Consider the following 70,765-nt stretch of genomic DNA (forward strand, 5'->3'; position numbering starts at 1 on the left):
TACACGAGTAAAGATGAATTAGGCGGTACAGTCAGGGTCCTGATGCATTGTGGTTCCAAACGAAGAACTCGGGAGAAACACTTCCGAGCAAGACTTGTCGTATTTGTTGCATTAAACGCACCCATCTCCGTGAGGCAGCACCCACTCTATTTGCATTTTCACGCCCCCTGCCTCACCTGGGTGTTGCTCCTGTCCCCAACTCGCAGGGTCTCGCCCCGGCATGGCGCCACCCCGGCCCCGGAGCAGGCAGGGAGCTCTGGTCCCAGGTCCCAGCACAGCACCCGGATCAGCAAAGGCAGCCCGAGCACAAGCGCCCGAGGAGAGGAGAGTTGTGCCTGGAGGTAGGAGCTTCCACACAGGTCAGCATGTCGTGATAATAGAAAAGTAAATCATAAAAAATTAGCATTTTCTTTTAATTTTTGAAATAAATGCTATTGGCATAGCTTTCCTCTGATTTACTCTGGCCCTAAAGAAGGGTACAACTCTGCAGCAGATGGGGACATCAACGTATGTCACATCGTCAGCTCACTTTGGCTTTAGGTCCCAAGAGCTCAAGGTACAGAGCAGTGGCAAATAACAGAACTAAGGAGAAGGTTTGGGAGCCAGTTTCAAAAGGGAGGAAGAGCAGGTGGTACCTCACATGACTGAGCTCCCAGTCACTTCAGCATAAGAGGAAATGAAGCTACAAAGGTCCCTCCTACCTGGTCTGGCTGTAAACTTTCAGTGACTGGGAACATAACTGATTCTTTTTTTTTTTCCAGTAGGTATGACATTGTTCTCACTATCATTTCCTAAATAATTGGGTGGTAATCCTCAGCTCACAGCGCTGCAGGCCTTGGTGTGGCTGCCATAGTGATGGAATTCTGCAATAAATCAGCAATTCAAATCAGTGGGAGCTGAAAAGTCCCTCCAAATCAGAGTGCTGAACGCAGAGTATGACACTCCTGCAAGCAACTCCTTCCACTGAGACATGGATGTATATTAAAGAGCTACATTGAGAACTGCTCAATTAAAGAGCTGACAGGCTGGGGAGGGTTTTTCTCCTCAGGTGCTTTTGAAAGACAACGCATATGTTGTGGGAAAAGAGAAGAACAAACAGAAAGCAGAAAGGTATTTTTGAGGCATACAGTTAGAAGGTGCTTGGCTGATAATTTGCAACCTTGGTACACAACATACCTTTTAGCAAGGCTATTTATTTCTCGGGGAGAATGCTACAGTACTTACGATAAAGGCTTCTGTTGGACCTCTTCATCAATAGCAAACCTTTAAGCACAGCACATTTCATAAATAGGAGTTCCACTAACACAGACTTCAAAAGGATAGAACCTGATAATTCAAAAATAGAGCTATATTAAGTGTTCCAACAGTCCATCCATAAAAGCAGCCTCCAAACGCCTCCTCTGTACAGCATGACAGTCTATTAGAATAATAGCAGGGGAAAGCATAATTACAAGTAATCATTGGCTGGAAAGGAGCTAGTTGTTTTTGTAGAGTAAAATGCCTTCCTGAACCCGGCAGAAAATGCAACACTGGTTCTAGCGGGGAGGGCAGGCAGCCACAGAGAATAATCAGAGCACAAATCTTGAGTGATACAGGTTTATTTTTTAAACCTTTCTGTATAGCTTAATGTTTTCCCAATGTATTGCACTTAATTTCCTGCCCCATTCTGAGTCTGGTTGCCTTATTATTGCTGTTGGTCGGGCAGCGACATCCCCCCTGCTGGAACATCAGCTTGGTTTTGCAAGATCCACGACTTAATGACTTTCTTCTCATCCGTGTGACTATCATAGAATAGGTAGGGTTGGAAGGGACCTTAAAGATCATCTTGTCCCAAACCCCTGTGCCATGGGCAGGGACATCCCACTAAATCAGGCTGCCCAAGGCCCCATCCAATCTCGCCTTGAACACCTCCAGGGATGGGGCAGCCATGTTTCCCTTGGCAACATGTTCCAGACTCTCGCCACTCTCATAGTGAAGAAATTCTTCCTAATGTCCAGTCTAAATCCCCCTCCAGTTTGTACTCGTTCCCCCTGGTCCTATAGCCACAAGCCTTTGTGAATAGTCCCTCCCCAGCTTTCCTGTAGCCCCTTCAGGTACTGAAGGTCGCTATAAGATCTCCTCTGAGCCTTCTCTTCTCCAGGATGAACAAGCCAAACTCTCTCAGCCTGTCTTCGCATGGGAGGTGCTCCAGCGCTCCGATCATCTTTGTAGCCCTCCTCCAGACCTGTTCCAACAGCTCCATATCCTTCTTACATTGAGGATTCCAGATGTTTCTGCTCATTCTGAGTGACTTTTAAAGGTCCCTTCCAACCCAACCGATTCTATTATTCTATGATTTTAAGACAAATCACCTCTGCTAGCCATGACTTTTATCACCTGAAAGCCTGTCCCTGCAGACTATAAAGATGGTTCAGTTACCTACACGAGAAAGTTCAGAAGGGATTAACCAGTCTTCCCGCTTTCCACCAGTGTAGCTGATGTCACCCAGAGCCAAAAAAGTACCACAGGCAAAAGCACCTTCTGTTTCCAGAAAACTCAACTCCAAGGGCTCCACCTTCCCTCCTGTTTGCTAAATGTTCTACCTTCTCTCCCACCTCTACCAAACACTCCAGCCTCAGAGGAGCGGCAGACAGCTAAGATGTTTGGAGATGGGCTCTTGACTTCAGCAACTGTGGGGTACATTCCTGTATATCAGTTGCTGCATTTATTTACAGTCATTCTTGTTGAAGTTTTATATCTTAATAATCTCTACATACCACAGCCAACCTGCTCACTCCAAAGCTCTAGGCGGTCACGGTGGAGATCTCAAGGCTGAGGAATGGAAAACTTCCTTTGGACATTACATTCCTCAGCCTCCTTGTCATTTTAAATGTTAACAGTTTTCCTCATGGGAAATGAGGCCAAGAATACGCTTGGGCCAATTAAGTAATTACACTAACACCACCAACTGCCAAACACTTAGTTTATTTTGCTGCTCCAGGTAAAGGACCAGCAACTCTTCTGTATTCATCACATAGGAAACCCCTTTGCAGAGCAGCCTGTATTCCCTTGCTTTTATAACAACGTTTTTAAGGTAAAACCAGCTCTTTGTGAGGACAGTCCCACGACAGGGTGATAAGCTCAGTCACAGACAGCGCTCACTGGCTGTGACTAAGTTTCAATGTTCATTACATTAGCTAGTCTTGAAAATGGAATACAAACCAATCTTAATCAATATGTAGTAATACATAAATATTAAGGAACTATAACACTAGTGAACAGGTAGCCTAATTAAAGCAACAGCATTCGCTACACTTACTTACCTTAATTTCCCTACAAAATCCTTATTGAACCAGTACTTTTAAAAAAAAAATGCATTTGCAATTAGAAACACTGAAGTTACATTATCGATTTTCTGCTAAAAACCTTTTTAGTAAACAAGCACAAACTACATTCATTAAATGTAAGTGCTTGGAGCTATGGTGTGAAATTCAATTCAGCCATTACCATGAATTACACTGATTATTGCTGTAATTATTTTCTCTTGGATACAACTGCCATTTCTGTTCCTTGCTAGTTGTGTTGGACATATAACCATGTTCATTTTATAGCTAATAATACTCGACTGTAGTTTCAGCAATTACTATCACTTATACAAATCATTAAATTAAGCTATGGGTACCTACTAAAATAAAAAAAAAAGTAAGTAAAACGTCCCTTTTTTTCCCTCTGAGATAACTAATGGCATTGGCAACAGAGAAAAATTACCGATGTTAAATGATTTATGTTAGAAAAAGTGATCACCTGTGATCCACTTTCACTGATAGTTTGGTCACAGTGAACTCTCCACGTCCAACCAGCAGGCAAACCAAACCACACTCCTGCCTCCGCACAGCTGAATCACAGGATGGTTTGTGTTGGAGGGGACCTTAAAGATCACCCAGTTCCAACCAGGCAGAATAATCCCTTTAGAAAGTTTAGCTGTTAAGAGAACAAACTTTTCTCCAGGGCCACTCACACACGGGCGAGCCACAGCCAAAATTAAATACCCCAATAATCTGACCCATTAAAGCAATTTCTTTCACAGGTTATTGCCAGCCTGGTAACAAAACCTGTGTTACAGGCAGAGACCCTTTCCCCAGCCCAGCAGCTCAACCCAGAGGCCGTGTTGCCAGCAGTGGTTGCTGCTCCTCAGCCTAAGGAACACACAAACTGCTCTGTTGTTTTAGGACAAATCCACGAGGGCTGATTTCAAGTGTTGCTTGAATAAGAAGTTTGCTATCAGATGCTACAATGAAAGTGATGTTCGTGAAAAGTGGTTATCTCTACAATAGGGGGTAAATCAACAGACTCACTGCAAACTGGTGTGGAAAGAGAAGTTGTTTGGCTCATGGTATCTAGCCAAAATCCTATTTAACAGACTCTCCTGGAGTATCGGACGTTGGGGCAGAGCGAACCCACACCCTGTGCCCTGGAACAAGGCGTACAGAGGCATTTGTTAAAACATCCCTGCCATTTGCATACACAAAGACAGATGCACAGCACATCAAACACTGTTCACCAGGCAATTCATCAGGTACCAGCAGACAGAAAAATATTCCATGCTTGTCTATAGAAACAATTGCCAAGAAGCTGCTGAGCTGAAGGTCTGAAGCAGAGAGCATGCACTCTGCTTTCTATAGGAGCTGGAGGTGATCCTCTGTTGGGCATCAACGCTGCAGTCTGAGAGTCTGAAAAATACACTGCTCCCAATAAAACTTGGGCTAATAAGGGAAAACAAATATATGTGAAATGATAAATCAAATGCAAAAGATCAGATGTTGAATTCAAGTTCAGCACTGACTGTTCCTCCAGCCGGACACAGCCAAGGAGGGCTCCAGGGACTCGTGGAGCTGGGCTCATCCAGTAAGTCCATTTGCATTTGAGCAAAGCTGTGCCCACGCACTTGTGTCCGCGTGCCCTGACAGACTCTGAATGTTTACACCATCTTGCACAAACAGCAACTTTGACCTGGAGACGTTTTTAGCAAAGGAGACATTTCTGCCACACGCTGGACATGTCTTGATCATTCAGAATAATGTTTGGTTCACCCCAATGTCCCCTATGTTTCTTGTAGGAAATCCCATTCACACATCCTTGTAACTGAAAACAACGCAACAGTAAAAATCGTTTGAATGGGACAAAGAACAAACAAGGACCAAAGTATTTTCCTAGAGACACACCGGTGGTGTAAGTAAGCTTCTGCAGTTCTATTTTAACTGCTCTGGTGCGTGCATTGACAGAATCATTATTTTCTAAGCAATATTTATAATAGTTTCCCTTTTCTTTCTCAACAGCACAGGATAAGCCAAAGACAACATAGAACTTGGTGCTGCTCTTGCAGCCGCCGCTGTAGCTCACGGATAAGGGGCACGAGCTCAGGGGTTTCATGGATAAGGGGCACGAGCTCAGGGGTTGCCACCACTCATTTACCAAGGGAGTTATAATTTTTTTCCCTATGGCTGCCTTTCAAAAGCAATGCAAATGCTCATGGTAGCCATGACAATTCTGGGATGAAGTGCAGTTTATCTCACATTTCCCACAAAACTGGCAAAGGGCTCCAACTCTCTGGCTGTTTTCCAACACTTTGGCTATGTCCTCACAGTGTCTAATACATCCGCACCTCGGGAAGAGCACCCGTAGTACTGTCCCTTAGGAATGTCAGGAAAGATTTCCCTTCCAGAGCCGTGCCTCTTCCAAACACACTGCCAAACCCATCGGTTATCGGTCGGCACTGGGGCTGAGGCACTGACCTCCGGTGACAGAGTCCTGGGCACGCTTCTAGCTCTGTTGCTACAAAAGTCCTGCAAACTCTTCCTGACCCAGCGACCATCACTTACAAAAGAGGAAAGGTGGTGCCATTGCTTTTTTTAAAGCACTGTGGGTTTTACTAGGGAAAAGCTACAGCACTTCTGACCTTTCCACCGAAGATCAAATACATGGAGGTCTCTGCGCACGCAGCATTAGAACAGAGATGTTTGCTATATTCACAAAAATGCCAAACTTTTAAGAACAGAACATGCAAATTTTCTGAAGAAATAAAAACACTAATTCTTCTCCCAAATCCAAGAAAGAGATTGAAAACCTGGGACAAAAGTCAATGGGAAATTTTCAGCACCCTGTGCCCTTACTGGCTGCCCTGTTTTATTACATGCGAAATTAGAAAGCGCTGCATTAATAGCAAGGAAATCCTACCCAGACTGCAGGCATTAAATACACAAGGAGATAATAGATATTCCCAAATATCTTCTTCATATGGGAACCACTCCTTTGGCCACTTTGGAACCGTGTAACATAACCTTCAAAGCAGTGAAGTTGTGTTGTAGAAGTTCTGCTCAGCTAACCATGAATAATAATTGCAGGAAGAACGATCTGCCCAGGGCCGGAGGGCACGAGCTCAGCCAACGGGCACCAAAGGTTTCATCAACCTGTTGCGAACAATGGAGCGGGGGCTGCTCGGGAGCTCAAAACAGCCTCCCGGAAACGGGATACCTCGCAGCCCTTAACTGAACTGGAGGATGAAAAGAAAGCTCCTTATCAAGACAGGCTTGGAAAAGAAAGGATGAGCAACAAGGACTTCCATGTATGTACACATGCTTTTGCACACATTTCTGTATTGGCCCAGTGCAGGCAATACTTTAATTATTGAGTTTGACTTTGCAAAACACAGCTGGCTGCAGTCCAGCCAAGCATCCTGATTCCTTCACTGATGCGAGGGCTGAACCATTCCAGCCATTCCGCTCAGCAGCCCCTCCACCTCATCTCGCTAATCTCTTCTTTGTTGGGAAGGTCACACACAGGGTTGTCCCCATCACAGGGGACAATGCTGGCACTGAAGCAGAGCTTCAGCCAAGGCCAGATTTGGAAAACTGAGTCACATGTCAGCATTACTGCCAATGAAATACAGCTGGATTGCCATCAGTGGGCTGAACAAACACCGAAGCTACAACCCCACTGCACACATGTGCCACCAGTCAAAAGTTTTGTAAACAGGACCAGATACGTTGATGTGAGATCTGCATTGAATGCTCCCACTCCCCCCAGTCTGCTCCTCTAGCCCAGAGCTCACCAAACCCGGGCTACCAGGTTATCTGCTAACACGACCACGCTAAGGTAATTTTTTCCAAAGAGCTTGTTCCCACTTCAGCTGGAGAGAAGAGGTGCATTGCTTGCTTTGGACCCCCCAGAGACCCCTTCTACAGGATAAAGCCTAGGAGCCCTGGTGGGGATGGCCACCTGTAAGCAGGGTCGGAACTGAAGCACTTTGTTTCAGTCCTTACGGCAGGAGATGGTACGATACCACATCACCGGTGGAAAGAGGAGGTTGACACAAAATCCTCAAAAGGATTTGCAATGAATATGTGAGCCAGAGACAGAGTAGACCTAGAAAAATCAAAAGCCAGTGAACTAAAACCTTTCTTTCACCTTGCAGTACAGCAGACAGTATGAGCGATGCAGTGCCCCGCAGGGATGGCCACCAGGTCCTGTTCGCTTGGTTTGCCACAGGTTTACCCTCAAGACTAACACCTGCTGGTCTGGTTTATGTTGTCCCTGTAATGGCAGGTGAGACTAAACACATGTTTACTACCTGCTCTCCAAATGTCTTTTTGAGACACTTTCTGTGTGGAGGGCAGAAATTGATGCTGTTTGCTTGGTGACTCAAGTGAAAACATTGTCCCTTTCCATTTGCAACCTGACCTACTTGGCGGCTGCATTATACACCTTGAAGTCAATAAATGTCGCAATATTGAATCCTGTCCACTCGTTAAGGGCTCTGCATGCAGGCAGGGTAGGACAGATGTAAAATCCATACCCTACGATTATGTAGGCAGTTGAGACTTCAAGGCTGGAGTGAAGAAGACAAGTCAGATTTCAAACTTGAGAGCACCACCTTCAGATTATGAAAGTCCTGAACTGTGAGGGGGTGAAAGAGTACTTGTGGCGGGAGCATCACCATGTCCTTGCTCTAGTGCACCCTACACATCGGGAACTGCTGCTGAAGACAGGGATGCCAGACTAAGCAGACCTTAGGAAGACAGCATCCATTTTTCCTTCTTGTAAATAACTGAGATACATGCAGTCCTGCCTTGAGACAGGGAATGAGCTTAATGGCCTGTTTCTAGAGCTCCATTAGTTTGACAGTGCCCGATGGGGGAGGATTTAAAAAGGCTTGGTGTTTAAAGAGAGAGTTGCTGTCATTGTCAGATTCTTCTCCCAAGTCCAGTGCTCAAAACTGCAGAACTCATAACCATGTTTGTAACACAGAAAACACATTTGTACTTTTCTAATGACTTTAACCGAAATCTTACCGATAGCAACTCTGTGAGGGCTGCCAACCAGTACAGAATTGCAGTCCTATCAGGAAAAAGGAAGCTTCTGTTTTCTGGACCAGGGGAAGTGGAGAAAGAAGTAAAAATGACCAGAGGAATTGTGCCTGAAAAGCCAGTTTGTGATTTTTCAAAGCTACACAAGTGTTCTCTGAATCTTGTTTTCTAACACAGGTTGGGACAGGACTGGCTGTGCCCTGGCTAAACCCTGCTCCCACTGAACGCAAGAACAAGCCAATGCTGAGTGCTTTGGGAAAACAAAGTGATATTCTTCCTTTCCGTCTGGGCTCTGTGCGATGGGACACAGGAGAAGCCAAAGCCAGACTTTCAGGCGATGGCTGGGTAGTGAAGCAAACGTACACATAAAAAACCAGAATATCCTGCTTGTCTGAAACAACTGGAAAAAAGAGGTTTGTTTTCTTTCCCTGCAAAGTCGGTGCTCAGGCAGAGAAATAGAGAGGATGGGAGAAAGTTGTCAGGAGAGTGTGTATCCTGTGTGCATGTAGGACTCTTGGTGATCCTGTAGGCAGATTAACGGACCGAGCCTGGCAGAAACTTTGGGTGTTAGAGCCTCCCTACAAGACAAACAGCAAACCAAGAAGTGCTCGGAGGTGGCACTGCCCACCTTCGAAAGCACAGGAAACCTCATTAGGGAAAGAGAAGTCCTGGGATAAGTCAATTCCCGGGACAAAACACCCAGCTGCCCGGGGGAAAGAGAGGCATGGAGGTTAGTGGGATGACATTGTTAACTTAACCTGCTCAAACACATCTTCATAGAACTTCGGGTTCCATTTGTTATGAAGAGAAATTGCAGCTGAGGCTTTTCCCGGTCCCTCGCAGTACTTGGATCTGGACAATTGAAGTACTTAAAATGACATTTATATGACTGCCAGCAATGGTTGATCAGTTAGTGTGACAGGGTACAGATAAAAGCCCCAATTAGGCCTTAACTGTTTACTTAATAGAAAGACCTGTTAGGAACAAGAAGGATTGCCTGTTAGCAGGAGAACAGAACTTTTTCACGCGGCAGATTATCATTATTCTTTAGATTCACACATAAACAAGGCTGAAACGCAATTACATTTTGCACAAGGACCCAAATGCTTTTAACCTTTTCAAGGTGAAAAGAGGGGGGAAAAAAAATGCTGAAACTGCTGTTGAATTAGGTCCAGCTCGCTTTTTTTTTTCAGTTTTTGTTTCATTTTAATAATGGTTTGGTCTGTTTCACAGCCTGTGGCCTCTTCAAACCTGTTACTTTTAAAGATATAGCAGATGCTTCCTAAATGGAAAGGAAATTGTAATGATGCAAATCCCTATTCACTCGCCTTTCCAAATAGGTTGGAGCACTACAGGCTGGATGGGGCAGGTGGGGTAGTGTTACTGATAACCAAAAAAGGTAAACTCCAACACAAAGAGACAAATCAAGCACACGTGTCTGCTTGAAAGTTTCCAGTCAGCTCCCCAATCTGCGCCTGAGAAAATAAGCTATTATTGGCTCTAAGAGTCCTTCTCAGCATCAGAAGGCCAGAAATTAACTTAATTGCTGAACTGCACCTCAAATCAGCAGCTTTAGACATTACAATTTGGCTTTTAGTCTCATCAAAATTCCAAATATGTTAAAATTCTAATTTGCAAATGTGCTAAATTAACACTTTGAAACCACAATATTTAACCTGTTGGCTAATCTGATGTCAAGTGAAACCAAGTCAAACAATATGGAAATCGTATACTGGACAAAAAGCCACAGCCATTTACCTATAAACCTGCAGGGTGGGGATGCCGTGAGGAATTCTGAAGTCTGATTTCATTACAAGCCCTGTTATGCCCTTCCTCATCCTGAAAATTCACATGGATTAACCTGGATACAGCGGAAGTTTTCTCATTTAGGAGTTTGTTGACGTTTGCTTTAGAAAGGTAATTTTGCAATTCCTTGTAGTTTTCTGTGAGCATCAGATCTGCACTCAAAAGCAAATTGGCTTCACTGGGTGCTGCGGGCAGACGCTGCACAGCCCTGCCGTGGGATGTGTACTCTTACGGGAGGTGAGTTGTAGGACTGGTCAGAAAACTAGTGAGAATCCTATCCCTCTAGTTTCTCAGGTGCTGCTTTTTGGGGTATTTTGCAGGCAGCAACAAAAAGGACAAACCACACACTACACATCCACGCACTGTCTAGTCAGCCAGCAGTGACACTGCCATCAGTGAAACATTTTCTCACATCAGAAAAGAATAAATCACAGAGCACTAGCCAAAAAATTCTACTTTGAATTCTCGACCCTCTACAGAGGCTGTTTACTATTGCTCTTTGTAATATTAAGAGCTTAAAGGATGCCAGACAAACTCAGCGTAAGGTTTCTGGCGAACTTTTCTCAAAAGCCCTTAGAAGAGGCTGTTCTAAAGGGTCGTGAGGGGTGAGCAGTAAATTACTGCTTTGGATTAGGAAGTCATTTGCACTGATCCAGTCCAGAGAAATATCAGAGAAGCCCAATAAGCAGATAAATCGACTGCCTGACAGCGGTGACAGCTACTATTGACAAATGCAGAGTGCAGGAAGAGCTATTTGAATCCGTACAGGCTTGTCTGTAAGCTCACATCTTACACTGAATTACCTGCCTTAAAAAAAAAAAAAAAAAAAAAAAAGAAAAAAACAGAGTCTGTGCAATACACAATCGAGAGGGGCACTAAAAACCTTCTGTACAGAAAAATGTCTACTGCTTTCTGTGCCATTTCACCTTTTGGTTTGCAGGCTCCAGCACGCCAGGTACCAGAGCACCACAGACAGGCTGCAAAGGAGGGAACACAATACCCTGATAATAGAGAGATTTCATGGGATGGTTTGGGTTGGAAGGGACATTAAAGCCTCAAACCCCTGGGCAGGGGCACCTCCCACTGGATCAGGGGCTCCAAGCCCCATCCAACCTGGCCTGGAACCCCTCCAGGGATGGGGCAGCCACCGCTGCTCTGGGCACCCTGGGCCAGGGCCTCAACACCCTCACAGCAAAACATTTCTCCCTTAAAATCTCACCTCAATCTTCCCTCTTTCAGCTCAAAACTGTTCCCCCTCATCCTATTGTGCAGGCAAACCTGGGGAAGTACAGAAACTGCACGATGCCCATTCTATCTGCTCACATCAAAGTGTAAATTCCATTCAAAGACCAAAAAGAACTAATTTAAAGAAAAAAAAAAAAACACCTTTAGCAACAAAGCCTTTAACGACTACAAAAGATATTTTGTCAACCCAAACCTGGGTTTAGCATTTGGTAGTTTTTAAGGTGGAGGTGCCAAGGCAGGCAATTCAAACCTGAAAAATATGTTTTCTTTTCAGTTCGGCTATAAAATAATTGTAACTGAGCACAGAAACAAGTGGTATGGAAAATATAAACATTTACCTGCCCGGTCAGACGCAGGCAGGGTCCTGGAGCTCTGTGAACGGACCAGGCGCGATCTCTGCAGGGCCAACCATATTTTCATAGGAAATCTCAGTGTTCCTTTCAACATTCGGGAAGCAAAGCAGCAGCAGAACACGGGTCAGATGCAAAGGTAGATGTCACTGCCACCCGGCCTCACTCAACCAAGCAGCTCCCAGCGCGTGGGGCACCGCTGTGGGCACACACACACAGAACTGTGCGTGGAATAAGGCTCAGGGCAGGGAAACCAGACTTAAAACAAAGAAAATCTCTGTAAATTATCGGACTGCCACTGCAGAAAGGACAGCGGCCACAGCTCGATGCCGTTCTGATCTTGTTCTTTCCTCTGATATCTAAATTGTTTCCAGCTTTTGTCTGTGAGGCTCTACAAGACAAAGTATTTCACTATCAAAGTGAGCGATTCCAACAGGAAATTTTTTTTCCTGAAGAAAACATATTTGTTTATTTCGAATTTTCATCCCGGTTCACCCTGCGGACGGTCCGCAAACGGCAGCTCCGCACCCGCCGCGCTCACGCGCTGAGCGAGGAACGACAGACTCCGCTTCCCGAACTTACACGGGACGGGGCGGGGCGGGACGGGGCACCTCCGCGGGCGCGGCCGGTGCTGCTGCTTTTCCAGCACATTTCAGACTATTCCTTACTCCAGAATAGCGTTCCCCCCGACAAGAGAAATCGCGACAGGGGGGCTCTGGTTCTCAGCACCCGATTTCTAACGTGACGGCGCCGTTAACGAAAGGATGCTTTCTTAGCCTAGAAGCCTCTTCCCCTCCGTCTCCGGGATCGGGGCAGCGCGGGGGGCGGGGGGGGAGTGCGGAGACGGGGGGAGTGCGGGGACGGGGGCAGCGCGGGGGACTGGGGGGGTGTGCGGAGGGGGGGGCAGCGCGGGGGACGGGGGCAGCGCGGGGGACGGGGGGGGGAGTGCGGGGACGGGGGGAGTGCGGGGACGGGGGGAGTGCGGGGACGGGGGCAGCGCGGGATCGGGACGGGGGGAGTGCGGGGGACAGGGGCAGCGCGGGTTCGGAGCCGCCGCCGCGAGGCGAACCCCCGCACACCGCCGCCGCGAAACGTGACGCCAAACTAATGGTGGCGAATGGGTTGGGAATGGCGGGGAAAGGGCTTTGGAAAAGCTTCTGTTCTGCCGCACGGGAGAGCTTTTGCCCTTTTAAAGCAGCCTTTATCTTAAGCGGCTCTCAAAAGGCACCGTCCGAGGCCGCTGCGTTACAAGCGCCGTCTGGAAAGTGCCGCTTTCCTTACGCCGAAACCAAGAGCAGCGTTTTTCAGGCAGTGGCCAAATCAAACAAGGCAGGGACTAAACACCTTCTAGGGTTTCTACCGAGTGCTTTTAGAGGACAGCGTGGTTTTGCTTTCCTGCCTGCTCCCTCTCCCGTCACCCCCCCCGTCTCCTCTCGGGCGCGCTCGGCGCGGTGAGGGCCGCGGGGCGGGCGGAGGCGATGAGGCACAGCCGCAGGGAGGGGAGTGATCCTCACGGGAGCGGAGCTGTGCCCGGGGTGGTGCGGAGCTTTGGGCGAGGGTGGAGGGGGGGGGTGAGGGTGCTGGGCCCGAGCCTCCCGTGCCCCACAGCCCCAGCTCACCTCAGGAACATCAGACGCGGGTGGTGAGGTTGGCACTAAGGCCTCCAGTTGCTTCTGCTGTGAGTGGAGGTGGAAAGGACGGGTGCTGCTTTGCCGTGGCTCCACCAGCTCATAAGAACATCTTGACTTCGTCTGTTACCCACGGACTGTGCCTACGCTGGGACTCCAGCTGTTTTCCTTAGATCCACATTGCAATGACCAACATCCACCAAAACTCCTTCGCCCTCTTGTTGAAGAGCTCTCCAACTCAAGACACGGCTTTCAAATGCCACAAACACGGTCACAGCCAGAGACAGGAGGTAATGGCAGTTCCCTTCTTTTCACTTGATATCAAATGTAAAATTAGCCAGCGTTCAGACCCAGAAGTCTGTACAGTACCCATTTTTACCTTTGAAAACCCAGCTATAACTGTACCCTTTTCCAAAGGCAGAAATCTCTTACTGTTTTCCCAGACGAGATGCCTGGCTCTGTAAAGCAGCTCTGAGCTGATCCAGCTGCTCACAGAGCGTTCTAAAGAGAGCAGAGCCCACCTGAGGATGTACCTCTGCTTACAGCAAGGTCTGGACCACATGGTCTCTTGCCATCTCTTCTAACCCAAATCATTTTGTGTTTTGATAGAAGCCCAGCACCAGGAATGAGTGTTAACTTCTCATTTATTCTCCGTCACTGCAAAGGTGACTGATACACAGCACATTCCTGGAAACCAGCACCTGCCTGGGCACCTGACAACCCAATATCCTGCTGTTGTACACTTCCACCTGGCTCTTGCCTCAGGTTTACTCCCAGAGCAGGTACAATAAGGTTTCCACTTCTGTTCAAAGCTGTCTTTGTTAAGGTTAAGGTATATTTCTGCACAGGGGAGTAGATGGTGTAGACCCTCTCTCAGTGTCGTGTTGGCTTTCCTTCACAAATCATGAATTCTTTTCTAAAAAGTATATTGGAGATGCAACAGCTGCAGAAGCTGCTCATCCGGTAGAAAAGCCACCATGCAATGACTGCTTACTGAAACTGTTAAAGCAGGGGGAATCGCTCCCGATGATGACACAGCTCACCTGCTTTCCGTGTATATGTCCTCACTACAGAATCACGCTAAGGAGCATTGACTGAGATGCCCTGGAAACAACTTCCTCAAGGAAGAGGATTTGGTGAATCACAGCTGGTTCTACACTGAGTGACTGGCAGATTGTGGGGTGAGAAGAAGTTTTTCTCCTTTCTTCCTAGCTAGATCAAACCTCCCTCGAGGCAGAAGTCTCTGCTTGAAAAGGAATGGTACGTGCAGACCCATGCTCCAGGTAGTGCATTCACAATGAGATGTAAAGTGACATCCGTCTTGATTTAATGCCACTGAAGAGCCATCAGGATTCTGGGCAGCACTTGGACACAATCCAAAGGCGATGATTGTGCATTGCAGGCCTTAGAAACATGTCCCAGGACTGCAGCTCTCCTCTTGCTGCCAGTGAGTAAAACATACCCCAGAGGCTTCTTTTGTTATAGAGCAACCGGGTTCTCCAAGTCCATTCGCTGGCTGAAGTGCATCTCATTTCCCAGTTCCTTTCCCTTCCGCTGCGCTCACTGTTTCTAGCCAGTCCTGACAGCTGCATACCAGCCAAAAATCAAACTGTGGGCAGACAAGTTGGGCTTCAGAGGCAAGAAGAGGGCATAAGAAGTGCCAAAGACAAAAGACAACCAAGCGTTTTCCTCTTGTCTTAGGAACAGCACAAATCAGATCACAACAAATCAGATCCAAGTGCTGCCTAGCACGCTTCCCTACGCTCCTGTCCGTAAGTAATATTTGGATTAAACTGACTCACATACACCTTCTCATTATTTTCTTTCTTTCAAGCTCTTAGTCTGGCTCTTAAAAAATGGGGAGGTTTCTGACCCTTTCAACCAGATGGAGCTGACCATGGGGTAGAACAAGTGAGCTCTGAAGTTCTTACCTTCCAAGGTATCTCCTGGCTGAGTAAGTAGAAAGGAAGGCAAGCACAGGTCTCTGTGCATCTGTGCGTGGGGACACATGAACTTTCCTCTTGTCTTGGTTTTAAACCGCTAGAGAACATCTTCAACATGAGCAACAGCCACAACGCAATCAGACAGACAGACTGTCTGCAGCAGAACGACTTAATTCAGCCCTGTTGCCCCTTCTGAAAAAATTATGTAGACAGAAGATAAGGAGACAGAGAGTTTGAAATTGTTCCATCAGAACCAGTTGCCTGTTAGGAAGCTTATTTGAGGCAGTTCAGACTTCTTCAGCTTTTTCATGAGGTGATTGCCTGTCAGGAAGACTGTTCGTAACTGAAGGAAAGGCTAACCTGGTTTACATAGCAGGAAGAGCTCTGTGGACTGGTGTGGATTCCATGCAGCAGACCCTCATGTGCATATTCCCCTGATCTTCTCTTACTGTTTCTTCTGGTTGCTGCTGAAGCGGTTCCTTCCTGAGAGTCTGTTCATTAGTTGGAAATAACATGAGCTTTCTCATTTTTATTTCCCAAGGCAGGCAATTTGAATAATCTCAGAGCATTGTTTCCCTATTCAGTTTGGTTATTTAATAAAGGAAGGCCAAATCTTGCCATTTACTAATGAGCTAGGGTGGATTCACCATGGCGAGTCCGAGAGGTGGGTATGGCTGCAGCTCATGCCCTTCCGCAGCACACGTTTTGCATAGGAGCTGTCACCAGCCGAGGATGGGGGTACCTCAGCAGGGACCACTGGGTGAAGAACCCCTTCCTCATTAGTAAATGCCATCATTCTTTTCTAATCCAAATCTGGTGGTTGTTGTTTTGATGTTATTTGTACGTTCATGTTTGTTCATGCCAAAGAAAGTAGACCCGAGATAATCAGTGCATTGTTCTGCATGGGTCTTTCAGCATACGAAGCCATGGCTGTGGGAAGTGTCTGAGCCCGGCCAGTACAAGGCTCTGACTCTTCTGGACATACCTCAGCAGCTGAAGGAGAGCTGCAAATAATCCCCTCCAGCAGAGCCCTGGGGCACTTTGTCCCCTTCACAAACCGGCCAGACAAAAGGGATGAAGCCAAGGATGACCTTGTGCTCTCCATCCTTTCTCATCTGTATATTTTCTGTTAGCGCTTTCTCTCTCCACTCCTCTGCCCAGGGTCCTTTCAGAGGAACATCACCTCAGAGCTTCGGGGGGCTCACAAATAAAATGCATTATTTTGTCAAAAGTAGAGTTGGAAAGACTCAAGCCAGAATAATTAGCTCCTTGTATTAGCAGATGTCATTTCCACATGCAGGTCTTTCACCTGAGCTCCTTCAGGTTCTCAGTAGATGGTAACACCCAGACTCCCAGCATCTTGGGAGCACCACTTCACCACCTACCTTCGTCATCCAAAGGCTGTTCAGCAAGGACCAGGTAGAGGCTTCTTTCTTTCAGACACATTTTGCCCCTGTGCGTTAAGGGGAACATGACCTGGCAGGGCAGCACAGACAGCGGGTGTTTGGCCTGAGTCCCTTTGCTTGTGGCTGAACAGCAATGGATGAAACAGAGGGCTGCACCATGAGAACCCCTGCAAATGCCACTGCAAACCCTCACCCACGTCCCCCGCGGGGCACCAAATAGGGCTGCATCCTGCCAGCACGCTCCCCTCACTGCTGCCAGCACTGGTGTTTCCACATCAACACACAGAAAGATACAAAACCACTCCAGCTCTTCCTCCACAGAATTCACTTCTCAAAGTTAACCAGTTCAAAGAAGACCCTAGTTGGCCAGTTTCACCCACATAACCACGGACCATTGGGCACGCTACCATCTCACAGCCTCGTGAGAAATGACAGAGACGCATTTGCGAAGAAATGAGCGACTTCTGCAGAACAAGAGTTACGTTAAAGACCAGCTAACCCCACCGGCACAAAGTGCAAAGGTTTGTGCTCTCTGGTGAACTAAGGCTGAGCACCTTCAGCTTTGATGGAGCATGATTTGTGCTTAAAAAGGATAAGAGCTATTAAGTAAGACACCAATGTTTATCAGCCAAGTAGTTTCTGCTGGTGCTCTTCAGCCTTTCAAGACTACATGAGCTACCCAGATATATTCTATTGTCCAATGCAATAAAATTTTCTCTATCAGATCTTACCACAAAATAAAGCTGTTCTTTAAAGAAGATTTATTTTATGAAGATAGTCCACAAAAACTGAAGGTAGCCTGAGACACCATTGAGGCTGTTCAGATTCAGGCCAGTTAACAGACTCCTAAATCAGTTTGTGCATAGATCATAGCCATCAGTTCTGAGTTAGATCTCTTTGTGTAGAATACCAGGGCTAGACAGCCATGAAAGTCGTTATCACACACTGTCCCACGTTGACAGGTTCCAAACAGAGGGGCATCCTGGGCCTATTTTGTTAATGGGAACAACAGATGCGAAATGTAAGACCTCAGTACTGGAGACTGAGGTTCCCTGGTTGGTCCGGAGTCTCATACTCACGAAACAAGAGGAAACGTGGTTCCACACACAAGTTTGCCTTTAAGGACCTCATGGTGATGATTGCCTGAATGCAGTCTGTTTCTGGTCAGTACAGCAACAGAGAGCCAGAGGACAGCTATTTGTGAAGAGGGGCCAGCCCCGCTCTGATTGAGGGCAGCCCTGTGTCCATCCCTATGCTCAGAGCTGCTCCAGAGGCACTTCACCCACCCACAAAGCAGCGAGCAGAAGTGACATCAGCCCTCGGTCACCACTCCTCACGCCTGGATTTCAGGCAGCGAGCACCATACTCTCTTCACCTCCTCATCCCTGAAGTCCTTAAGCAATTCTTTTCCCAGCCAAGAGGCTGAGTGCTGAAAGTTCTTTTGTGACTGAGCAGGAAGCACTGCCAGAATGAGGAAAGTGCAAAGGTGGCTCTCATAGACGCATGGAAACAAACATTATTAGATCACCAAGCCTGCCCTTCGTCAGAAAACAACATGGAATGTTACACAGCAAACCCTCCATCGAGCCTAATAACTTGTGTTTGACTTGTAGCAAGCAGCCGAAGCCAGACCCATCCACACTTGAAGGGTGAGACTGCTTGGCTGTGGGAGCACATGACAAAACGATGTGGTAGATTCCCTGGCTCCCAGTGTTCCAAATCATGTCTAAACACCTCTGAAAGACTGCCGTTAAGCAAGCGCAAGTCATCTGGCTTAATTAAAACCAGGGTGAAGTTCTCCACAGCCTGTATTACACAGGACGCCCTCATCAACGAGACAGCCTCAGTCTGCACCTTTCTCTACGGTATCACCAGCTCTTGCTGTGACAAAGGCTGCCACAAACCAGTGCAGCACTGCTGTTCAAGGCATGACCGTGGAACGGCCCAGGGTCTGATCCTGCACCTCACCAGGTCAATGGGTGCTTTTGCCATTGAACTCAATGCAAGCAGAAATGACGCTTGGATTTTTCCAGTTCAGATGTCAGCTATTAATTTGGATGATGGTTATTTGATTCCAAGGAAAGTCAGTGGAATCAAGTTAAAGAGACAGAGATATATTCATATATCCTTACACTGGGAGACACCACCACTCACTGATAGCCTAAATTAGATTGAGCCAGTGCTATCTCTAATTAGGATCTTTTCTTATGAACAAGGGAAGAGGACAAAGTCAATTAACGAAGGAAACAGTGCATCCATTGGGCTCAAAACAAGAAGCAGAAATGTTAGCTTCCACATCAAGATGCCATGTTAGAAGGCAAAATGTTCCAAAAATCATTTTACTAAGGAAAAATCTGAAACTATTCAGAATTAGAGCAGCTCACTGGAAATGTTGGTGATATTTATTAACTAATTAGCTAAATGACCTTTGCATCATTTTTATACACAGTTTTCTTTCATAAATATTTCATGAATTACATGTAATTATTAGTAACACCAACTTTAGTGAATTAATTACTGCCAATTCCTATTAATAAAATGCATCTTGTAATAAATAACGTTAGTTTATTACAGAGCATTGGTCTCGGGGGTATTCACATCTGTCAGTTCCCTTCTACTTCAGGCTAAGAGAAAGGTAATCAAATAACTGTAATTATTGTACTAAATATATCACCGTTTGTTTAAAATGTCAATGGGGATGGGTAAGGGCATTTGTAACAATCTGAACGGCACATCCTCATCTGCAGCGGTACAGGCGCCCGTGACACAGAGCCGCATTAGCTGGGGCTGACGGACAGAAACGTCAACCAGTGGGTGCTCCTTGGGTTTACTAACGGTTCTTTGGCCTACAGCCCATTGCCTTAGACCTACTCTAATGAGTAGTAGTGAATTCAATCTGATGGCTCCTAATTAGTGAAGAGGGCATGGAGTTAGTCCAGCCCTGTTAGGTTTCTACGCACGGACTGATGTTACCATGACAGGTAGTGATGGAGGCTGTTGGACCTACATGAGAAGGATATGGAACTGCTGGAAAGGGGCCAGAGGGCTGGAGTCCCTCTGCTATGACAACAGGCTGAGAGAATTGGAGTTGTTCAGCCTGGAGAAGGATCCAAGGAGACCTCATAGCGACCTTCCAGTACCTGAAGGGGCTCCAAGGAAGTTGAGGAGGGACTGTTCACAAAGGCTTGTAGTGATAGGACGAGAGTGAATGGCTGTAAATTGCAAGGGGGAAGTTTTAGACTAGACATAAGGAAGAAATTCTTCATGATGAAAGTGGGGAAGCCCTGGCCCACGCTGCCCAGGGAAGTTGTGGCTGCCCCACCCCGAAGGTGTTCAAGGCCAGGTTGGATGGGCCTCGGGCAGCCTGATCCAGTAGGATGTCCCTGCCCATGGCAGAGAGGTTGGAACTAGGCGATCTTTAAGGTCCCTTCCAACTCAACCATTCTCCTGCCTCACAGACAGCCCCAGGCTGTGGCCCTGCAGGCTCTGGCCAGGCTGAAATGCTCACCTCTGTGCAGCACCACTGCTCCTTCTTGCTGCCTTCCTAGAGCTGCTCCCAGCCCCACCTCTGGCAGGCACGAGGAGCCACCAGCCCGGCCATCTGCTCCACAGAGTCAAAAGGCAAAGCCAGGGAGGTTTAGTCTATTTATCACCATTTTCACACAAGAACAGTAAATAATCCTCCAGCACTTTGTTGTTCACGACTTCTTCTCTTACACATCCAAATGCTTAAACACTGGTAAGCTGGTCAAACTTAACTTGGTGACCTCTGCCAACATTTAAGCCCTCTAATAAACCACAAATTACCATGATTTGTCACCGTTTTACACTGAAGCCTCCCAAAACAACATCATCTAAAAAGGACAACATAAGCGATTTGTACAGACTGGGTTTTCTATTCTCCACTCCCATTCACTTTTTTCCTAAGGCTAAAATGGAGATGAAAATGGAAAAATCCAAGCATCGTACCTCAGGAAAAAAAAGAGTATTTGAAAACCAGCAAATGCGGTACTGATGAGCCCAGCCTCCTGTACCAGCCTGACTCACCTCTGCTGCTCCCCAGCCCGTTGTGGTGGTCGCACACACCCTGCCGCCCCGCGGGTGCCGGGATTTACGCTTCCATCCGCAGCCAGCTACGTGATGAAGCTGTTGTAATCCCTGAACTGCAATCCTGCAGATTTCTCCTGGTAGGAAATACCAGCCAGAGAAAACCACAAAGGCAGCGGCAGAACTGCCACGGTCTCTGGATTTGGCTCCTGGTGCAGGGATGTCAGCAACGCCAGCGCCTCCCTGGCAAACCTGCCCTTGGCCCTGGAGCCTAGATCTTTGCAGGAGTCTCTGCCCTTATCCTGTGGTTTGCTCTCCCCTCAGGCTGCTCATCATTTATTCCGGCCAAATCTTGTAATATTTCAGCAGAGGAAGGGATAATTACTGCTTGGACAGGAAAGCCTGCTGGTTTGCAATTTTCTTGTCTCCCTTTTGCTTTAAGAGGCTGCGCTTAGGCTGTGGCGCTCTGCTCCCCACCAGCACCATGCACAGACCCGGCCGCATCTCCAGCCTTGCTGCCGCTGGGATGCAGGATGGAGCACCCTGCTCCCCACCAGCACCGTGCACACATGCTGCCCCATCTCCAGCCGTCCTGCCGCTGGGATGTAGGCAGCACAGCTGACGGCTGCTTTGCCAGGAGGGCATCGGGCCTCTGCTCTCAGGCCACTGCCAGCTGCCTGCAGGTCAGCATTGAAATCCTGCATTTGGAAGTCCTCTTTTCCCAGAAAATGATTGATGTACTCAAGTGCCTGCATCTCCATACCCACCTCTCATGGCACAGGGACATGGCTGGCTCAGCTCTTCGGGTTCCAGCTCTTTTGTAAGTGGCAGATCAAGAACATCCAAGTGGACGTTGGCCACCTACGAGAGCTTTTGATGAAATGGGAATGACCTGGTGACATGCTCTGGAGATCTTCTGAAGCTTGGGAAAACCGGCAGACAGGTACCCCTGCTCCAGGGTCTACAGCTCGAAACACATCAAGCGGCAGCACAGGGAGTGTCCGCAGGTTTATTTACAGCAGTGTGAAACAGTAGTGAAATCAGCCTAAAAATTTTTTTTAGTTAATTTTTAGCAGAGTTCATGGCTGAGTGGGGGTCACCACAGCCGACACAGGCACACTCTCCACTGGAAGCTTTTTGTTGTTGTTGTTGTTGTGGTTTTAAGAGAAAATTGCATATATTAGGCAGGCTTTGAAGTTACCACCGAATAGTGACAACTGAAATACGTGAGCAAAACATTACAGTTGGTTTTAGAGATGAGGGAAGTGTTGACCTGCTCAGGTCCATCAAGGGGCTTAGGCTTCCAGAAACTTAGGGAAACTGGAAAGAAAGTGAGCACCAGCCAGATGTAGGTACTGCTGAAACTCTTGCAGCCATGGGAAGGATGGTCACTTTCCTCATAAACACCACAAAACACTGGTGGCATCAACGAGGAGAAGGTGCTTTCTCAGAGCATTCCTTCTGAGAGTAGCCGATAGCAAGAAGAACATTTGCACCACCGGGATCATCTGGTTTGAGTGTAAGTCCTTCCACAGGGTGCTGCCTGCGGGGTTTGTACAGCTCCCTCTATAATGGAGCACAGGTGCCCTCTGGGGCTTCCCAAACTCTGTAGGTGCCAAAGCAGCAGTAGATGGCCAACGTCTGTAGAATCCCTGCTTGGAAACGTTTCTCACTGAACTTCTGTGTTATAAGGATGGGGCTGCTGCATTTGTTTCAACGCTACTGGCATTTAATGACTGTCTGCCCTGCCTTCCTAATAATACTGAGGAAAAGTTTCCACCCAAAGCTGACACCCATAAAACAGAAAGACCAGGCAGCAGGTTCCCCTCTTGGTGGGCCTGGGTTTTGCTCTGAGCTGCTGGAGATCACCAGTCACAGCCAAACAGCTTCAAATCACACAACGTGAATGTCCCAGTCTGTTTCTTTTACCTCTCAGCCTCACCAGGGCAAAATCTTAACACTCAGATTTCATTCATCTCCTCTTCTTCTTCTTCCTTTAGATTTATTGACCGTGTTGCTGCCAGGAGAAGGACATTTTACCACTGCATGGTACAGAATTTCTTCAGGAGCTGCTTTAATTTCCCCGCACGCTGTAGAATAGCACACTACAAAATTGAGAGGCACATTGCTGAAAGTTTGAGGGAAAGAACTAGGAAGAAAATGGAGAAAATCTAGCTTAACGACTCTTTCAATTTCAAAAATTGCAATTTGACAGCAATCCTGTGGGCTGGGAAATAAACGTTCGTGCCTTTGCCTCTATAGTCATTTGATTGATGTCAAATTGCTTAAGATGAAATAAAGAGTGAGATGCAGTCATATTTTTCCAGCTTCTTTCTACAGAATTGGGGTCACAGTATTTGGGATCAAAAGTTATTTATGACATTTATTTTCTACTACTGATTGCACTTTAGCCTTTCCAAATCTTGGTTTTATCATGAAGATGTGCCTTTATATTTAGAACTTTGCAGCACCGTGGTTTCACAGATAGAACAAGTGCAGGAGCCCACCGTTTTCACGACACAATCCTGTCATCACTGTGGATTCTGGTGCATTCCCTACAAAACTTTTCAATGAACATATAAAGTTGTGGAATAGTTTGGGTTGGAAGGGACCTCAAAGCCCATCCAGTTCACCCCCCTGCCACGGGCAGAGACACCTCCCACTGCTGATGCTATTGCTCCAAGCCCCATCCAACCTGGCTTTGAACACCTCCAGGGATGGGGCAGCCACCACTGCTCTGGGCAACCTGGGCCAGGGCCTCCCCACCCTCATCATGAAGAATTTCTTCTTAATGTCCAATCTGAATCTTCCCCATTGCAATATAAAGCCGTTCCCCCTTGTCCTATCACTACAGGCCCTTGTGAAAAGCCCCTCAGCTTTCTTGCAGCCCCCCTTCAGGTACTGAGGCGTGTGGGTAGTCTCGTTGACCTCAAAGAGCATCAATGCCATATACTCACACATAGGAATATAGATCTTCCTATCAATGAAGGTTCTTCCACAGCCTTCTCCTACCAGCACGGTTGTGCAGTCGCCAGGATGAGCAGGGCAAGTCCTTCCAATCAACTGCACAAAAATATCTTCCAAAGAGAGAGAGAGAGCAAGCCTGAATTCACACAATAACAAATGTCACCTTCCTTTCTCCCGTTCCCTCCCCGGCCACCCCTGCCAGACAGACGGAGCTTGATTTGATTGGATGCGATTTCCTCCTGCAGGGTGAAGGCGATGTGCCTGGCAGGTACGGGCAGGAGGAGCGCTTGCTGCGAAGGCGTAGGGAAGTTACAACAGTGCCGGTCTGGCTGCCGAGGGCTTCACCCCGCAGCTTCCACGGGGCGTGGCGGAGGGGGTGGCTGCCACTGACACCCCTGAGGAGGGGGATACCTGCAGAAGGGGAAGGGACTTGCCAAAGTTCACCCGCAAACCAAACGCATCCAGAACACGTGGCCCTAAGTCACCTCTTGAGCCACTGCAGAGGAAACAAATGAACCAGCAGGAGCTCCGTGACCAACAAAGCTCATCCCCGAAGTCTCTTGCACAAAGAGGAGTCGTTTTACAGTACGCTTCAAAACCTGGAAACAGAGGAGCCAGGTGGCTTCCTCACTTAGACCAAAAACCTTGCTTTTACCTCGCTGAAAGGTGAGATAAATCCATCCCTCGATTTTCTGTGAGAATTGGACAGCTCAAAGGGCTTTTGAGCAGCAATTCAACTCCTAACTCAGAGATCATCCTCACACGCGTTTATTCTCGGACACTGTTCCAATGCCACTTTTACAGTTTTTTGAATTTAAAAACAAAAAGGCAGAAATCACCTTATCCAAATAGTAGGAAAAAAGGACACTGAAAAAAGACAGGAAATTCAGAGTAATTAAAATTTCTATTGATTGTATTTTCACCAACATGAAATGCTGCAATATATTGTTGATAACTTTATGTGTCCTACAGCTTCTCATTCATTCCAGCACCCCAAATGTTATTCAAAGGTAAGAAATGCAAGAAGGAACAGCCGTCCAGAATGGAAAACAAAAGCCACTCCAGCATTTAATATTACAAGATGCATAAGAATAAATGTAATTACTCACCAAGGCAGGGGGAGGGGTACTAAAACTTTATAAAGATAATTACCTGATATAAAAAGCAACTAGCAGGACCATTCTGCATTGGATATTATCCAGAACAAAAATTAAACCTATGTTGCTGCTTCAATACCATCTAATACTGGGAACTGGCAGAAAAACATCCATTCTATGAATAATAGCTCAACAGTCCCAAAGGACATCAATACATGAATAAGGCAAAAAAAAAAAAAAACTCAAGCCTTTCCAAAATGGTGCTAATGCTCCACTGAAACTTAATTTTATAATTTACCGGCAGTCAAGATGGCAGGAAATAAAATAATTTGCTATATATGCTGCACAACAAACCCCCTGCTTTTCCTGGGAAGGGTAATTATCCCTAAGGAAAAAAAAAAAAAAGAAAGAAAAAAATACGACATCTCATATTAAGCTAAAGTCTCATCAAGAAGAGAAAGAGTGCCTCATTACATGTAATTACCAGGGAATTAGAAACATCATTTAACTAAATGAGCGAATAATGCCCAGGATATTGAAGAAACTTGCCTGCACTTCTGCAGAGCACTCTAAGTCCCATTACAAAAATTGCACCTCTTTAATGGAATAATTTTAGGCCTTGTCTGCCTTGCTTCAAAAATAAAGAGCCTTGGAGAGGCAGAGAGAGGCTGAAACTACCATAAACAACTGTTGAAAGGAGCTGCGAGCGGGAGCAGTCTCTACTGGATACCAGGGTCTGAAATGACTCATAATCTAACGTAATCATGGAAATTAAAGCTGAGGACTTGGGTGGGAGCAGGGGAGAGGGAGGGAAACGAATTACCCTTTTTAATTGGACTCGCTCCAGACTACAATGTATTTATAATTATGCATTACAGATAATGGGTGACAGATTCTGGGGGAAAGGTAAGTCTTGCGCGGAGGGATGAGAGGCGGCTGCGGTGGGAGCAGCTCACATAACCCGCCGGCAGCCCCTCGCCGTCCTGCAACGCGGCTCAGCTCCGACGCAGAGTTACCGGGGATCCATAACAGCCGGGATAACGCCTTGCATGCAAATGACAGCCCCCACCTCTGGGTGAGGAACCCCGCACCCACCTCTAAAGGCGATTCTTATGCAGGAGTGACAAAGACCTGGAAAACGTTATTTGCCACCATTTTGACGCAGAGGGTGGTCCTTCGCCAAGAGAAACAAAGTTTTCCTGTACTGATTTTAGCCAGAGGGATTGACTCCGAGCTTTATAGCAAGTCACTAAATCGGAATGATCTCTCTTAAGTTCAAAAGGCTTTCCTCAGGTGGAATTATTGAAATATTGAAACAAAAACTGGCCAGTGACACGGGGAGGAAAGCGGAACTGTGTGGGAAGCAGTGGAACGTCCAGAATTCAACAGAAATAAGACACCGGCTCCCAACAAGAGGAGGAATCAGTCAGCGGGCAGTGCATGAGGCCACTGGTGCTGGGACACAAGGGAGGGACCACGGGTGGTTGGGGAAGCGCAGCCTGTGGGCAGTTCTGCTGCTGGAAGAGGCGTGGGATGAGATGTGCTCACCACCAGCCTCCTCCTTCGCAGCCTGGTGCTGCAAAGCTCCCAGACTGAAATGAGTGCCACCATCTCCTGCCCTTAGAGAGATGACCACGCAGGCATTTCACTTTGGGCAAAAGCCACAAGGAGGCTTTCCCAGGAGCGTTCTACAGCAGCGCCCAAAATCTCAGTTGCTATTTAAATGTCACCCAGAACACACAGCACCGGCAAATGCAGCCCCGAAGCACCCAAGGGGTATCCAAAACACCATCATTATGCTCCCCAATGGGAATAAAACGGGCAAGGTGTGTCCTTTGGAACCTGTCTGATGGAATGCAACCTGCAGCAGGTGTATCCTGAGCTTGCCAAAGGCTCCACAACCTCAGCTCCTGTTTATGGAAAAGCCAGGGTTTTATGCCGTATCTGGATACTTGCAAACCACAGCCACAACGGGTTCCATCCTCTGCCAGAGTGCTGAAGATATCACATACAACAAGTGCCAAGGGCAACGTCCTTACAAAGGAACCGAAGAGCAGTGTTTTCTGTATTCCGGGCTGCCTAAGGAATGAGATTGGTTCAATGCGACGGAGTCTGTTTGCCCGTCCCCTTCTCCCCTCATCTTCCCAACAGCCTGGGAATGAACTGACCGGTTACAGCCCAGTGTGACAGGGGAAGGGGGGCTCAGAGCTGTCATGGCCCTGCACCCCCCACGACCACAGGCAGCCAAGGACAGCCCTGAACAGCATGCCCAGAGAGGAAGGGCCAGGAAACCTACCCGGGAAGCGTTCCCTCTTGGTTTTGGAAGACCTTAAGTCTAAACTGGATTTCTCAGATGTCCAAGAAGGAACAACCACAAAACCTGATTGTGTGGGAAATTGGACTCCTTTCCGTGACTCATGAAGTTACTCATTCACCATCTGGATAAATGTGAGGTTTGTATGGAAAATAGAGACCAATCCAAGAAGAAAGAAGATACAGAGATCGGGAAAGAAGTTGGACTTTGATTTGCATTGGCAGCTCCCACACTGGTTTCCACCATCTTCCATATTTCCAAGAAATACCTTCCCCATTCCACCCTTAAAAATCTCACTTCTGACCCCATTATCTGCCTAATAAAATGTCGGATGTATAAAACTGTTAGACCCATCTTTTGGGAGACTGCACGCTTTAATCACAATTACATGCTGCATATTTAATGATATATATCTTTTGCGTATAATTAGGAATAAAAAATGCAATCCCCAAAAAGATGGTTAATAATTTAGATCCCAAGGATTTGATTAAAAGCATCCGAGGACTGCAGATAACAGGGAAAGAACAGTGACTCCATTACAACCAGGGGAAAAATTCAAGGACTTTAAGCACTTTTTTTTTCATACCAAGCGCCACGATCTTAAATCCTAAACCCAAAGATTTTAACCGGGAGCAGATTTCTCCGGATATATTCCTGCCATTCAGACTGTGGAAGTCAAGGTGCTCATCTCACCGCCTTCCAGCAGTGGTGCGTGTGCAGGACACCATACAACGCCTCTGCGTGGAGGATCAAACCACCTCCATATAAACAGACAAAAGAGAAAGAGCCAAAGCTGTGTTCTAAGAACACATCGTTTCCAAATACAAGAGACACAAGTATATTATTCCAGTCTCTGTCACCAGCTGACACATTTAAACGATGCAGAGGACTGTACAGATTAGCAGCAGCAAGTGAAAAATTAAAAGGTGACTGATTATTCACGCAAACATCAAAGAATGAGTCATGTGCTGTCCCGGGACTTGGAGCCGGAGGCCTCTCCCCCTCACAAGAGCCCCCAGTGCTTGTTTGCAGCTGCAGCTGCTCAGCCCCTCCGTGGCAGCGGAGCACTGCACCTGCGCAGAGCGCGTGAACTGCAGCCACTGCGGCTGCTGCACAACACAGGACATCCATGCGGGACAAGAGAACTGGTTTGGCAGAGGGAGACATCAGAAACAGACGGTGTCAAACACTGCAAAATGCATCTATGGATTCCTGACATCTCCTTCCCCGGACAAAGCTGGGCAATTTTTTTTTTTTTTTTGGCTTAAAAAGCAGATTACAGATTCTCTACGTAATACTTCTTAGCAGTCCTTGATATGCAGGGCCTGAGCTATACATTTTTCTGTCTACATCACATTACGCAGAATCAAGATGGCATATTCTAGTCTGAGTTTTAAAACCAAAACCTCTCAAAATGCTCACACATTCCATTTTAGTCCCATTACACCTGCCCTTCAGTGAAGCAGTAAATACGCTGAATCGTTGTGCTCTATTGGAACCTCGGTGCTCTGCAGCACTGCTCTATACCAACACAACAGTGGACATTGTACCACCAGATAAGAAAAAAAGGTCACATTTAAGAAGATCCATCTCACGACCTTAACCCTCCTTTAACGTTTTGGGCTCATTCACCTCCACATGGAAGCACTGTTTGTCCAACTGACATAAAAAATGCATCCCAATGATAAAGAATCAGAACTCCAATAACTCCCCAGAGCAGTCTAGAGCAGAGGCAAAAATTAAATCAATTATGTGAGCAGAGTCAAGGAATCCACTCAAGTCCTGCCTTTGCTCTGTGACAAGGAAATTTGCTTCTTTATTCCATGCTGTTGTTGCCATCTATGGAGTGAGGATATTCCTTCATTCCACCTTTGGCTGCCTTGTCCCTTTAGAGAGCATATTCCCAAGCCAGGATAATCTCTTACCATGCATCCGTGCGGTGCTAAGGATCAGCCAGTCGTGGGTTTTGTTGCGTTGCTGTCACTGCAGAAGACACAGGCAAGAAAAACAGCCTTCGCTTGGTTTAATGATTGGGAACCCTTTGGCACAAACTGCAGCTTTGTTTATACTCGATGCTACCTTGCTCTGGTTTTACCAGAAGAGAATACAGCGAGTTTCTATAAGTGGGGAATCAAGTAAAATACACAGCTAGAGACTGCGCTTCTACCAGAGCTGTTTGGTGCCGGCTGAGGATGGAGCTGGCTGCAATTATTAATTAAACTACAATTACTGTAAGACTGATGTAAACTCAATATTAATATAGCCAGTAAGAACCAGGCGCTCCGCTTTATTAACCACATGCAGATTCAGAAATGCCTACAGAATGAACGCGTACGTTAAAGAGTAGGATGTCCTTGTTCAGCCCTGCAGAGTTCTCTCCCCAGTGGAGCTCCCACAGCCCATGGCAGCTCCCACATGCCAGGTCACACAGGCAGGGTAAACTGGCAAGCATGGGTGGATTCGGAGCTGAAATGAGTTTGTCAGTGGTGACGTGGACCATGGAGGGAGATGAAAGCCCATTCAAGAGTTTAAAAGTTTCAAATAAATAGGCCACCCCTGCCTGATTTGCAAGGAACATTGGTTTGTTGTGACAGGAGTGAAAAGAGCCATCAGAGACAGATTTTGCAGCATAACAACTGTAAGGAGAATCTGCACCAGCTGCTGACGTTTCTCACCCAAAGATGGAACCAGTTTCAACCACACCATTCCTGGCAGATGTTCTAACCTGTGCCTGAGAAATTCCACGGATTAAGATGCTGCAGCTTCCCCAGGTAATTTATTCCTGCCCTTAACCATCCTCACACTCAGAAAGTTTTCCCTAATGCCTAGACTAATCTCTGCTGCAATTTGAGCTCATTACGCCACATCCCAGTCACAGCGGACATGGAGAACAGTTTATTCCCTGCCACTTTGCAGGTAATCACAGGAGACTCTGAAGACCTATTAGATCCCCATGTTGCTCTCATGCGTTCGCACATTTGGGTACGAACGTTGTAGGAAAATGTACAATACAGTCAGAAAGTGCCGCAGACAGCGCTGGGGAATGAGGCACGTTTCACAGGGAGTGCCTTTAGCATCTTCGTTATGAGCCCATCTGGGCGAGTCCCGTGTTTGACTTCTCATTTCTAAATCCTACACATCCAAATGTATGGCGAAGTGTCACTTAAATACTGTTTGGAACAAAGAAGTCTAGCACATTTTGAAGCAAATGCCGCTAGCTGGAGGACCAGAAGTTCTATCAGTTGCATATTGACTAAAAAATTACCGGCCTTGTGTTTGTGATTATACTAAACAACATAAAAGCAGCTAATGGTGTAATCACCAGGCAGATGTCTGCGAGTCAAAAGAAATAGGTGCTGCTCCGGAGTGCTAATACCAATCCCTGACAGCAAACGTGTCAGTCAGGCCAACGTTCGCAAGAGTACCCAACAGCAGAAACACCCAGTGCTTGGGCGTCTATCTTAACAGATGCACCAGCTGAATTACTGCCCAACCAGGCGACCACATGGCTCCAAGAACAGAAAGTCCTCCATTTTCAAGGCAGGGAAAACAACTGGATGCTTACAGAAGTGAGACAGTTGAGGACTGAGCTAGCAATACCTACCCAGCTTCAGAAAGGTCATTCTCAGCAGCATCACTTCAGGCACCATGTTCGGGGCTTCCAGTTCAGGTCTGAGCTCAGAGCAGGGACTCGTTTCGCCTGGGAAAACGCCCATCTAAGGGACACGTTCTTTAATAGGTGTTTACCACGATTGCAGCAGCAGCGCCAAACACCTCGTCCGAGATGTGGCAGAGCTCCAGACCTGCATGCACTAACACAGACTGATTATGCTGAAGCATTGGCCAGCACAAACAGCACTTAGCAGCACGGTTCTGCAACACTCGGGAAGCAGATGCCACTTGGCTTCTAGAACAGCAGTGTTACAAGGCTCTGGAGAGACAACCCCAACAGTTTTTCTGGTGAGCAGTGAGTGGTGATTGATGGCCCTGAGAACGATGGCTGGGATTCCATGTTTTCTGTATGGTCCCCAACACCAACCAAATAGCAGTGACTTGAGGAGCTTTGTTAGATCGCAGTTCCTCCGACCAAGAGCCAGCACACCCTCTTTGTTCAGCTGCTTGTTATTCGGGGCAGAAAAGGCTTGTTTCATGGTTTCTCCAGCTTAAGAACCTCTGCCTTGACCTGCCTTTCTAGAAGGGAGATAATAAAAAGATTAATCTTATTAAAGAAATATCCGTGTTCCAACTGCACATATTCCTACCTAACATATGGACAGAACCGACCAACTAACACTCCTCGGTAATGCCCAGCTGTCTTGCGATTTTCCAGAGACCCTTGTTTGGTTACAGCATTTACATAATGCTTTATTCCTACCCTTCCTGACACACCACAATGCATTTTCCCACCACTTTTAAGCCCAAACAGAACTGCTAACTCAAATCCAAATCCTCCGACATGTCCTGGGCCACCTTTGCCCACCGAAGCATGCAGACCTCAGTATACGAGTGTTAACAGTTTGTTCTACTTACACTTACCCATGAAAAGCTGCACCGGGGCATCATTCCCGGGTTATGTTATGAGTCTGCTTTGTTAACCAAACTGTTCGGAGCTCCCTTAAGCCTTTGTGTTCCCTTGAGTTCTCCAGCTCTTTTATTTTGCTTTGTCCCCCCCAGCTCAACCCCCAACTCCATCCTTTCTCCATTCCACATGTTCCTCTCTCCACATGCTCACCAAGCCATCCTCTCACGACTCCCAGCCTATCTCTGCCTTACACGTTATTTATTAGGACCCATCCTCACATCAGGTCTCTCTTCTGCACCAGCGCAATCCCTGCTGTGCTTCCAGGCAAAAACAATTTGTGGGCTTGATCCTGTATATTGCGATATCACACTCTTCCAGCTGAGAGACAGAGAAACAACAGATATAGTGTATGTTTGCTCAGCAAATACATATGTATTTATACCTGTGCGAGCACACACACACACATCATGGTACGGGCGCCTGGAACACTGGACAGTGTTCTGTATACAAAGCTTGCTGTTTCAGCCTACAGTGATCTTGCTCACTATTTCTTCACTAGTCACTCTACAGAACCCTTGTTTAGGCCTCAGACCTGATGGATCATTCCTAATAAACACAAAAACAACCCCAACCCACATATCAAGGAGTCATCAATACCTAAGCTGACATCAAAATCTCAACCACTGCCTAATACCAGAGTCACATACCCTCGGTGCAAAACAGCCAACTCACACTGGAAGTCCTCACCCCAACACCCACCCCCCTTAATCGTCTTTGGTAAGGCTCGCAGGAGGAGTCTCATTCCGTCCCTAGTCCCTGTTCAGTACAAAGCAAATGCTTAAGCATTAATTACTTCACAAACCCTCGACACAGGCTGCTGTTGAGAGGCCAGCCTGACAGCCTGCTCTGCTGTGCTTTATGGGACAGCTTGTACTGGTGGTACCAACCAGACAACATTTCTCCTTATTCCCACAGGCCAGTCGGGAATGTGCAGCACTGAACATGCTCTTTTTAGCAGCAGACAGACTTAGGCTTTTGATCAGATTGCTGCTTACAAAACACAAACACACAGCAGCCAAGGCGTTTCTCTAATACTGCTTTCCTAAGACATTTTTGATTTGTCCAAGTTCAAGCATCTTCTCACCACCACCTCTCAGAACTCAAGAGGCGATTACTTCAATTTGATTGCAATGAGACTCCTCATCACCAGGCAATAAAGCACACAAGACATTTGGACAAAAAGCACGTTTTCATGGGCTTTGTGGTCAGAATGACATCTCCACTGTAGGGAAACTCCTCTTTCCTACTTTTCTGCTTATGCTACTCCATAAACCCCAGGCTACCAGGTCAGACCTGCAGACTTGGATCAGATCACTCGGCTGTTGGCCAAAATTCTGCATTTCCCTTTCTCTGCCCTCAATTCTTCCTAATCTCATATCACTAATTTCAGTGTTTTATGCAGTATGTGAAAAAAACCAAAGTACCAGAAATTCGGGCTCTCTCCTCCAGAAGCAGTCAGTGCTTCTCCAGCACACCTGGTACAAGTTCAGGCCTTCACAGCCCTGTGAAAACGCTGCCTGGAGAGCCAGCAACCCCACAAAATGAAGAAATTCCCAGTGCGCCTCACTGGAAAAAGACAAAAGCTTCAGCAGTTTTCCATCAGGATGATCTAGAGTTCAAGAACTCTTCCAGCTTACAGGTTTGGTCTCAAAGTTTGCTTCACAAACAGTAAAAGTTTTGACACAAAGCATTTGTTTTCCAAAAACCTACAGGTATTTATTAAACAATTATGAGGCCATAGGAAGTTCTGGTAATTAGATACTACAAAGTGTGACAAGTTTTTATAAATGCAAAGATGCCTATGGGACTGAACTAACTGAGCTACAGAGATAAAGAAAACAGTTCCGCTAACATCATAAGCGGGAAAGGAATGACAGATTCAGACAAACCACACTATACAAACAAATAGTTCCTGGATAAAAACATCAGTATAAAGATTGTTCTTCTCACTTCTGCTGCTTCAGTTCAGTTGTGTTAGGAGCAGGTGGGCACCTCTTGTGGAGAAGCAGCATCGCCAGGGTCTAAGTAGACCTGAAATAAATAAACTGTATTTCAGCGAGCAATGTTTAGAGTAATCATAAGCAGGTAAAACATTCAACCTTCTATAAAAGCAGAAATATCTAGATAGACTGTGTTCACTTGCATCAAGATGCAACATAGAACAATTTAGTGATGAGAAAGCTCCTCCTGCCAAGCTTGCTTTACATCACGTGGCACCATCCTGATGCATTTAAGAATGCATCGTGCAGAAACACTAAGTGATTCAAATTAATATGCAAAAGGATTGCAATGAAACCACTATTCGTCTTCTGTCCTAAGTCACTTATTTTTAGAACAAGCCAGAGATGAGTCACTAACATTAAAATGTAGGCATCATTCTTAGTGCCCTACAGTTGGCACAAGCGACTTGTAAATGTCAGAAAAGCACAGAAACCTTGTTAATGTTTTCAGAAATTCATTTAAAGACAGAAACAGGTCCAAAAAGATGCCTGTCTAAATGCATTGCAATTACGTTACAATTATTTTCCAAATACACAGATATGCTCTGTCTTTTCTCAGCTCATTACTGACTCCAACAATTTGCCCTTCTGGGATCAATTGTTTGCTAATAAATAATTGTTTACAGTCACAAAATTCTATTAAGGAGTATTCTTATTAGTTTTCCTTCTACAGCCTAATAAGATTCAAAACTAGCTGATTCCCAGGAGTCTAACCTTAACCTCGCTGGGTTTAACAGCCCAGGAAATGGAGAACCATCTGTTTCAGAAACTAATGGAGGGCCAAGAGGAAATATTGTTTAATTGTAGATTAACCTCCTCGCACGGCAGAACGAAGCAGCCACAGAATCAGCAACCATACCTAGCAGTGAACAAAGACAACGCCAACAGCAGCAAGTATTCATCTAACACCTTTTTGCAATCCTCCCAAATGTCTGGAACAAGCACAACCTGACATTAAAAATCAACTTTAAATACCTTATTTGGATTAGGTTTTGCCTGAGAAAGCCCAGCGATAAATACTGAAGTAGTTCTGGATTTATTTTTCCATGAGTATGGAAACTCTTTCAGAACAAACCCCTCCCAGAGAGGGAAGGTGCGTTTGTTCTGCTGCACCTCCCACCTCATTTCCGCAGTGATAACATGGCCGCGCTGAAGAGACACGCGAGTCACCAACGGGAGGAGGGGGGAAGGTCTGAGGTTTTAAACTCAAGAACTTTGATCACTGATGTGTGTCTATTTGTGTAGCTGCTTAGCTACTAAATAAGAGACAAACGGATAAAGCGTAAGACAGCTTGAGTACCAGAAAAAGGAAACAGCAATGACACAGCACAGAAATTCCAAAATCAAACAGCTGCTCCTGTGCCAGCACAAGGCAAAGCAGTGCAATCCTGCACCATGACAGTGATTTTTCCACGTAACATTCGCGCCAAAGCAAGCTTAACAGAAATCTGTCACCTCCATCAATCAGTTTGCCCCATTTTGACAGCAGCAGCAACAGAAAAGTGTTATCAGAGGGCTACAGCAAACTAACACTCAGGAGCCGAGCGAGCTTCTCCTTGGTTTCACACAGCATTCCTGGCATGGTACCTGAATTCACCACTGCCCGTGACAGCTAGGTGCACACTCAAGGGTTAAAGATTTCGTTAACTCCGAGTTTGAAATATCCAAACACAGGAACATTTACTCAGAGAAATTATTCCCAAATTCTTCACTTAATTCCTGAAGCCATGAACTGGCAATAACTCCACAGCGCCACATAAGAGTGCCTTTTCACAAAGGATGAGGGTTTGACATTCTCCTCCTCCTAAACAACTAGGCACAATTTTATCCACCAGACGTCTATCAACCTACGGATATTGAAAGCTTGGGCGAACAAGATAAAATCAACACCAGCCCTACTGTCAAGCTGCACTATCTCCTGGCATCAACAGCGCTATTCATGGATTTAGGAAAATTAATAAGTCCTGGGATGAATGCTCCGCAAGGCTCAAGCACAGGTGAAGCGCACTCACTTCGGCTTTGTTTCTGCGTCTGTCACTTGGCGAATATAGATACCATCTTCAGGGTGCTCGATGTCATCCATTTCATACATGTACGAAGAGGCGATCGCCAAGGTGGTTCCGTCATTGCTGAAGGCAAGCGATGCTATGCTGGTGGGGTACCGATGGAACTGGCACAGCCGCTTCTTATTGAACGGATCCCAGATGTTTACAAACCCATCTGAACCACCTGACAATCAATTTTTAAAAGCTGTTTGTAAGTTATAATGGGAAGAACGGTGAGACTGAAGAGATACAGCAAAGGGGGGAAAAGATGGAAAAGAGAAACTATCTGGGATTGCATTGTCAGTAAAAGCATAGGGTTATAGATTTGTGCAATTCAGTAAAGCGCACTAATATTTCCCAAAGTCCCTGTTACAGCAATTAATCCTCACTGCATCAAATAACTTAAAAACATTGCAAGAAATAGGATTTAAATGCTTAAAAAGCAAAGGTATACAAAGTAAAGGCTGAGCCACATCTAAGGGACCAGAGGGAAGCACTACAAGAAGTGCAGTACTCACCTGTAGCAAACGTGTTGTGGACATTATGGAAAGAAATAGCATTGACTGGATAAATCTGCTCAATGTTGTTTTCCTTCAAGCGGTGACATTTGAATGCATATTTCTTCTTCTGGATTTCTGGACTCGGATCCAAGTATTCCACTGCCACACGGCCTTCAATAGAACTCAACACATAGCCCTACCAAAACAACATGGAGAGACATCTTATAAGTCTACAACTGGAGAAGAGATTGCAGTAATTTACCTTATAACTCCCTAAATTCACATAAATTAAATGCAAACAGTATCAAACTGTGTACAACCAGGAAGTGCTTGTTACCACAGATCCATGGCATCACCAATGAAATCTGCTTCTAAGACAGAAGGAATGCAGAAAAAAAGCTTTCCAAGAGATTCTCATTGCACCGTAGCTTTGACAGTGAGGCTTTTCATGACCCCTACAGGTCCAAACACAAGGTGATTTGGGTAAAAACGTTAAGAGTTCAGAACCTCTTGGACTGCCCACCCATTTCCCCGGGGCCTAAATTTCTGCAATATTAGACACGCTCAGGGAATGGTTTTGTTTCAGAATTACATTACATTAGAATTAGTCGAGAGCTTTAAGCCAGCAATGAAACACTCCAGCTGAAACAGTATTTTCAGTGACACTTGATTATAAGTGATGTCCACTCATCCTGTTAATTATAGCCCTGACTTAGAGCAACCCGAGATGCATTTATTATAACTCCTGAGTTAAGCCAATAATACAGCTTTTCAGAAACAGGACTGCAATGATATTGAGCTACAGTGAGATTCTTTAAAATCCATAACACAATACAGTCTGGCAGATCAGCCTGTTCTACTAAAAATAGGATTGAAAATGGACAAAGCGTTTGTGCCCAATCAAGAACAAGTAACTAGGTCTCCCGATACCTGTACAACATACATGGGAAAATTCCCTTCCAAAGGAGTTTGTCAGAAAAGACTCATCTGTGTTACTAGAGGAGGAGAAATCTCACAGATAGGCTGTGTTAACCTACACAAACAGCTGGCTGATCATCTAACACATGAAATCCCCCTAGGCAACGGACCCTGGGTTCTCGAGTACATGACACTGACACAGAGTTACCAAAAAAGCAAGAAAAATATATAAACAACATTCCCATAGTTTTAATCCTGCCCCTGCTCACAGCCCGTTGAAGGACCTAGGGCTATAATGCGTAACAGCTGCTGAGCAACCACCAGTTCCATCTTCCTCTCTTCCACTGTAACTTTGGGGAAGATTTTTGGCTTGTTTTTCAACTTCATGTCAGCACTGTGATGCATTAAATAGATTATTTGAAAATAAGAGACAAACCTGAGAAGAAAACTAAAACACAATGTGCTGGGAAGTCATTGGCAAACGTTCCCGACCTGCACTACTAGAGTTGACCTGGAACAAGAAGCCTCAACACAATTTCCACCCCTGCCAGAGTTTGACTGCAAAACTTCCAGGACCAGAAATTTTTTAAAACGAACCACCATTTCTCCTAAAGAACATCTAGCAGGCATGTAAATTCTGACATGTTTCCCATACCTGTTTGTTCGGAAATGCTCTGATACAGCGGGTCTGGTATTTCAGGCTGGATTCTCTGCGCTGCTGAACATAACCCATGTTCCGCAAATCCCACACCAGAACCCTCCGGCCAGCTGTCCCCACAATCAGTCTGTCTCCAGACACAGAAAGCGTGTACACCTTTAAAAAAAACCCCAAAATTACGATATTTAGTACTTATTAGCCTGGATACCCATTGTTCTTTGTACAAAGTAAAATATCAGCAACAGGAAACAACAAGATACCATCCACAATAATGCCCATGGCTGCAGAGTTCCCTTTAGCTTCAATTCATAACTCAGATGTGGAACAAAGAGCAGCAGTGTACAGCTGGTTGGTGACAAGACACTGATGGAGCTTTCTGAAAGCCCACCTTTAACTCTGTGCTCCAGCACACAGCTGAACAACCCAGCCCAACGCAGCCTCACACTGCACGTAAGTAACAGAGGGGAAATAAATAGAATAGGCACTTGATAACTGTAAATTTCAAGGGCATTTGTTCAGCTACCAGTCTCCAGATCTCAGTGACATCTGAATCATCCTCCACACATGAGATTTCTTCCCTTTGCCGTTGTTATCCATGTCCCAAATTCCACATGTGTAAAACAAGGCTTTACTTACAGTTCAAAAGAGAAATCCATATTATTCAAGTTCTCTCAAATGTTATTTCAAGCATTAAACTCACAGGATATTTAAAGGTGAGAGGAAAACATAAAAAGCAATGGGGAGAACAGAGCGCAAAGGTGTTGGAGTTCACCTGCCCAGCTAGCATTCCCCATTCCCAGGCCGCGATCTTGCAGGACAGTCCTACAATACCACCCCATACATCATCATCCCGTTCTCTCTCCATCTGGTAGTCCTATTTTTCTTTGTAAACAGAATCCTTCAAGCTGAACCCCACGTTAATGAAGGGAAATAAACTGCCAAGAATTCATTGAAAAAAAAACCGGACTTTGTATACTTTAATAAAACAAAGTGAAACTGAAGGAAGCAATAGACTTGGCATCCAGACAAAAGACTGTGCCTTGGGATTTCAGCTCCAGGCAAAAAAAGGCTCAGAAGTTGCAATCTTTACTCACCAAATTTCTCATTACAATATTCAGCATACAAATTGTTCTGCTCCCAACAAGTACTTGGGATGCAGTGAATATGGAAATGTGTTAAGGAAAAGAAAAGAAGCTCAGTCAAAACCTCTGTGCTGTCAGGTGAATCACAAGTTGTTGACACACAAGCATGATCGAATCCACTACCTACAGGTATCCTGTCACTGAGCTACTAACAAATGCAAACTGTAAGAATGAGCTTTACAAAAGGGATCCAATGCAGCTAAACATATTGGAAACAGATAGCGTCCACACCTTGGGTCAAGAATCAACAGTGTAAGAGATCTAGGACTCTGCCAGGAGGATCCCGTCTACTACCAGCACGTGCTGGTACAGCCTCGCTGAATCACCCAGCTTCACTCTCTGGTTCTCTGATAAAGCCAACAAAGCTATTGGTTTCTGGGAAAGCTGCACTGAAATATCAGATACAACAACTTTTCATTTGCTATAAACATTTCTGGAGAAACCACGTTTGCAAAAAGCTGATTTCTAAAAAAAAAACTAAGCCACCAGGTGTGTGTGCATGTATGTATACGTGTATAAATCTGTACAAAAATACACATAAACAAACCGCCCTTAACCAACCCACATTCACTCAGCATGCATCCTTGTTCTGAAATGTGATTACTGAACTCCACTCTCAAGGCTGAGGTCTTAAGATGGGAAATGTCTTCAACGTTCACATAGGAGTCGCTGAAAATTTCTGATGATCTCAACCGCCAAACCCCATTTTTGCACGAAAAGGGAAAGCAAATGTTGGCAGCCACTGGATGTGTTATTTCACAGATCACAGCATTCTGTACATACCTTTTCAGGCTGAGAGAAGGTCCCAGCATTACAAGGAGTTCTGGGATCCCACAGCTTAACTGTCTGATCCCAGCTTCCTGTCACCATGACATTCACTTCTGGGCAATACTCAACACATCTGATGGGAGCATCATGGGCACCAACGAGGTTTTCTGGAACAACACACAATGAATTGTCACTTTATTGGCTCTACAAACAGCCGGAACGTGTTCAATAAAATAAGGACCCCCTGCTGTGAACTACGATGAATGTGCCGTTTCCTGACACTCCCGTGGGCATACTGATAGGCTAGCAGCTCCCTAGGGATATGCTTCTTAGGAGGGAACTAACTTTTGCAAAGATCAGGAATGTGAAATTTAAACTTATGTCTCCTGCAGTCATGCAAGAAAGTTAAGGATTTGAGGCAGCCCCAGAGAGATCTTCAGAGGCAGAAGAAGTGCTCAATACCAAATGGTATCACACCTGTGACACAGACACCGACACACAGTGACTTAAGCTGGCATATAGTAACACTAAACAAAAGGAAGGAAGCAAATTCACATTGCATACTATTACAAATATTAAATTAATATAGATATATTTATAACAGAGTGATTTGACCTTTTTCATAACACTGCCTCACACACAGGTTTCTTGAGCCCTGGCTCTCGGCTGGTTCTGGTAACATTCACTTTTTTCTTTAGCAGCCGTACAAACACACAGAGAAGTCAGACAAAGCAGCTCCAGGATTTGCCAAGGAGATGCTGGAACACGGTTACTTTGGAGCAACGTTTGTTAAAAACAAAATGTTGTGTAAGGCCATGATGTCTGACAAAACAAAAATTTTATACAAATTCTGTCACACATGTGCAAGATCATTCTACATGTGTCCAAACAACAAACGTGCAGAAAATAATAGGCTCACTCTTAGTTCAGCTTAGCTGATTCCCCTGAGACACAGCAGCCAATGGCAGAGCGGAATTTTCATCAGGAATCCATTCGAGGCATCGTACAAGCCTCTACTAAACTTCCTGGTGGACTGCCGAGCACTTTCATGCTTTATGGTGGTCCTTACAGAGCCATCGGTTACTGTGCCAGACAAAAGGCACATGTGCCACAAACCTTAACACAACTGCATGACAAGTATGGAGCTATCTCCTCTTTGATTTTCACCTTACAACAAGTAAGTAAAAGAAATACACGTGTAAAATACAGCAATGGATATCCATCACGGGAAAGGTTTAAACCCTCGATGTGGCAGCAGGGGATTCAGCCCTTCTATCACAGGCATTACAGCACCAGCTCCAATGACACAGTAAGGAACATGGCCTTGGTCAGTGCCTCGGAGATCCCAGAGCTGCACAGCAAAGGGGACTGCAGAGCACCGACACTGACAAACCAATAGAGACACAGGCTTAAAGCATAAATCCCTACCAAAAACATCTGAAACACACTCTGCTCTTGTAAACGTGTAAATCTGAGGCTTAGGCCAGTTATCGAGCCCAGTTTACAGAATCCAACCTGCTTACCTTGGTCTGTGTTCAGATCATGCATCTTCAACTGCTGATCTAATCCTCCACTCCAGGCGTGGGTAGGGTCCTACAAAGCAAAACATTCTACCTTACAACATGCCTTAGGCTGCCCTGGCTGCTCTACATTTCACCTCCTCGGCACATAACACAGGGAGTTTAGAAAGCTGGGAATTAACACCCAAAGCATTAAGATCCAGTCCAGAACTAGGCAAGCAGATTAGAGGAGCTTTGCAAAATGTTTAAGTAAAGAACTTTGAGCTGTACGTATTTTTATTAATTTAAAATGAAAAGAAACAAAAGCAGTTGGAGGCTGTATCAAATCACTTCTATTTCTGTAGCAGCAAAATACCTCATGCTTCTTTTTAAATGACCACCAACCCAAGTCTGTTCCACCTAAGGGAAGCGCATCCATTCTAAAACTGATGTGGAAACTGGAAACGGTTTGAGAACCCGTGTGCTGATTTACAGTCTGAGCTCAGCTATGTGACACAATGTTCAGTGAAAAAGGCACAAGAGGAATTAAAAATTCAAACTGATCCTTAAAACACTCGGTAACGCACAGAGATCGAGTCACCAGAGGACAGAACAGAACACAATTAAAAAAAAAAAAGAAGATGCTAATTAAACCTTCTACTGAAAAATAGAGACAAACAAAAAAAGCAGCACCAACCAACCAACTCCAGCCATTCCTATTTCAAATCCCGTGCATTAAAAACACCGAAATCAAGTATCTGGTAAATGCACCACTTGGAACGAAGCCGTGTTTCCAAAACAACCCAGAATGAGAAGGTTAAAAATAAAAGAATAATTGTCTGTGGGCATTTACTGTGAATAACGACGTCTGGCAATGCACTGCCAGCACAGCTCTGTCAGAAACACACGCACTTCATACCACAGCAGGAACGGCACAAACCAGCTCACATTGCTTTCACCTGCCACTTCTACCAAAGGTAAATTCCTTGTGTGCCTGCACACTCCCCGGCCAATATCCACATTTCAGACCAGAACAAGGTCCATTAAAAGAATAATAATTGGCAGGAGTCAGCTTTTTTTTTTTTACCCCAGATTTCAGGCAGGATTCGGCTATCCCTTTAATTTCAGGGAATGACAATTTCCCAGGTACCCTGCACACTGCATGACTATAAAACAATAATTTTATAAACCACACACTTACATAAAAAGCACAGTCCAGGACAGCTCCGGAATGCTGATATTTGAGTCTCATGGTGTTGGCAGGAACATCATAGAGCCGGACAGTTGTGTCCCAGGATGAAACAAGCAGAAACTGAGACGTATTTGGACTAAACTTCACTGATGAAATCCCATCATCTGGAGTCTGATTTAGTTTGAACTCGTTTGATCCTGTCATCTGAAGAAAAGATAACAATGCAGAGCAACAATGTTAGTAATAACAAGGGCATACGCCTGGAAACTCAGCCAGTAACCATAAAGGTAACTCACAGTAGAACTGAAAAGTCTATTAGTCGTTGCAAACAAGTTCAGAATATCTAGATTTCTCGCAAGCTCCCTAAAATTCAAGATGTCCAAAACCTCAATAAATTCCTCCCCCTACAGGGAGCTTTTAAATCCAACATGGAATAAACAGTAGAAAAATGTTATTTTGTTATTATTGCCTGTAAGCTTAGATATTGTTTCCGAGAAATCCATTTCCTCTCACGCTACTACCTATATGGCTGTGTTTTCAAAAGTAAATGGTCACAAATTACTGTGAGCATCTAGAAGTTTCTTTAAAAACAGGAACGCAGACAGAAAGGAGTCTGGTTTGAAAACTCCAACAGAAAGCAGTGGCTTGTTCCCGATTTGGTAAGACCATCATGTCTTTCCAAGAACCGTAACTGTAATCTTTTAAGTAGCTCCAGGCTCTCTACAACTTTCCAGTCCTTAGGTTTCCGTAAGAAGAATATAGAGTACAGAATATAGAGTACAGAATATAGAGTACAGAATATAGAGTACAGAATATAGAGTACAGAATATAGAGTACAGAATATAGAGTACAGAATATAGAGTACAGAATATAGAGTACAGAATATAGAGTACAGAATATAGAGTACAGAATATAGAGTACAGAATATAGAGTACAGAATATCATCAATGAAGCACCTTTAAGATTGTTTCCCCCTCTCAGAGTCTAAAGAAGGTCAGATAAGAAAAGTTATGCTTTGTGGGATACGGGAATGCAGAGCAAACGGATAAACCTGATGCAACAGGGAAAATAAAATCACCAATTCAACGACAGATAAACGCCTCTTGCCTCTGCAGGCAACACAGCACTCGACTCACAGGACAAGTTAGTTACATACACAGAATTTGGAGAGAGAGCAGAGGCTTTGAGCAGTAGATTTCAGCTGGGAAGGCAGCTCAGACCTTACAAACACTCCAAAAGAAACTGTTTGTTATATGTACACCAACAAAACGCCCAAAGCTCGTTTTCAGGCTTCAGAAAGCCTTAACAGTACATTTCCCTTTACACTACAAGGCCAGAGTAGTACTTAGCCTAGATGTTCTATAAAGCTATCACCCCGAACCTGTCCATACAACTGCAGAGGTGAGATCAGATCTCTGGGAATAAACCAAAAGAGAAGGAGCAGATGAACTAGGACGAGGTTCAAATGTAGTGAACAATTACTCGTGTCCAGCACTTGTCAGTAGCTGAATAATCCTCAAGTTGTACAACAATGTGAGTGCTACACACATTCCTCCACTGGAAGTGGGAGCTCTAGTAGGTGTCCTGGAAGACATTCCTCAAAAAAACATCCTGCTATGGAAACGCACAGTGCTGTTCCTGCTGTTTAAACAGGGAGTGAGGGGGAAAAGAACTTTTAAGAATAGGAAATAAAAACGTCTTTCTTAACCCCTTTTTTTTAGCTCTGCTTTAGGAATATGTGGGTAAAAGACAGAAATGCTTGGGAATGTGCCACGCACATTTCTAGATGAACACTGCACAGAATCCAGTGGCACCTCCTTCCATCACACTTTAAACAGTGAAGTGTACCTCAGTGAGCACTTTAGTGACACAAAATCTAAAGGAATTCAAACCAGCTATGAGAACTGGGCTGGACATGCTGCTTGCCTCATCCACCTATGTTGGACACCTCAAACAACGACACGTGAGCACAGGAGGTGCCTGGGACAACAGCTATAAACCAGCCCCAAAGCAATTAGCAAACAGCATTCACATCAGAAACCCAGAAGGATCTCATGAAGGTATGCTTAATCCAGAAAAAAAAAAATCATAAAATCCCAGAATTTACATACATCCTAACTTGTACACGCTTTACTAAAACAAAAATCAATCACATCGAGCACTCAGTACTTCCACAAATGCAACCGCTCCACAAACAGGATCACAAACAGGAACAGTCATGCCCACCTCAAACAACATCCTGGTGACATTTTCAAGCCCCTCAAGAAATAACCCACAACGAAGACATTTTAGGAAAGATGCATGCCACTGAAACCATAATGCTGACTTCAGTACAGGGTGCACCTCTGCATCTCCATCATTCCTGAAAGCCCATTTTTACTGAGCAGAGAGGAAATCAGTGCTTTTATTGCTTCTCTCAACACAGCCCCTCTACCACCTCGCTAGCCGGTAAGAGCAGGCCACTGTTTTGGAAGCGTCAGGATGAGCAGCCTGCCACCCTGTCACACAGACAACATTAACGGTACCGTTTTCATCTTGCCGAGCTCCTCTCCCGGCTCCACACAACGCCAAGAAAAAGCTTTCCTCCTGCTGCAGCAGTGAGTCACAGGGACACTGGCGCGTCAGAGGCACGGCTACTCTCGCGGTCCCGTCCTGGAGAAGCACGTCAGGATGTGGGATGCTAGTCGGGACGCGGGAAATGCTGCCGGCTGCAACGGGAAGGGGAGAGAGCGAGGGAAGGGTTTGAGGAGCCGAGCAAGCCCAGAACCACCGGGGAACGGGCGAGGAGCCGGGGCGCCCCAGGAGCGCGGGGGGAGAGGTCGGGTGCGGCAAGAGAGATCAGAAGGTCCGGGAGGGCGATGGGAGAGATCAGGGGAGAGACGGGAGAGGCCAGGGCACCCCGGGAGCGTTAGGGGAGAGGCCGGGAAGCGGCAGAAGAGGCCGGGGGAGGAGAGGACAGGTCAGAAGGCCGGGGAGGGCGGCGGGAGAGGCCAGGAGGGAAGCCGCGGACGAGGCCGAGGGGACGGGCAGGAGAGGCCGAGAGGGGGAAAGAGACGGGGGAGGGGAGGTAGGGCGGCCGCCGAGGCCGGAGGGGAAGAGGCCGGGCCCGGCGGGGCTGAGAGGAGGCCAGGCCGCGGTGCCCGCTCCGCCTCAGCGCCGCCGCCGCCGCCGCGCAAACCCCCGCAGAGTCACCGCGCCCGGAGGATCCGGATCCCGGCCCCGGTCCCAATACCCGGCCCTGGTCCCGGCCTCACCTCACCTCGCCGCCCGGGCCTGCGCCCACCCACAATCACAACCACCACGGCCGCCACCGCCCACGCACATGCGCGCCCCGCGCATCCCGCCCACCCGCACCGCCTCGCCGCGCCATTGGCCGGTTCGAAAGGGCGGACGCGCTCGCCCCGCCCACCCGCGCCTGCGGGTCCCGCCATTGGCCTGTTCGAAAAGGCGGAAGTGCGTCTTCCGGCGCGCCGCGGAGCATGCCGGGACTTGTAGTCCGCCGCCGCTCCCGGTAGTATCGCCGGCCGATAATGGGGGTTCCGGCGCTGTGGGGGCGCGGGGAAGCCGTACGGCGGCCCCGAGCCCAGGCGGGTCCCGGCCGGGCTGCGGGGACACGGAGAGCTGCTGCGGGGCTGCGACATCGTTAACGGGAAAATCCGAAACACGAGTTATTCCCGTGATACGCGAATTATTCGCCCCGAGAACGGGTCCCGGTCCCTGTGCTCGCTCCCCTCGGCGTCCCCGCCAGCGCCCGGCTCTGCCGGGAAAGGCGAGCCGGGGCAGCCGTCCCGCCCCCACGCATCGGAATCACCTCGTCCGTCCCGCGGGTGGCTTATTTCTGTCCTCTTTTTACCGTCCCCCGCGCTGTCGCTGCCGCCGCTGCGGGATTCCCTGCGGAAACGAAATAACGAGCAGAGAGCAGCGAAACGCGGGCAGCGGGGCCGCCCCGGGCCCGGCCGCCCCGCCACATGGAGCTGCCACCTTTACAAACCGGGCTTCAAACCTTTTATTTTTTTTTTCCTTTCTTTCTTTAAAAATATTTACAGATCTGAAATAACACTTCTTTAATTAATTCTCCTTTTGCTTTTTCTCTCTCTCTTTTCGAGCGGCGGGATGAGCGGGGGGCTCCTCGCCGCCAGTCCCGCCGCCCCCGCGCCGGTTCGCCGCACGGAGCGCCCATCGCGGCCCCGACGGGGCGGGCGGCGCTCAGTACTCGATCTTGTTGTAGAGGTTGTAGAGCGGCAGCGCCGAGAGGTTGCTGCCGGGGTAGTAGAGGGGGGCCGGGAAGGCGATGGAGCGCGGCACGGGCACCCGCAGCAGGGAATTGTCTCTGAACACCAGCGGCATCCCCACCAGAGTCTGCGCCGAGGCGTGGGCCATGTTGGCCGCCTCCAGCTCTGCCGACAGCTGCCGCTTCCACTTGTTCCGGCGGTTCTGGAACCAGGTCTTCACCTGGGTTTCGGTGAGCTGCAGGCTGGAAGCCAGGCAGGCGCGCTCCGAGCTGCTCAGGTAGCGCTTCATGTCGAAGGTGGACTCGAGCTGGTAGACCTGACTGCGGCTGAACACCGTGCGCGTCTTCTTCTTGGCCGAGCCGCCCTGCCGCTCCCCGCCGTCGCGGGGCCGCTCCCCGCAGCTCGGCGATCCCAGCGCCTTCTCCTGCTCCTCCTTACAGTCCTGCTGGGGGGGCGGCACGAACGGGCCCCGCTCCCCGCCGGCCGCCGCTCCGCTCCCCTTGGCGCTGCCTGCAACAGAACGACAGCGGGTCGGCACCGGCTGCCCCGACGGACAGGACCCCTCGATGGACGGGCTCCCCTGATGGACCGGACCCCCCGACGGACAAGGGTCCGACAGGCACCGAGGGCAGCCGGGCAGGCACCCTCTGCCTCCCACCCCGGCCGGAAAAAAAAACACCGGCACCGGGGGAAAAACCTTCTCTTCTGGGTTATCCCTGTCCCTCCGTCATGGATGGATGGAGGGATGGATGAATGTGTGGATGGAGGGGGGGATGGATGGAGGGACAGGTGGCTGTGCGCGCCTCGGTGAGGGCAGCGGAGCTCCACGCTGTTGGGGCTTCCTCTCCAACACCACCCGGCAGATTGTACCGCACCGCACCGCGCAGAGCGCTTAGCCAGAATTAGTGCTAAAAAACAAACACCTTCTTTCCTCTGCCCCGAGCGCCGTAAACGAGAAAACGGGCGTTCTGCACCGCATGGCGCCGCTTCGGGGGAACCAGCCCGGGGCGGTGGGGAGGGAGAGGAAAGCCACCCAATTCTTAACACGGTTCCTTCCTCCCCGCTCGCGCCACGGACGGCGCAAATTCATTTTGCCCCGCGAGCACGGGGTGCGGATATCCCCCGTCCTCCCCTCCCTCCAGCGGGGGCCGGGCCGGGGCCTTCCCGGCGGGTCCCGTCCCGTCGCATTGCTCACCGAGGCAGGTGAAGCCGTGGGGCTGGTGCTTGTGGCACGGCTCGGCGGGGCCGTGAGCCTCGGGGCAGAAGCAGCCGCGGTGCTTCCAGCTCTCCTCGGGCTCCTCGTCCTCCGAGGAGAGGGAGAGGGTCCTGGCGCGGGGGGGCCAGGCCGCCCTGCCCGCCCCCCGGGGCGGCTCCGCGCTGCCGCTGCCCAGGATCGACTGGATGGTGAAACTGGAGAGCGGGGCGGCCGCCGCGCAGCCCTTGCCGGGGTCTTCCTTGCCGCTCATCCTGGGTTCATAAGAAAGCAGAGGAGGGGAGCCGTCGCTTTAGAGGGGCTCGGGGGGCTGGTTTCGGGGGGTGCTGTCGGCTCGGAGCCCAGCCGGACTGCATGCTCCGCTCCTTCCCCCGCGCCCCTATTGATCTGCGGGCGGCGGGCGGCGGGGCTTCATTTGCATGGAGGAGGCTTCTGCCGCGCCCATCCCCGCCGCGCCGGGCTCGGAAAGTTTGGGAACCCGCGGGGTCCGAGGGGTGGGGGCGAGGGAGGATGCAGCAGGCACCGGTCCCGGGAGCTCCCACCGGCGCCCGCGGGCAGGGATGCTGAGGACCCTCGGGAAGGGATGCTGAGCGCCCGCAGGGCAGGGATGCTGAGGACCCTCGGGAAGGGATGCTGAGCGCCCCGGAGAAGGGATGCTGAGCGCCCCGGGGAGGGGATGCTGAGCGCCCCGGGGGAGGGATGCTGAGCGCCCCGGGGAGGGGATGCTGAGCGCCCCGGGGAGGGGATGCTGAGCGCCCACGAGTGGGTAGGAGGGGCGCGGGCTGAATGCTTTATCCCGGCCGGGTTGGGTGCTGGGATGAACACCTTGTGCGCATCTGGGGATCCGCACCCTTGTTGCTCATCAGAGAGGAGGGAAAAGCCCGTTATGGTGCACCGGGAAAAGCCGCCTTCGAGAACCCGGCTGCACGAAAACAAACATCTCACGAAATGCCTCCCACGTTCCCTTCCCAGGGTCTGCAAGGCGGGGCGGGGGGGGCAGGGAAGGAGGGGGCGTCCTCCTGCATTCCAAATAAACTTAGTCAGGTGCCACGGGCTCTTCCCCTCGGGGGATAAATCCCGGTCCCGCCACTCCCGCGCCGGGAAAACGTGCGGGCGACCGCCGCCCCGCACCCGGCCCGGGGCAACGCGGGGGCGGGCAGGGAGCCCAGCGGGACCCCAGCCCTGCCCGGAGCGCCCGGAGCCGCCGCTGGCCGGAGGGACACCCCAACCCACTTTCGCGGGGTCCCGGCCCAGCCCCGACTGCTGCCCGGCGTGGTGGGCGGGGGCACCCCTCCCGCTTGGGGGCACCCCTGCTCGGGCTTGGAGCACCCCTCCTGGGCGGGGGTCGTGGCTCCTGCTTCCCCCGGGCACGGGGCCGGTGGGACGCCACCAGCCCGACCCCTCTGCCCCGGGGGGAGCAGCCCCCCCCTCCCCGTCCATCCCCCACCGGCACCACCCGCGCCTCGCTCCGCAGACCGCCCCGCCACCCCCACCCGCAAATATCGTTAATTAATGAAGTTGTGGCCAGTTTCCCTGCCGGAGGGGCCAGTGCTCCCAGCTCCCGGGAAAACAACAGCGGGGGGCGGCCGGAAGGCACCCCGAGGAGAGGGGCGAGCGGCAGGCTCCGCTCCAGCTCGGAATTCCCGGTGGTTTTGGTGGCGTACGTGTGCAGGTGCAGCACCTTTGGCCTTGGCGGGGGCCCCGACGGCGGGGTTTTAACCCCGCGCTGCCCGGGGGGGTCAGTCCTGCTCCGGCTGCGGCTCTCTGCCCCGGGAGGGGAGGATCTCCTCTCCAGGCAAAGAACTCCCTCCGAAAAAATATATACTCAAATCGGGGAAAGCAAAGAATGGGATGGAAATACACAAATCAATAGAGACAAATGTCAAGACGTTTTAAAATGACATTTTCATTAACTCCGAGTCACCATATTATGTCTGGTATATTGAATAAAGTACTTATAATATAATTAGGTATAGCGAGATGACGACTGTTACCCAGACCAGCGGCATAATCTTTAACTACTTAACTACTTGATAGACTCATTAATAGACTAATTGATTAGGAATAGCGTTCCAGCTCCTCCTATCCCTGAGAGGGGCAGGTGCTGTCCTGTTTTACCACATTAACCTTTTCAGTGCTTTTCAACGGGGTCGCGACACATTACAAATGGTCAGCTTTAATCATGATGTCAGCTCATTAACCCGGAAAGACCCCGCTCTGAAATACAATTTAAGATATCGTCCTTCATCCCGCTCCACCGCCCCGGCCGGTCCCGGACCCCGCATCCCTCCCATCCCGCACACAGTATTCCTCCCATCCCCGCATTCCTACCATCCACGCATCCCTCCCATCCCGCACCCCGCATCCCTCCCACCCCGGACCCTGCGTCCCCCCGCGGGGGGCTGTGGGGCAGAAGACGTCGAGGGGACCAGTCTCTGGGAAAGGGCCTGGACAGGGAGAGAGGGTGACCGAGGAGCACCCCGTCCCTGGGCAGCACCCCGATGGGACACCGCGGGCCTCCAGCTGCCGCCCTGACCCTCGCAGCCACCGGCGGCCCCTGGCGCAGCCCTCTCTCCCCCCACGGAACGGGTCCTGCCCAAGGGAGCCGCCCGGGATGCTCCCACACGGGGTCGGGGAGCTGCTCCTAGATTGGATCGGGGGGATGCTCCCATCCCGGGGGGCAGCTCCCACACCGGGCCAGAGGGATGCTCCCAGGCTGGTCCGAGGGGATTGCCTCTACACCGGAGGAACGCTCCCACACCGACCCCACGGGACTCCCACACCGACCCCACGGGATGCTCCCACACCAAGCCCATGGGATGCTCCCACACCGAATTCACGGGATGCTCCCACACCGGAGGAACGCTCCCACACCGAGCTCACGGGCTGCTCCCACACGGAATTCACGGGATGCTCCCACACCGGGGGACGCTCCCATACCGAGCCCACGGGATGCTCCCACACCGAGCCCACGGGATGCTCCCACACCGAATTCACGAGATGCTCCCACACCGAATTCACGGGATGCTCCCACACCGAGCCCACAGGATGCTCCCACACCGGGGGATGCTCCCACACGGTGCCGGGGATGGATTTGGGTCGGGGGTGCGAACGCCGCCCCGGGGATGCCGCAGCGCCCTGGCGTCGGGGCGCTCTGCACCGCAAACGAACAGATTTCCCCGAAATCACAGTTTCGGGCGAAACTTGTGAAGCGGCCGCGGCGCTCGGGAGGCAGAGGGCGAGGAGCCCCGGGGTGCGGGGCCGCACGCTCATCACCGTCTCATCCGGCCTTCCCCAGGGGCTGCGGGGGCCCCGCCCGCCCCCCCCGTCCCGTCCCGTCCCGTCTGGGCGCGGGCGATCGAGCGCCTCCGCAAAGATAAACTTTGAAAGACAGAGCGAACGCTTAAAGTTTAGATCTCCAGATTATTACAATGCTCGATATTAAAGTGGCCCTGAGCAAGCTTTCAAAGGGAGCCTAATAAAAATTGATCTCAGCTGCTTTTGCAGCACTCGGAAAATAGGCTTGTTGAGCGGCCGTAATATCGGGAGAAGGCTCCCTCCGAAATGACAGATGAAGTCATAAACAAGTTTGATCTCGGAATCAAGCTTCGATAAATATTAAACACAGCCCCCTCTACACGTGTGGATTATGATATATGGCGCGTCCAAACTTTAAAATAAGGGAATACCAGAGAAAATGATCTCGATAAATTTTCTAAGTATAAACGTTGATTATTTTTCGATTTTCATTCAAGAGCCTCTGCCGCTCGTTTTTTGGTGCAAATGACATCTCGCAATAGGCTTTTTGGGAAAAGGGCTCCCTATTTGAAAAAGAGAGCCCTAGAGGTGTACAATTTATGTAATCTGTGGCTGGAAAATGAATCGTGTAATTTATCGGAAAACAGAAAGTCATGAAGATTGGATCAGCATAGCCTATGCGAGGCCCCCTATCCATCAAGTTCCAATTAACAACCTAACCAGAGAGCTTTAATGTGTTTCCAATCTAGTGGCCTGATAGACTCATCAATTCCTCTGGGAGAAATTAAGAAAATCGACCGCCCCTTGGCGTTGTAGTGTCATTCCTTTCTGCAACTATATGTCAAATTAAAAACACAATTAAAATTTAAACTGTTTCAATCAGAGGGTGCCCTGCAACCTATGTTTCACTTAATAGAACTTTGATGAAAATCTGATGGTTCCACTCCATCACGAAGGCGAATAGAGCCGAGGAGACCGAGGGATCCTTTATATTTATTTAAAACTCCGGGGCTCGGCAGCGCCGGGGCTCAGGACCGGCCCCGGGAGCGGCCCCGAAGCCTTAAACCGGATCGGGCCGCGCCGGGGCTGCCGCGCTTCGCTCCCGGCTCGGTGCGGCGGCGGCCGGAGCCGCTCCCGCCGGGCGGGACGGGGGGTGCTCGGCAGCCCCGGGTCCTTCTTTTTGCCGTTGTTCCCCGCCTTTTCCAGGCGGTTCGAACCCAAACCGCGTTTTGCCGGGTCCCCCCGCGGGGCTCGCGCTCGGCCGGGAGCTGCGGGAGGAGAATTCGGGTGCGCGGGAACAAACCAAGGTCATCAACAGCGCCGAACCGCGCAGGAACAATAGATTCATTTGAAACAATATTTTACAGACGTTTGGCGATCAATAGGAGCCGAAGCATTATGCTGTACCAATCTGTTAATGCTCTTAATGGGCTTCTCATTCCGTTAGCGCGCTGCGCCGCGTCGATAGAGGAAAGCGATTATTACAGGGACACTTGCAGCATATTTGGGGGGAAACAGGAGACCCCCCCCCCCGTGTTCCCATCACCGGTTTAGAGCGGCTCCACCTCTGCTGCCCGTCCCGAGCGCCGCCGCCGCCGCCGGCAGAAGCGAACCTTCTTCCCCCGCGCCGCCCGCGGTGCTTAACGGCACTGCGGGATAAGAACGAAGCGGTACCCACCTCCGGCCCCGGGAGCGGCAGGGCCGAGCCGCCCCCCGCAGGCTCCGCCGGCCCCGGCTCCTCTGCGGCCCCGAACGCCGCCGACGGGAAGTTTATATCTTCCCCGGCGCTGTTTGCTGTACACAGCGACCCTCTATTTACCACCAAATAAAAGAAATACATGTGTGTTTCGACCACAAACAGGCGAGCTAGTTCTGTGCAGCCGGGCTCCAAACAGCGGCTGCAGGAGCCGCGCTGCCTCCCGACCCGCAGCCGGGGCCGAGATTGCGGGAGCGGAGCTGCGGGGGACGCGGCGGCTCGGGGCGGCACCGACCTCCCCGCCGGGCACCTTTCCCCTCTGCCAAGGCTCAGAGCGGTCGTTCCCACCCCAGGGCTCTCCGGGAGCTGTGCGGGTTTGCGTGCGCGGCCGGTCCAGCCGCTCGGCTCCGGAGGCGCTCGTCCTCCCGCGAAGCTCCCGCACCCCCGGCGGGGAGAGCCTCGCCCGCCCTCCTCTCGTTCCACCGAGAGCTCAGGGACAGGAGGAAGTTTAGGGGCACTTTCTGAAGCTTGGGAGCCGTCCGAGCGGCGGCCCCGGGCCCAGTCGGAGAGGAGCATCGCGCCCCGAGGGCTCTGCCCCGGCCCGGGAGGGAGGAATCGCCCGGCCCCGCCGCGAGAGGGGGGCGAGGGGGGCAGCGGCTGAGCTCGCACCCCCGGTGCACGGCGGGCTGCCCGTCTGCGGGCCGCTCTGAGCCCCCCTCCCTGCCAGGAGCGGGGAAGAGGAGCTCGGCTTTCCTTTTTCTCTCCTTGCATTTGTTTTTTTTTCTCCCCTTGCATTTGTTTTTTATTTTTGTTTTTTATTTTTTATCTTTACAGTTACTCTTTTCTTCTTGCATTTCTTCTTTCCTCCCTGCATTTTTTACCCTTTGCATTTGTTTTGTTTTGGTTTTTTTTTTCCCTTTACATTTGTTTTTCCCCTTCCTTGCATTTGATTTTTTTCCCCTTCCTTTTGTGTTCCTCCCGGTTGCATTTGATTTTTCCCCTTTCTATTTTTTTTTTCTCTTCAATTTGTTTTTTTTTTCCTTTCTTAAATAAAATAAAACAAAATAACCGTAAGAGATCGCGCCCCCCCGGCCCGCCCCGCCGCCCCGGGGCCGAGGAGGGGGTTTTGGGGGGGGGAGGCTGGCAGGGGCCGGCCCGGCCCGGGATCGTTCCGTGGGCACAGACCACAAATAAACGCCGTTTTTTTTTCCTCGCCGTTTGATAACATCGTTCTCCCGCGCTGTAAAATGGAAACCCGTATTTGCAATTACAACACTATTTTTAATGAGGCGCGAGGGCTCGGGCCGGGGTTGGTACCGCAAACAGCCCGCGCCGCGCTCTGTTTGCAGCCGACACAGCCGCAGCGCCCGCCGCTCCCTCCTCGGGTTGTTTGTCGTTTACCACCCATCGCCGGCGTTTTTATCCCAAACGAAAAGAAAGCGGAGGATTATCTTTTCGCAAGGCTGAGTTTTATTTTGCTTTCCTCGGCCCAGAGTCCTGCCCTGGGCGCCCCGAACGCGGCGCGGCGGCCGGTGCCGGGCAGCGGGCAGCCATCCTCGCCCCGGGCGCCCGCGGCGGAGCACGAACAGGGCCCGGGGGCCCCTCCGGGCGAGCCCCCGCGCAGCCCCCTTGGGGGGAGAACGGGAGGGCAGCCGAGGGGCCGAGCGGCCGGGAGAGGGGCTGGAAGGGGCGGCTGGAGCATCAGTAGTCCGGCGGGAAGGGGCCGAGAGATCCCGGGGGGACCCAGCCGCGATGCTCCCGGCGTGGCGGGGCTGGGAAAGGGCTCCCATCCTTTCCCTTCCCATCCCATCCCTTCCCATCCCATCCTATCCCATCCCAACCCAACCCAACCCAACCCATCCCATCCCTTCCCATCCCATCCCATCCCATCCCATCCCATCCCACCCCATTTCACTCCATCCCACTCCATCCCATCCCATCCCATCCCTCTCTCCGGGAGATCCCGGCCGGCGCCGCTCCCAGACTCCTCTCTCTTTATTTTCCTTTTTTTTTTTTCCCCTTTCCCCCTCCAAAGCCACAGTTTAAAAAATGATAAGGAACGGGTTTTATTGATTTGGTTTTTTTTTCCACCACAACATTAAGTTTATAACAATATAGGCTGTGTTAAAAACAGGACCGGTCCCTAACAGAAAGCGAGAGGGCAGAGAGCGCAACCGAAACAGGGGGGAAATTTAAATGAAATAAAGGAAAGGAACGGACCTACGCCCCCGGGAAGACAGCAAAGGATCGTCAGACAACAGGTGAGCAGACAGAAGGGCAGAGAGGGGCCAGAGGCGTCCCCTCCTCGCTTGATTCCTGCCTATTAAAATCCACGCACTCGATGGACTTGAGAATAAAACTGTACAGCGTATCAAATAAATTAAAATTACCCTAAAGTTGATTGTCCTTCACTTAAAGCGCCCCAAAGCTCCCTCTTTCCACTCGCGCGAGCCAGGCCGATGCTCGTCCCCAGCCCTGCTCCTCTCCTCTCCTCTCGCTTCGCTTTTAACGCTATTTATTTGTTTTATTTTACTGTGTACAACAGGAACGAACGCAATTATACAATGCTAAAAACCCCTTCCTCACCACTCAAATAAAAGCAGTGCTTTGAGAATCGTCGTACAATATTGCACAGTTCAAAAGTACAATAATTATAATTAATAATTAGTAGTACAAAAGAAAGCAAAAGGGTACAGGGTTTTTTTTCCCCAAAAAAAATATCGAAATAACTTTACAAGGGGAAAAAAACCCCAACAACACAACCCAACAGCTAGGAAAGCAAGAATTAGAAACAAGGATTAAAAATACCTCAGGAAACGATAATAAATAAGGTGGGCTCAAGGCGTGCGGGTGTGTTTAACCGCTCGCTTTGAGACCGTATTTCTCCCTCGTAATAAAGTCCCTCGGCAGAAACCGAAAGGTACAAAACCAGAGAGAGCGAAGAGGCAAATCGGTGCGGAAAGGAGCAGCCGCTGCCGCGGGGGTTCGGTCAGGAGCCTCGACCAGCCGGGAGGCGCGAGAGGGGCGAAAGAAGCAGGAATTCCCCTTTCCGGCAGCGTTTGGCAAATCTCGAGGGGTGGCCTGGGAGCATTTTCTCTCTCTCTTTCTCTCTCTCTCTCTTTTTTCTTTTTCTTTTATTTTTTTCCCATCATTATCCTTTTTTTCTTTTGTTTCTTTTTATTACAAAAATAAAACTAACGCCACGGAGCCCCCGGCGGTTTCGTCCCCGGGCACCGAGGCCGGGGCAGCCGCGGGGCTCTGGACGCGGCCCCGCTCTCGGTGTCGGCGCTTTCCTTGCCCTCCCGCCGGTTTCGTTCCCGTTTCCCCTCTTCCCGCGGCTCCCCCGGTACCCCGGGAGGGCTCAGACGGGCCGCAGGAGCGGGACGGAGGTGACCACGGGGTGGGAGTAGTAGACGGGGTGCGGGAAGGTGAGGAGCGGCTGCGCTCCGGGGGCGCCGCCGCCGCCGCCCGCGCCGCCCTCTGCGCCCGAGTTCTCGTGGTAGAGGATGGGGACGCGCACGATGCGCTGCGCGGCCGCGTGGCTCAGGTTGGCCGCCTCCAGCTCGGCCGCCAGCTGCCGCTTCCACTTGTTCCGGCGGTTCTGGAACCAGATCTTCACCTGTGTCTCTGTGAGGTGCAGCGAGGCGGCCAGCCCGGCGCGCTCCGAGCTGCTCAGGTAGCGCTTCATGTCGAAGGTGGACTCGAGCTGGAACACCTGGCTGCGGCTGAACACCGTGCGCGTCTTCTTCTTGCGGCACGGCTTCTTCTCGGGGCTCTCCTCGCGCTTCTTCCAGTCCTCCGCGCCTCCCCCGTCCTTCTTGGCCTCCTCCGAGTCGCTCTCCTCCAGCACGATCTCGTCGGGGCTCTTGGAGTCCAGCTCCTTCGGCTCCCCCTCCGCCTTCAGCAGCGGCTCCGGAGAGTCGCGCTCCGTGCCCGACCCCGGCGACGCGTCCCGCAGCAGCGCCTTCTCCGCGGCTGAGGGGGGGAGCGGGGCACAAAGAGACGCCGTCACCGCCCGCGCCCCGACGGCGCCCCGCGACCCCCGGGGAGGGAGAGGGGGTGGAGGGGCCGAGGGAGCGGCGCCTCCCGGGGGTGGAGGGGAGAGACGGGGGTGGGGGGGTGGAAAGGGAAGCGGCACCTTCCAGGGATGCAGAGAGGGAGCAATAGCGTGATGGAGGGATGGAGGGATGGAGGGGATCGGTACCTTCCAGGGATGGAGGGATGGAGGGGATCGATACCTTCCAGGGATGGAGGGATGGAGGGGATCGGTACCTTCCAGGGATGGAGGGATGGAGGGATCGTTACCTTCCAGGGATGGAGGGATGGAGGGGATCAGTACCTTCCAGGGATGGAGGGATGGAGGGGATCGGTACCTTCCAGGGATGGAGGGATGGAGGGATCGTTACCTTCCAGGGATGGAGGGATGGAGAGATTAATACCTTCCAGGGATGGAGGGATGGAGGGATCGTTACCTTCCAGGGATGAAGGGATTGAGGGATGGAAGGAGTGGCACCTTTCAGGGATGGAGGGATGGAGGGGTTTGTACCTTCCAGGGATGGAGGAATCGGTAACGTGATGGAGGGATGGAGTGATAGAGGGGGATCGGTACCTTCCAGGGACGGAGGGATGGAGGGGCGAGCAGTACTTTCCACGGATGGAAGGGTGGAGAGATGGACGGGAGCGGTGCCTTCCAGCGATGGAAGGGTGGAAACGGGAAAGGTACCCGCCAGGGAAGGAGGGATGGAGGGCGACCGGTACTTTCCAAGGATGGAGGGACGGAGGGACGAAGGGATGAAGGGGGTCGGTGCCTTCCAGGGACGGAGGGATGGAAGGGGAGCGGTGCCTTCCAGGGCAGGAGGGCCGGAGGGGGGCCCGGGCAGCAGGGCGGGGGTCCGGGCGCGCCCCGGGCGGGGAGTGTCGGTACCTTCGGTGCGGGGCAGGTGGGCTCCGGCGGGCGCCAGGGCGTACGGGTACCACCAGGTCTGGGCGCGCTCCAGGCAGTGGGCGCTGAGCGCGAAGCGCGGCGCGGGGATCTCGAAGCGGGGGAAGGCGATGTCGCCCACCTGCGAGAGGGCGAACGCGTCCCCCGCCGCTTTGCCCGCGCCCGAGGGGGCGAACGGCGGCCGCGGCGGCCGCGGCGGCGCCCTCGGGGGGTCCCCGTTGAGCAGGTTCTTGATGTAGAAGGAGTCCTTGGCGGGCGGCGGCGCGCCGGGCGGGTCCCGCGCGGTCTCGGGCATCCTCCCGGCTCCGGGCGGGGCGCGGCGGGGCCGGGGGACCCGCGGGGAGCCGGGGTGGCCGCCGCCGCCGAGCCCGGCGCCGGGCGCTGACGCGGGGACCGCCGTGTCACCCGAGTTAAGCGCGGGCGGCGCGCGGCGATTGGCGCGAGAGGGGCCGGGGGAGGGGGCGGGGGCGGCGAATGAGCACCGAGCGGCCCGCGGGGGACGGGAGAGAGAGGAGAGGGGGGACGGGATAACGGGGGGACGGGATAACAGGATGGCGGGGGGACGGGATAATGGCGGGACGGAATAACGGAGCAACGGAATAACGAGGGGATGGGATAATGGGATGGCGGGGGGACGGGATAACGGGGGGATGGATAGAGAGATGCCGGGGTGCCGCGATAACGGGGTACTGGGATACTGCGATAACGAGGTGCCGGGATAACGAGATACCGAGATGCCTGGATAACGGGGTGCCGGGATAACGAGATATCGGGATAACAGGGTGCTGGAATACGAGATAACGGGGTGCCGGGATAACGAGGTACTAGGGTGCCGGGATACCGAAATACCGGGATAACGAGATACCGGGATGCCGGGATACCGAGATTTCAGGATGCGGGGATACCGGTACAACGAGATACCGCGATACCGGGGTATTGGTACAATGAGACACCAGGATACCAGTGTACTGGGATACCGGTATAACGAGATGCTGGGATACCGAGATGCTGAGATTCCGGAATACCGGTATAACGAGATACTGGGATGCCGGGATACCGGGCTGAGCTCGGCTGAGCTCCGACCCGCGCCGGGGCACCTCCCGCCCGGCGGCTGCGGCGGTCCCGGGGCCGCCCCATCCCGGCCCATCCCGGTCTATCCCGGTCCATCCCGGCCCATCCCGGCCCATCCTGGCCCTTCCCGCCGCGCGCGGGGCGCCCCCTGCCGGCCGCCTGCGGGAACCGCCCGGGATCGGCACCGGTAGAGCGGAGGAGAGGGGAAGGGAGAGAGAAGAGAAGAGAAGAGGAGAGGAGAGGAGAGGAGAGGAGAGGAGAGGAGAGGAGAGGAGAGGAGAGGAGAGGAGAGAAGAGAAGAGAAGAGAAGAGAAGAGAAGAGAAGAGAAGAGAAGAGAAGAGAAGAGAAGAGAAGAGAAGAGAAGAGAAGAGAAGAGAAGAGAAGAGAAGGGAAGAGAAGAGAAGAGAAGAGAAGAGAAGAGAAGAGAAGCCTCCCAGTTCTGGTGTGCGTGTAATCATCTGCCATGTGTGAGCACACCGCCCCAAGACTCTGCCCCAGCACACGCAGAGCTGTGGGGCAACAATCCCTGCAGTTAAATGCTTTAATGCCCTTACCAAACACAACCGATTTCTCTTGCTGTTCCCTTTTAAAAGCACCCACCTGGCAGTATGAAATAAGGCATCTTTCATCTGAACGGAACTTCTGAGGGTTAATGCTTGCCAGCTGTCCTCAGGAGTTCTGCTTCCCACGAACATTTGGGGTTAGAAACCCAGGGAAAATACACACAGATCCAATAACGTTATATTTTTGGCCGCATGGGCATGATGTTTCATACACTTTCAGTGTACGTGACTTTATTCAGAGCCCTGTCTCTTTCGTGACTGTGTCTGAACCGCTGGTGTCTCTGCGAGGAGCAGATTGGATAAACAGAGAGGTGCAGCAATGAAAGTTTAGCAAAGCCCATTCCGGGGACGGGGTCTCAGCAGCTTATAGCACTTTCCAGAAATATTCTGCTCTTGCTAACAACGGTTCCACTTAAAGGCAGCAGGCAAAAGAAAGCTCGAGAATTTTTCAAAGAAATGCAATTTCAGTGGAAATAATCCTCATCTGTGGGGTAAAACACATAAAAAAATGAGAGATGGAGAATAGTTTTTATATAGAAAACAGCCTGCAGTCCCCTAGCCATGGCTCTCGCCTGTCCTATGAGGGTTGTTTTCCCTCTTTCTGCAAAAAAACAAAGGCGCAAAGTTCTTATAGAGGACCCCAGTGCAACGCTCCATCCCAGAGATGTTCTTGATTTAGGTACGAGTCACCAGGATCACTCTGTATCGAAGCTTCCACCCATCTTTCACTTCTTTGGCAACTGTGAGGTCTTGATCCCTCCGAGTCTCTCGGGGTAAACAACTGCTCGTGGTAGAAACCCAGGCAAGGATGGAAAACCAACCTAAAGATGCTGAAAGGAATTTCCACTTTGCAATTCTTTATTTAACAAAGAAAACAATCTAATCAATGTTCTAAAAGAGCCTTTCTACATCCCCGTCATTTGCAGCCCACGTTTCTCGCATATTTTATGCATTTTCTTCAAGCCCCCTGCAACAGCCGGACATTAAAGACGGGTATCGACCCTCTCCCGCCTCTCACGCCCGGCGGTGATGGAGCTGAGGGGATTTTGCTGCAGACATTTCTGCCTCCAGACCCGCACTCGTACCGTTCCATTGTAAACAGATAATTATTGTTTCATTAGTGTTCCAATTCAGAATTAATTGGCTAATTTACACATGGATCAATTGTATAAATGTGATGTTTGTGATAGGTGCTTGATATGATTTAAACTAATTGTTTATTTGCAAGTTTTGGCTCGCATTGTACTGCAAAGTGATTTATCTCCTTATTTATTCTCTCTCAGCACTACCTCTTCTTTGTCATTATTTTCCTGAAGAGCCACGCTCTGGCCAAGGCGATGTGTGCGCCTGCGCTGCGACGCTGGGCCCCACATCGACAGTGGTGCCCGAATGGCCTCCCCAGCACCGGGCACCGGCGCCCGCTGGGTCACCCGCTGCAGCCCACAAGCACTGCATTTCACACGGATCCTCACACCGCCCTCATCGCCGCTGTCCCCAAGTGGGCTGTAACCCCAGGTGACCAACTTAGGGTTCGCCTTCCTCTTCCCCATCCCAAGGGGATGAGGAAAGCGCAGTGCTTCGTTCCTCCGCTCCTTTGTTTTTCCACCTGGGAGCGTGCCTGGCAGCCCGGACTTGCAGGGCAGAAGCGATGAGGTTTGCAGCGGCTTTTGTTCCGATGGAAGGTTTCTGGCAGTGGTAGAACCTCCTCTCGCCCAGGCTGCCATGGAGCCTTCCCCCGGACCAGCCCCGTGCTCTCCTCTGGGTGTCTACACCGTTCAGCCCCACAGGAGCTGTAGGGAAACAGTAATCCCTCAAGGATCCGCTTAATTTCACGCCTAATGTTAAACAGCTTCTTCTGCGCTTGAAGCACCTCCTCGCATCAGGGTTGGGATGTTCAGGTGGAGAAAAAAGAAGGCACGAGAACACACCTGTCATCTTGCCCCATGCAGAAATACTCTTTTTTCCCAGGTGATCGGAATGAATTCCTTCGCTATTGGATTTTAGAGCTGCCGTTACGCTGCTCAGGCAGCTAAAAACAATTTTGTGAATGCCAAAGATTAACCACTGTGGAGCCCCGCCGGTGGCTCTCCCCTCCCTGCTACAAACCATTACACGCTATCAGGGCCTTTGTAAGACCCGAGTTATTCAGAGACATCACATCTCTCTGTCATTCTTTCAATTGCTTCTTCTGAAAGGCACAGATGGAAACAAACAGAGGTTACCCAGAAAAGGGATGCTCCTTTCTCATCAAAAGGAAAGGCTCTTGCAGGATGCACTTGATAAGGACATTTTATTCAAGACCAGAAAAACTACAAGCGAGTTATGCTTTGTAGCCCGTCTCGGGTTTCACCTGGCTGAGCGAACCAGGGCGTATGTGAGGTGTGTGGGTTGAGAGGTATTTTGGAACAGTTTAAGTTGTTCCCTTATTATGCCTCACAATGGCATTTTTGTACCTTTAAAAGGGAGGCTTTGTAAGGCTCTGTTTTCCAGCAGCCTCCTGGCAGGCTGAGTCTTCCCGGACGAATACTAGAACCTTCCATCCCCGCAGGAAAGCAGGCTGTTTAATTTATGAGGCTTTTATTCCTGAGGGCCATCGCAGCCCTGTGTTTGACTCACAAAGATACCATTTTTAGAGGAGAGAGGCAACATTTCTAGGCCGAGATGTTTTTGTGAAACAAGTGCTGTCGACACCCCTGCGTAACGTGGGATAAACGCACAGGGACAGAACCGATGGGCGAAGGATGTGATCTAAGCAGTCTCATACAGCACCACCTATGTGCTCTATAGGTGAATCGATGCTATAAAGACGTCACAAGCTCGTACAACGCATCTCTTGCTTCTGTCATCGTGACCTGCCCCCCAGTCTGTTTGCTAAGGAGCCCGATCGTCGTTGTGTGGGTATCAGTCATGTGTGCACACTCTCTTTCACGAGCGACCTCACAGAACAGAGGACAGCTGGAGGAAATCGCTTATGCAAAGCAGCGCCGGGGGATTCCAAGGCAGAACATACACCGTTCTTTGATCCAAGAGTCGGCTGTACTGGAACTGATCTTCCTCGTTTCAATGCAGGACAGGATAGAAGCACCAAAAGAACAGAAAGATGGTGTCTTTGCAGCTTGTTGACCTAAATGAGAAGACCGGTGCTTACAAACCACGTTGTAAACTCTGAGGTATCAGGTAGAATGTAAAAAGGAAAGAAACCAAAATAAATTGTGTGAACGTCAGTGCTGGTGAAATCCTAAATAAGCAGGTGTCTCTCTGTGGCCACAGAGAGATTATTTGTGAAAAAGCGAGAGTCCTGGAACCACACCTGGAAAGTGCTGGGTTTTCAGCTCCTACTGAAACAAAACATCGCTGCAGAGCTGCGTGGCGCTCGTTTACTGGCCTGGCTACAACAGGAGTTACAGTCCCCACTCGCCCTTCAGCCCTCAGAGCCAAGTCACCCACTTGCAGGGAGCCAGCAGAGAGCAGAGTAGATCCAACGTCTGCGTGCGCAGCACCTGCACAACCTGCAGCTTTCGGAGTTTTTAAATAATCATTGATTTCAAAAGTGTCACAGCCCATTGACTCAAAACCCAGCTGCTTGTAAAGACTCTCGTGTTCACATCAGAGATCCCTGCTACAGGAGTTATGCTGAACGTACACCCTGAGCTTGAGCAGTAATTGGAGTTTTATCAAAGGATCCTGAGATCACCCTCCTTTCCCTAAGCACATTTGTTATAAATGGCAATTGCAACCAACTTGCTCTGAGTCAGCAGATCCTCGAAATAGCTGGTGGGTTTGCAAAATAACTGAACGGTGGTGCCATCTGGGGCTTCCACGAGAGCTGCTTTGTCAAGACCTCAGTGTGCTCTGCACTTATTAATGGATCCGCCTCACCTGCCGGTCCCCAGGGAAGGCCACTCCTCAGGCAAGCTCAGTGTTTCGGGAATCTCAAGAAGCCCCAGTGATGCGTGCATCACAGGAGGCTCCGTCCACCTCTTTTGGCTGAGGCATCAACAGGACATCCTGTCTTCAAACACGCAGACAGCTCAGGTGCTCACATCCCTCCCGCGGCGCACGGACTCCGTTTGGCCAGCTCTGCAAAACACAGCAGACGAAAGAGGGCTCTGGGCTTCTTTCCTCATAATATGTCTATACATTCCAGAGAAAACCTTATCCTAGATAACGAAGTTTCTTATTTCCACTCTCTTTATATATGATTTTATATATGTTATATAAACTATAAATAACTATATTTTATATTCTATTTATATATGCATTTTATATTATGCATATGATATATACGCTATATGTTATATGATATGCTATATATTACACATTACAAGCACACAAAGCCACGTTTTAAAGATAGAGTGTGAGAGGCCAAGCAACGACTGCACTGAGGGAAGGGTTCTTTCCTCCAAAGCCAAATCCAAACCCATCCTTTCCTGAGTCACAGCTTTACACTGATGCAGCACACATTGCTTCCTTTTTTAAGTGGCTGAAAAACCATAAATCTATTAGAAAGCATTTATGCAGAGAACATTTTTAATGAGGGTAACCCTCATCGATCCTTAACGACAAGCCCAAACTCTGCCAACACTCACTAGGAACCAAGGACTTTTTCACCTTGTTTTACATTAGGCAGAGTTTTGGCTTGTCATTACGGATCCACGAGGAATATCAGGAAAGAAAGAACATCGAGAGGGGACTGTGTACGATTGAACACCTTGTTCAGGGTGGCAGGTAGGGATAATAATAACAACAACAAACAACAACAATAATAGGTACCACAGAAAGTGGAACAATTTCAGCTTGGCCTATGCATGGAATGTAACACAGGTAAATACTGCTGAGCATCTAAAGGGCAAGAGAACTGACAAAATAATAACCATAACGTATTAAGCAATGTTTCTCCTCAGCAGCCTGATGTGTATGTTTACCATGGGTTGTCATCCCCCGAATGTGAGATTTAAGTTACTTGGAGCCACAGAATCCTAGAATCCCTAGGTGGGAAAAGGCCTTTGAGATCATCGTGTCCAACTGTCCCTGTCCACCACTAAACCAGATCCCTCAGCACCTCATCTGCCTGTCTTCTAAACCCCTCCCGAGATGGGGGCTCCACCACCTCCCTGGGCAGCCTCTGCCGCTGCCTAACAACCCTTTCCGTGAAGAACTTTATCCTAATGTCCAACCTGAATCTACCCTGGCGCAGCTTGAGGCCATTCCCTCTCATCTCACCTATCACCTACTTGTGTAAGGCTGTCATTAAACAAACAAACAAATGAATGAGCAAACAAATAACCAACCAACCAACACCCTTTTTAACATATTTCCATTTTCTCTAGATCACTGTTGCCTCAAATATTCCAGCCAGGAAAACTGCATCCATTGCACACCACGAGCAGTTTGCCGCGTGTGGCTGTGCCTGAGAGCAGTGATGGAGTGAAGAGTAGAAGATGTGCTAAAAGAGTCTGGGGCAAACGTACAGGTGATGCCTCTGCTTGTTTGTTTATTGGCAGCACGGGTTGCACGAACGAGAGGATTAGGCGCTGTCTCTCTTGTTAGAGACTCTGGTTTTATTCTGCTCCAGAGAGTATGCTTGTAAAACGCTGGAGCTGATCAGAGATCGCAGTACCATCAGGATTTCCAGATGTCCTTGATAATGCCGTTCACCATCATAATCAAGCCCTGAAATGATAATATATTGATTGGAGTGCTTCACAGCACTGTGACACACAGAGGATTATTGATAAGCAGCTCTGAAATATTCAGGTGCCAAACAAGGGTGGGGGAGGCTCCTGAAACAGGAACGCGAAGCTGCCGCAATAATCTCTCCTTGGGAAACTATGCCTCATTTCTTACTGAAATGTTTCTTACCAAAACCATTCTATGATTCTATGCTTTCACTGTTTCCTAGGAACAGATTTCCACCTTAGAATCATGGAATGGTTTGGGTTGGAAGGGACCTTGAAAGCCCATCCAGTCCCACACCCTGTCACGGGCAGGGACACCTCCCACTGGATCAGGGGCTCCAAACCGGCCTTGAATCCCTCCAGAGGGTCCCTTCCAGTGCCTGAGAACCCTTTTGGTGAAGGAATTTTTCCTGATATCCAATCTAACCACTCCTGGTGCAACCTGAGGCCATTTCCTCTCATCCCATCACTTGTCACTTGGGAGAAAAGCCCAGCATCCACCCCACCACAACCTCCTTTCAGGCAGTTGTAGACAGCGATGAGGTCTTCCCTCAGCCTTCTCTTCTCCAGACTAAACAGCCCCAGGTCTCAGCCACCTGTCACAACCCTTGTTCTCCAACCCCTTCCTCAGCTCTTTCCCTTCTCTGGGTGCGCTTCAGCCCCTCAATGTCCTTTTTGGAGTGAAGGGCCTGAAACTAAACCTAGAATTTGAGGTGCAGCCTCCCCGGTGCCGAGTACAGGGGCACAGTCCCTGCTTTGCTCTCCCTGGCCACGCTGTATCTGACCCAAGCTGGGATGCTGTTGGCCCTCTTGGCCACCTGGGCCACTGCTGGCTCATGTTCAGCCACTGTCAACCAACACCCCGGGGTCCTTCTCCTCTGGGCAGCTTTCCAGCCGCTCTTCCCTAAGCCGGGAGCTGCACCCAAGTGCAGGACCCAGCACTGAGCCTCGTTGAACCTCATCCCGTTGGTGTGATCCAAGAGGCAAAAAGAAGATTTTGAGTCTCACAGGTATCGTAAAAACTCCTGAACAACAAAATAATTAACTGCATATAAACCCTGAGATTACAGCTGAAACCGGGGGCCTTTTGTCTACCACGCCCCGAGTCTTCACAGGCAAACTCAAGGAATTACCTCTTGGTTTATTTTAATGTCAAAGCACTCTGTTAGAAGACAGAGGAATTGTTTCCCTTTCCAGTAGTGCTGCCGTGCTGCCTTGTTTATTCTTCAGTTGGTATTTTTTGGTACTTCTTAGAAATACATCAAAGTTTACGCAATACGTGTAACTCGAAGGAGAAGGAAAGACATTGACAATATTAATTGTTTCATAAATAGCCTGGGATAGGATATGCTTTTTATAACCTTGGTTTAAACCTTGTTATTGAAAAACCAATACCCTGCCATTTGTTTATACTTTTCTTGGCATCCAAGGCAGATCTATTACAGCGAGTGAAGCCAATAAAAGGCTACAGGCAGCATTTTCCACACTCAACTTTTAGGGATGGCCTCTTTTTCAAAAGAAAACTGCCTTTTACTTTGGAACATTATAACCATTCCATTCGTCTGTAAAAAATGCATTGAGGACCAGAAATTACAAAGGACCAAATAGAAAGCACCCTCTGCTTTTAGGTGAGCACTTCTTCACCCAAGTAATTCCACCCACTCCACGGAGCTGCTTACGGCAGTGCCTGCCGACGCAGGGACGCACGGCTCCAGCAGACAGCTCAGCAGTGTTCGTCTCTGCCTCCGAGACAAAGGCTCAGCAGGAAAAAAACCTCTTCCTTGCAGTGGTCTTATCTGGAGCCAAGAAGTTTGTTGCAGAGCAAGGGGTCCTCAGCATGGAAAGCGGAGCTGCAAACTCTCCCAAAGGCAGAGGGTGACTGATAGTTTCAGGTGAGGAAAAAGCTCTGCAAATTTATTACTGGAGATCTTGCAAAAGTTTTTCATCCGAGTAACAGTAAAAGAAATTATTGAGAATGCATTACAAGCATTTTACTTCTTGCAGTCCCTTTCGTTCTTTCATTCAGCATTTCAGTCCCTGCAGGAAGGAACAAGAAGGTAGGTTATGGCAAGTGTACCTCTGCTTTCAGTTTGGACATATTTTTATCATGTTTTGTGCAGTGTTAGGTGCAAAATAAACACGATGCTCGCACATCTGTTATGTAAGAGGTCAATGATGCCTTGTTCTGCTAAATTCATGTTACAGCATTAGGAAGATACATAGAATGGCAGAAACTGACGTCTGGAATATAGAAACTCAGGCAAAGATGGAAGGAAGAAGACAAGATCTCACTGCTGAATATTCCTGGAAATTCCATAGGAATTTGTGGAAATATGATCTGCATATTTTTTCACAGCAGGGAATGGCTCCTCTGCAGTCTTGGGTCGCTGCTGCAGGACACCAAGAGCAGCAGTAAGCCTTAAAACACTTGTCACAGGGCGCCCGAGGTTTTACCTTGCTGCATGCACAGGGAATGTGAAGCCTGCCATCCTGGTTTTCAAAGCAGCTCTGCATGGATCATCTCCTTCAACTTCAGGAACGTCCTATGCAGATCCAAAGGTCTCCATGGCAGAGACATTGAATTCATTACCAGAGGGAACACCAAGGCACGGTCGTTCTCTGTTTCATTTTAGCTCCAGAGTGGTGGAGGCTTTTACTCAGCAGCCAGATTTATTCCATACCTGTTTGCTGCTTTGAGTACAGTAAAATTGGAGCATCAGATTTCTTGAGCACCTCCCAGGCCCAGGAGGTTTTTAAGGACATGGTGTAGAAAAGTAGAAACGAGCCGGAAGACGCAGAGGAGGAAAAGCCAGGCCCAGGGGCACCGGGGGGCTCCGCCTGGCACCAGTCACCAATGCCATACAGAGTCCAGACTCTTCAGTTGGCCCCTGGACCGCACGCCCAGAGACTCTGCACAGCCAGACCCCAGCGGTACCCAGAGCAAACTGTCAGTCACCTGCGGACACGATGAAAGCGGGGAGAATCAGTGTTGTCTGGAAGGTGCTTTCACCCATTGCCAACCGCTTGTTGTAGTTTAACCTGACTGTGCATGTAGCAGCCGTAGCCGGGACAAGAGCTCCGGGGCTGGACCAGGTGGCCTCCAGCACCCTAGAACGTTCTAAGACTCAGCAGGAACTGATCAGACCGAGAGAACAGCGTTTGGGCCACCCAAGAATGAGTACATTTTAGGAACCACACTTCACTGCAGTTCCAGCCCCAGGAGTGCCATGAGAAGCACAGCCTTTTCCGGTTGTTTAAGAGGGCTGAGGCAGAAACCAAGAGAGTGTTTTTCTTCATCAATGCAAAAGCAAATGTAATAACAGGCAGTCTCTGTGTAAAAGTATTTGTCTTAGTCACGTTAACCGCCCTGTTAGACTCTGGTTGCCAGCTCCAGTGCCAGAGAACAAAGTGCACGCGTGCAGGGCAGCAGGGCTGACGCAGCCATACACTTCTGCCACTCACAACACCCAATCTGAAACTCCACAACCAAATCCCATTTCCAGCAACGCACATGCTTGCCTTTCTCCTCAGCATGACAATTCTAATGACCCTCAATTAAACGGAAGCCTTCCTCGCGCTCCGGGTCTCCCGGCCCCTCCGAGGCCACGGCTTTAATTCCACCCTGCAACACTCTCATGGCAGCAGGACCGCAACTCACCACGTCCTGTGGGAAGCACTGATGATCCAAAAAGCAAACGGAGGTGGGCAGCGAAGGGGAAATCGCTTATGCAAATAGAAATATTTTCAGTAATGATCAACAGCGTGAGAAAGGACATAGGAAAAATTACATTAGGCAGAGGAGCTTCATTTTTAAAATGATCCCTAAGTGCCAGAAATCTTCCTATCTTCATTTTTCCCTTTAAACTCTGTCATTTGTACAGCCTATTAACCTTTAACTTTATGACTATCCTAATGTGAAATACTGGCAGCATTTAAGTCTGAGAATACTGGAGACCTACCTTCCTGGCTGGCAACAGGGGTGAAGCACTTTCTTTTAAATCAGTCATTTTTAATACCAGTCATACACGCGCAGCACCAGAGATGCTATTTTTAGATTCATGTGCCCGCTTTACTTATAATTAATGCTCTGCAGACTCCAGTTATCTTACCTCAGAGGTCTTGAAGTTACCTCCTTGTCTGGCCTCTCCCAGTTCATCACCTGAATTGTAGTCTTCAATGCTGCCCAAAGTAAAGGAGCAAATTAAATTAAATCACTTTCTTCGAATTCCCTCTTTCCTGTTCTTGAAAAGACAATGCAAAATGGATTATTTGTGTTGACAAGGGCTTCCTGGGAGCGTAGCAAGGCTGGGACTTCACTGTCAGAAGCACTAACCCACTGTTCCTCCAGCTATTTCGGCCCTGAAGACCGAGATTGGGCTGGGAAAGAACGGGTGATTAAGTGACTTCCAGAAGATGGTAAAGATGAAGTGGCTCATCTGGATGGTGTGTGCTGGGGCCATATCGACTACACCTGTGGGAGAGGATGCAAGCGCTTTAACATGGAGCTTGTGTGGCTTTAATTGTTATCGTTATTTCAAACCATAAGAGTGACAAAAGCTGCTCAGACCCGAGGACAGGAGCTTCGGTGATTCATATCTAAATCTCAGCAATTAAATAGCATGAGGGGTGACAGGGCACGATCTGCAGGGGAGAACCCTGATGGCTTCCCCTCTGCCAGTGAGTACCTTCCTCCATGTCCCTGCCGTGGGGCATCGCCATGGCCCAGGAGAGCTTCCAAAAAGAGGTCTCAGTTGGGAAGAGCCACCGAAACTGTTACACAAATGGCTGAGAAAACGTTGCCTCTGAGATCAACCACCAGTCTTGTATTACATCAAGTCTTCTCCTCTTCCCTTGTTCTTTCAGGCTCAGCAAACCTTCACAAAGCTCAGTGGGCAGTCCTGAAACAACACTTAACTCAACTTTGCCAGGCAGGAGCCCATGTCTCTCACCCTTATCAGCCCCAAAGAGCGAGACGGGGACTGCAGCAGCTGTGGCTGCTCGGTCCTGCCTTGCTGGGTGGCGTGGGTGTGGGAGGAAGCCCACAGCTGCAGAAACATCCCTTTCTGTCTGCTCCTGTGTACAACGCTCCCTTCTGGAGTGAAGGATGCGGGCAAGCGCCAGGGGATTTCAACTGCTCCAACGGTGTGGAGGTTCTATTCTGATGCAAACTTCCTCCTGAACTTTCACTCTGAAGAAAAGCTTGGTAGAAAAGGAGATCTATTAGGGGGTCTTTTGCTCTCAAGACTGCTTTCCTGAACCTGGAAAAGGTCTGGTTTCTTCCCCGCTTACACCTGCCCCAGAGCTCTCGCTTTTGTGTAGAAGAGGTCAGCCACCAGCCCAGGCCGGCAGAGGCTGTGGTTGGCTTCCCTGGCCATGGACCAAATTCAGCCAAGGAAAATAAGTACATGGGACATTTTAGGATTTGAGGAAGGACTGGTCAAAGGAGGAAACGCAGAGTTAAGCCTGCTCTTACATCCTCTGTGCACCCTGTCTGACACAGTGCTCCAGCCTGTCCTCCCTACTCATAGGAAGGGTTCATCAGGTGGGAGAGGAGGGAGAAAGCATGTCTAGATCTTGCAACAGGCTCTGTCCGAGGCATCCATGAGATGGAGGTCAGCACGCCGCACTGGTGCAAGGATTGTGTCGGTGACGGATGGCCCAG

The 70,765-nt window shown here is 49.5% G+C and overlaps 3 protein-coding genes across 4 annotated transcripts; all 3 read right to left on the minus strand.

Annotated features, from left to right (window-relative positions):
• Window positions 1-33,417: 33,417 nt before the first annotated feature.
• On the minus strand, window positions 33,418-45,806 carry BUB3 (BUB3 mitotic checkpoint protein). 2 transcript variants are annotated; one of them, XM_054072088.1, is made up of 9 exons: window positions 45,704-45,806; window positions 44,975-45,157; window positions 42,459-42,653; window positions 41,282-41,351; window positions 39,774-39,925; window positions 37,846-38,004; window positions 36,291-36,468; window positions 35,740-35,956; window positions 33,418-33,758 (listed from the first exon to the last, which is right to left on the minus strand). In XM_054072088.1, exons 2-9 carry the CDS (start codon window positions 44,981-44,983, stop codon window positions 33,749-33,751), a joined length of 990 nt encoding a protein of 329 aa, XP_053928063.1. In that variant the 5' UTR covers window positions 44,984-45,157; window positions 45,704-45,806; the 3' UTR covers window positions 33,418-33,748. The 2 variants fall into 2 exon arrangements, with proteins under 2 accessions (XP_053928063.1, XP_053928064.1); XM_054072089.1 differs by having other exon boundaries at window positions 45,709-45,780.
• A 595-nt stretch (window positions 45,807-46,401) lies between these two features.
• Window positions 46,402-52,887, minus strand: HMX2 (H6 family homeobox 2). Its single transcript, XM_054071802.1, has 3 exons — window positions 52,831-52,887; window positions 47,877-48,148; window positions 46,402-47,191 (listed from the first exon to the last, which is right to left on the minus strand). Exons 2-3 carry the CDS (start codon window positions 48,145-48,147, stop codon window positions 46,656-46,658), a joined length of 807 nt encoding a protein of 268 aa, XP_053927777.1. The 5' UTR covers window position 48,148; window positions 52,831-52,887; the 3' UTR covers window positions 46,402-46,655.
• Window positions 52,888-56,003: 3,116 nt separating this feature from the next.
• HMX3 (H6 family homeobox 3) lies at window positions 56,004-58,160 on the minus strand. Its single transcript, XM_054071788.1, has 2 exons — window positions 57,773-58,160; window positions 56,004-56,823 (listed from the first exon to the last, which is right to left on the minus strand). The coding sequence occupies exons 1-2, from the start codon at window positions 58,083-58,085 to the stop codon at window positions 56,210-56,212; spliced, it is 927 nt and encodes a 308-aa protein (XP_053927763.1). The 5' UTR covers window positions 58,086-58,160; the 3' UTR covers window positions 56,004-56,209.
• Between the last annotated feature and the right edge of the window lie 12,605 nt (window positions 58,161-70,765).

The sequence above is a fragment of the Cuculus canorus genome, chromosome 7 (assembly GCF_017976375.1).
Source record: "Cuculus canorus isolate bCucCan1 chromosome 7, bCucCan1.pri, whole genome shotgun sequence".
NCBI lineage: Eukaryota > Metazoa > Chordata > Aves > Cuculiformes > Cuculidae > Cuculus > Cuculus canorus.

Coding starts and splice junctions, on each gene's coding strand:
- HMX3 (XM_054071788.1), bottom strand. CDS start 58,085: ATGCCCGAGACCGCGCGGGACCCGCCCGGCGCGCCGCCGCCCGCCAAG. Junction 56,824..57,772: donor CCACCTGCCCCGCACCGAAG/GTACCGACACTC, acceptor TCCCCCCCTCAG/CCGCGGAGAAGGCGCTGCTG.
- BUB3 (XM_054072088.1), bottom strand. Junction 41,352..42,458: donor TCCTGGACTGTGCTTTTTAT/GTAAGTGTGTGG, acceptor TTTGCTTTGTAG/GACCCTACCCACGCCTGGAG. Junction 38,005..39,773: donor CCTTCTCTCAGCCTGAAAAG/GTATGTACAGAA, acceptor TTTTTTTTAAAG/GTGTACACGCTTTCTGTGTC.
- HMX2 (XM_054071802.1), bottom strand. CDS start 48,147: ATGAGCGGCAAGGAAGACCCCGGCAAGGGCTGCGCGGCGGCCGCCCCG. Junction 47,192..47,876: donor CCACGGCTTCACCTGCCTCG/GTGAGCAATGCG, acceptor GTTCTGTTGCAG/GCAGCGCCAAGGGGAGCGGA.